Raw genomic sequence first — 72,089 nt, forward strand, 5'->3', positions numbered from 1 at the left:
CTGATTTGAATTGATTGTAGTTGTTGTAACTAGTTGGGTTCAGTTTAGTGAATGAGTAGGTTTGAGTAGGTCGTTGATCAAAGTCTGTATCCAGCACTTAAGGGGTTTGGGTTAAGGCAGTAATATTAAGGGTTTTTCAGGGGCAATTTGGGAATGAAACAGTTAGGATAGTATTTTAGTGTTAGTGCTTTGTTAATGGGGGTGTTAATTAATACATTAATGGGGAACAAAAGGAAATGGGGGCTGATTAATTGGAAAAAGCAATCTTAGTGGCAAATTTAGTGGACATTTCTGATTTTTCAAAAGAGAGGGGTCGGGCAGCACTAAGTTTGAAAAAAGGGAAGACTTGTATAAAGGGAGATAGGATCAGAAGAAAGAGGAACAAGAAGAGAGAGCTTTGAAATAATTTTTGGGATCAGAGGGAAGGGTTTAAAAAAAAAACCAGAAAGGGCAGAAGGGAAAGGGAGAACACGTTTAGATCTAAAGAGAGATTTGAGAACCAAGAGAGGAAGCTGAAAACTCTTCTTCTCTTGCTTTTGTTTTGAAATCAGCATTAACCTGCTATTTTTTTTTCTGTCAAAACTTAGGTCTTTTCCTTTGAGTGTCCGAAAAATCAGAAACTGTATTCCATTGTTGTTTCGAATTCACCTATCACTGCCTGTTGATTAACATTGGTATTTCCGGGTCTCAGCTGAGTCTGCTGAGTCTGTTTGTTTGGGTGTTGGGTACTGTTTCATTAGGTTATTTCTGGTTTGTTCACTGGGGTTTATTTTGCTCTGCTGTTGCTGCTGTTGATTCTCCTACTTTCTTCTTCTTGTTGTGTTTTAACATCCAGGTACACACTCGAACTTTACACTGATGTAGCAGAAACAATGAATATGAAATGAAAGAAGCAAAGAATTTTAATCATTTGGTTCTGTAACTATAAGTCTTGTAAAGTGTTGGGAGATTATACGATTCTTTAAAGTTATAAGTCAATGGAAAATGCATTAGTTAGTTTGTACTTAATTGAAACTTAGTTCGTTTAACATTGTGATATATAGTTTGTTTAGTAGTATACATGATATAGCTATGTAATTCGTGAATGCACAAGTAGTTAGTATATTGATAATTAGACTTCATTTCCCGTTGTGTTTTTTACATATAGGGCGGGGGCTTTTAACTTTGCCAAATGCAACGCAGTTTTAATCTTTTGAGTGCTAACCTTATCAGACTCTGTTAGGCAGTTTATAGGACAAGGTTCGAATCCTATTAGTAGCATCTTCTAGTAATTAATTCCATTGATCTCGCTTAAATGAGCTAGTTTGAATTCAACTTGAAGAATGTTTAGCGTGAATTTAGCATTTTATTAATCTTGTATGTAATTTTCTTTAGCAAATTAAAAGCATGTTCGCCCATGGAATAAGGCACGAAACAATTCCCGCCTCGTAAATAATTAATCTGATAATTAATAAGAATCCGGAGTTGGCCAAGCATGTAATTTAATTAGCATGTATTTTCTTTCTTCCATTTTTAGAGACAAAGATAATAGAACAATGTAGTCGCTTTAGGTTTATCCTTTCAAAAAAAAACGAGACGAGCCTCGCCAAGTATAGATGCAAATTATGGGGCCCTCAATAATTAGTTGTAATAAATACTTAGAATTTGGGATGGACTGTTTAGTGAATGTCACTGCCTTCCTCAAAGATAATAACGCGTTAGACTCTTTAGGCGCGACTTAACTAAATTACATTCTTAAATTCGGGTGCGCATTTATGTGACCCAAATTCAAATCTCGACGGAGTCGGAATGTATTGACAACCACGGGTGCATTGATTGTGACGTGGTTCGAGATGCATTTTCACGATGTTGCAATTCTATAAAAAAAAAAATAATAAAAGCGGCTAAAACTTAATAAAAGCACACCAGTTATAACATGTATTAAATCAGATATTTAGTCATTATAACAATTTAAGCGACAGTGCTAGAACCACGGGATTCGAGGGTGCCTAATACCTTCCCTCGGGTCAACAGAATTCCTTACTTAGAATTTCTGGTTCGCAGACTTCATTTGGAAAGTCGAATATTTTCCTCGATTTGGGATTCAAGATAAACCGGTGACTTGGGACACCAAAAGCCAAACTTTTCCCAAGTGGCGACTCTGAAATAAATAAATAATCCCATTTCGAATATTGTCACTTAAATTGGAAAAACTCCCTCGCGCATTTACCCTTCGGGGCGGGCGCGCCAAAAGGAGGTATGACAGCATTTCAATGGCAACAAAATGTCAGGTAGATTTAAAACGACACGAAAAGGTTGTGACAAAATTTAGAAGCATAGGAAAAAGAAAGAATAGGTTGTTTCAATGACAAATTATTGCACAGATTACACCAATAACACGAAAAATTAACAGAAAGTACCAAAAAAAATAATTCTTTTAGCTGACCACAATTATAATACACATAACATAATTTTTCAGCTGGCTACAACTCCAACATATAGTGCATATGTGGTATGCGTACATATAGTGTAGACACTTTATACGAATACATATAAGAAACTATGGTTATTAGCCTCAGTGACTGCAGCAGTTCCTGTTGAAAGAATAAGCAAATTTTGCACAAATTTAGTCAGCATTGAACAACGATATCACCTTATTTGTCAGATTGTAAAGTAGCTATCCCAAATAACCAACATGCTGCAATGCTATTTTATAGATGATAAAAGGGATAACATTACATATTGGGAGCTCATAGAAGTACTGGTTGTTCTTAGCAATACTACATATACCATACCCTGACTGAATATAAGGGCAAACTCACACATATATCAGTGTGTGATATTATATCGGTGCGAAAATTTGCATATAAGCTCTAACATTTAAACTCATAAAGTTATATTGTAAAATGAGATGCAATGTAGTTGAAAACCATTTCAATGAAAATACATAGATACCAAGTTTGTATAAACTTGTAACTAATTGAAACAGAAATTTCGAACTTATAGTCCGCTAAGTATGTCCCATTTTTTGGGGAAGAAGGAAAACATGGTAGTACAGAAGGGAATTGCATATGCTGGACTATATAGTTTTACCTGCACATGTTTAATTTGCATGAACTAATTAACAAAATATAAAATTCGATTATGTCAATATTTGTTCCATACCAGTTTAGAAATCTTCCAACTTGAGGATATGGTGAATTTATCAGTATGACCGAGTTGTACCTTGTCGACAATGATAATCCTATATGACTCATTATGTTAGTAAAGAATTCACAATAAACCTCTTGGAATATCCAAAAAAAAGAGCGTAATGTTTTCCATACCAGCATAGGTGGTTCGCGTAATTCGTTTTGCTACAATTACTGCATATTCAACAACCTCTGCAGCGAGGATGCTTCCATCAGCATCGGCGAAGTCTTCTCACAGCGTAAGGATAGTAGGCCTCATACTACAGTAAAAGGAATGGACAATAACTGACACTATCCAATAAAAAAAAATACAAGTCTAACAATATTAGCAAGAGTAATAAAGATGGGGTCTAAATATAAAAATAGCAGAGACAATTCGGTAAGACCGTAATTCAAACAATGCTACAAGAAGTAAGTAACATGTTCGCGCAGGAGAGTGAAGGTTGGCAAAAAGGTTTTTTAAATGATGCAGCTTGCGTGTCTAAGCAAACAAATGCAGCATAACACATCAGTATACTCTCTTTGATGTTTGCTTTGGAATTGAAGGAATTTCTGGGCTGCATATGTAAGATTTTCTAAAAAAATTCTTGTTTGTAGCTTTATTTTTTTGATAAGTTTGTGTTTGTTCTGATTTTACTGTTAGTCGAATTGAAGGTTTTGATACTTAGCTTCAGTTTAATTTCTTCTCGTTATAGGGAAGAGTGGCGTTGTAGACAACTTAATTAGAATCGGTTTGGAGTTAATGACTTCTGGATTATGTAGTTGTCACTGTATTTTCTAAAATCTACGAAGCAAATACATCGGCAAAATATATATTATAGGGTCCAAAAAAGAGAACAAATAAATTACCTGATAGATTGCCGAGTATAAAGATTGAGAAGAGAATTTTTCTGCCTATATAGGCACTTAAGAACTTATATAAATATTTTTCCAGATGTTAACATATTGCACTTTATGTTTGTTTGTTAAGGTTTTTTTGTCAACCAAAAATATTTCTACAAAAAGTTGTAACTGACCTAGAAGAGGAAATAGGAGAGCATTTGAAGAAATGAGACACGTCTATCTAATATATTAGAGTTAGCTACACATTTAAATATTTTCCAATGGATAATCTTCTAAAATTTGTAACAAACTTTCTTAACTCGTATTATATATGAATCATGTTTTAACTACAAAAATGACGCAGACAGTAGAATATAAGGAGTTTTAATCTCCCATTGAGTAATGAAGTTTTCTTCACTACGATATATCAGATGATAGTAGTTAATGTTTACATTAAAAAAAGGCAATAACGAACAAATTAAAAAAAATAGTAATAGATACATTTCAGACTTCTTTGCATTTCTTTTCTCGTGAGCAGTACTGGATTTTACCTAGGCTAGTATACAGAATAAAAATTTGTACTAAACCATGGTGATCACTAAAATGTTGTACTTCAAAATGTCAAGACAAAGAGAAAGCTGGATTATGTCTGAAATTCTATACAGTTTCTTTTTGGAGATCTTATGTGTTGTTCTATTTATAGAAAGATCAAATTTGTTGAACAGAGAAGTAACGCATATGGCATAGATCAAGCTGAAGGTGCAATAGGAGATGGCTGAGATTATAATCTCATGACATTATAACTTTTTAATTAAAGGTATCTGACAAAAGTAATCAACTAAATAAGACGACATCGTCATACAGTATCTAGCTATATATTTGTAGCCAATTTTTTTTTGGAAGGAAGTAATAAAGTAAATAGAATGCCATCAGACTTACTTGGTATCCATTATGGTGATTTCACGACATTTGCTATTGTTAGCGCCAACATACTTTATCGAGCCACAGTTCACCACAATGGCAATTATGTCTGTGTAGTGGACATTGCAAGCGACTTATAATTTAGACCAATGTACACGGTCTCAGAATGTAAAGATACAAATAAATTTAATTGTCAGAAGGTATTACGCGTAAAATAATGGTTATCAAATTCCGTACTTCGCTGTTGCTCGTGCAAATATGCAAAGGGTACAGTATTCAACCTCGTCGGAGGTGGGAGCGGTGGGTCTTGTATGTTAGCATCTTTCACCTCTTCGACGACAGTAAATTTGTCAATAACCCATTCAAAACGGTTGATAGGTACTCCGTAGGGTAAAGGAACTCTCACTTTTGCAGTAGATATCAAGTAAGTGGAAAACGGGGTGAAGTTGTCTGCATACTTTTCTATGTCTTCCCTGTATAGAACAGCGGCTACTTGCTCTTCCTGCATTTTAATAGAATAATGACTTACTCAACTACCCTTGCGGAAGTGTATCCATATAAACATATGGATACATACAAATGCAACATATTGAAATATTAACATAGTAAAAAAGTACAGTATGAGCAGCCTGAAACTCATGAAAGACAATTGATAACTAATCTATACAAGATTTGCAATTTGTAGAGCGTTACTAAAAAAGGAGCCCGAGGAAGAATATTACTCAGTCATAAACGATAGCTGAAATTATTTCATACCATTGACGTAAAGTCAGCATGGCTCTTTGAAGTAAAGAATGTGTAGTTGAACTCCCCATTCTCAAATGTAGATCTCATCCACCAAAACTAAAGAGAATCCACAGTACTGCATCACAAAATCTGGAAATTAATTATATATGTCTAAAACGTTTAAATGAGGAAAAAAATTAACTCGGGAAGTTTTTTTGACAACCCCAAGAAATCTATATGTTTTAGCCACTTCTGTTATGAGGCCAATCTGAAGCTTCCACCACTTTTAGCTACTTTTCTTATGAGGCTACCATCTCAAGATTCTACCAACTGTTTTTTCTTTTCTACTTCTCAATTGGAATTTAGGGGCCAGGGGAAAACTAAATGCAAAGGATGTTGACAACATGAAAATGTGGACAACATTGTGGAAGAATAATAGCATAAACAAAGTTGTTATTGTAAAACCTTGTTACTGCTCGAGGCAACTTTGGATAAGATTAACGAAATTTCATTGTTAGTGTCACCAATAGTCCAGTAATAATGGTACAGAAAGTAAGTTAACAATTCCGTATGGATGAAACCAAATAGACCTATTACCAAGTGTGGTTTGTATTCCAGCGGCTACAAAGTAAAAAATTCTTTTGGTAAAAAGAAAAATTAAAATCATGTATACATTAGTTAATTGACAATTGGTATTACATGAGAAATGCATAGTGTAGCAGTCAAAAGGTTTACAGCAAGGTAGTAAATAAAATTAACTTCAAAGGATCACAAATTAGCAAGATAAATAATAAATTGAATACAATGTATGACTGCGAAAGAACATTAGCGTATTAGCTACTCGTATTATTATCAGCCAACTACTTAAAATGTTTCAAGGACACCAATATGATTTCAATAATCTGTCAATTATGAAAGTGTAAGTTTATTATCTTAGAGGAAACGTCTACATTTAATCCTTCAGCTTACTAAATAAAGGTATACCTGATCAGTTAACATAAGGAAAACAATATGGTTTCAACAATCTGTAAGTTGTGGATGGATAACTATGAAATGACACTCCTATGCCTAGGTATTTGCAACAAAATAAAGTCATATTCTTGAGATAATAGTACCTAATATTTAATTTGTATTATGTAAGTAATTTGTGAGCTGAAGTATTTTAATGAACTGTTTCTGGTATTATTAGCATTGTGGGGGGTGTATTCAACAAATAGACAATCTATCATATGTCTCGCAATTAAGAATGCTTCCATTTACTCTTTTGTTTGAAATAGTATATGTAATCTGATTTTAATGTGATTTTATGTTGTTTATTGTAATGCATAATTTGGATTTTAAAAAGGCTTCCTAAGATACAAATAGTAACTTCTTAGAACGTGATAGATCTCATATATCATATCTCGGAAGATAAATTTTAAGCTAGAAGTAATTAGAGGTACTTAATGACACACTTATCATCATATCTGACCACTACAAATATCTATTTTATTAGAGTGCGACCTTGGAGAATGAACATTGAATGAATGAAATAACTACCATCAAATTGGTCATGCCTTCCGAATTCTTATTCTTTAATTTCTTAAGATGTAAGAAGTTTAAGCAAATTCCTAACACGACGAATGCAAAGTGCACTGCAAATATATCCTTCTGGACAAATAAAGGACTATACATGAAGAAGTAAATAATCCAAAGAAGAAATTCCAAAGTTTGGTACCACAATTTTTGTCTGAAGAACCACATATCAGACAGACATGAATGGTAAATGGAATATCTACTTTCATAGATTATCTCAAACATTTAGTTCCTCACATAGCCAGTGTGAGAGAAACGATGACACTTGTGATTACCTAAGTTGATGGATCTCTTTCTTTTCTTTCAATTAAACAATAGTAGCTATTGCAATTATATTTGAACCAGTAGAATAAGAAATAACAAGGTAGTTAGAAGATTACTCTTTCGTCTCGGACAACAACAATCTGGAATCGCGTCTTTCCATCTTTACTTTGCCTTGGTCGAGGCTTCTCAATGAGTTGTACCTTTGACGTCCACTCTTTTGTTTGTGGAGTGATCCTATCAATGGTTAATCTATGCTCCATGTATTATGCAGACTCTACATTAGGGACAAAAAGAAGACATCATCAGTATATATCAAAAGATAAAAAATAGGTACGCACAAATAATAAAATGGATGAAATTTTATATTTAATAATTATATGCAATGATAATTAGCACAAGAAGTTGGCATTGTTAGTTAAAAAGCTTATTCATGGCTAATTGGCTTGTCCCTGTATACCTAATGACTCTGTAGAACCTAACAAATTGTTTTTTCTCATGTAAAGTTCAGTTGCAGTAAACTCTCAAGTTTTGCAAACATTTATATTTTATAAAATATAGAGGTACATCTGTTTAAAAATATTTCTATCATCTTTTAGATTGTGAAATAATTACATATAGGAACAGTTCTCCACCAGTGTATTAAGTCGACTGTCCAAGTATTGCCCTTTAGCTCCAGCAGTATGTACCAAATTTTCATGCGAAAATGCCTCTGCACGACCATCATAGCCAATGCCACATCCTCGTATAGATTCATCTTTGTTGGAGCAGTCATGTGCGAAAAGAGCATCAGCTATCGTTTCATCGCTTGAGCGAATACAAGCTGATTGCTATCGACCAGATTGCACATGATCAGTATTCTTCGTGAGTTGTTTCCTTTTTTTTTTGCTAGGATACTATCTGTTCTTGTCGCAATATCCTCATAAAGTAGCTTTTTCGATGATTTCTTTGTAGACAATGTTATCCGTGTAGTGATCGTCCTCCCTACCTGGTATAGTGGGTCGGATTAGCACTTTCACACAGTTCGAACTCTTTGATCTAGACAAAGCCACATAAAGTTGACCGTGCGAAAACACAGGTTCTAGCAAATAAACTCCAACAAAATCTAATGTCTGACCTTGCGCTTTATTTATAGTCATTGCAAAGCACAGTCTTATAGGAAATTGTGTCATTTTAAACGGAATAGGCATTTTTTCATCTTGGGATGCTAATAATGGTATCCTAGGGACAAACACATGTGTATTTTTCAAGTGACCAACTAAAATATTGGCGCTAATGACATGCGATTTAAAATCATAGCAAGTCAAACGTGTTCCATTACATAAATCATCACACGGATTTAAATTTCGTAATAATATAATTGGGCAGTTTTGTTTCAATGTCAATTTGTAAGGAGGCAGACCAGGTGGATTTAAACTGTGCAACAGATCCTCAAATTGTGATTGATCATGAGGTTCAATAGTTTCATCAATACCAATAAAAGTTTTTGATTCTTCTGGGAAGCGAGCAACAAGCATGTCATTGATATCGTCGACGAAATCATTCTTAGTTGTTAAGATAACACGGGAACTTGTATAGGATGAGGAGGAAAAAATTGTATGCACGTCTGGATAAGTTATCGCGAATAATTTATCCAAAGATTCCTTTTCGGTTGTATAAGGAATGATCAAAGAAGTTGGAATTTCAATCTTGTTTGTTGAGTTTATTTTTTCTTCTCCGTTTCCTATTCGCAACAAATAATTACAAAATGAAGGGTCATCTTTCGCTCTCATATTTTCGAATAATCGCAGCCTTTCAAGTTCTTCCCAAATATGAGAATATAGTAAACTTTCGTTAATGAAATCTTCCTTTTTTCCGTTCCGAACTACTGGCAATGTCTGCCTGAAGTCACCTCCGAAAACTACAACTTTTCCACCGAATAGTATCGTTGAATCCATTAAGTCTTTTAAAAGTAAATCAAGCAGTTCGATCGTTCTCTTTTTCACCATAGACACTTCATCCCATATAATTAATTTTGCATCCTGAATCAAACAGGCAAGTGAGCTTTGTTTGCTGATGTTGCAGGTCACATTTTCATCAGTATTTATAGGAATTTTAAAACGTGAATGTGCAGTTCGTCCACCAGGAAGTATAGATGCAGCTACGCCGGAAGTGGCAGTTGCCAATGCTATATACCTTTTAGATCGTACAATTACCAACAATGCACGATATAAAAAGGTTTTCCCTGTTCCTCCAGGTCCGTCTATGAAGAATGCCCCAGCTTTGTTTGAAAAAATTCTCTCTATAATTATATTGTAAGCTTTAAGCTGATCTTTATTCAACTTTTTGTGTAATAGTATATCCTCATTAGTAACCGCGATAGTCCTTTCGAAGTGTACCTTCTTTGCCTCTTTTGCCGCTACAGAAGGCCTTATTGTTTTAGGAATGAGTTGATATTTATTTATGTCACCACCCATAGAGTGTAATATGTCGTTAATATGGTTTAAAACTCGGTATCGAATATCGTTTTTCTGAATATTGGGTACCAACGTATAATCCTCGGACATGTGCTCTTCAAATTGTTCCCAGAGTTGTCTTGGATTAGTAGGATTACAATAAATCAGTAATGTAGCAAATAAATGTCGCAAACTGTATGGCATCTGGTAACTTGCTGCTTCTGACATGCATTCAAGCAAACTATTGTCGCTTTGTAGCAATCCTCGTTTTTCCACTGATTCTCTAAAGGTGCTACAAGGTTCTCCATTAACAGTTAGCAAATCATTATATGATTTTGGTCCTCTAATAGTCATTAATAGCATTCTAAGATAATATTGTTCACCTTCTATTGGATGACATGTTACAACACGACCAATAGCATATCGTTGTTTCCGAGGTGTCCACATCCTCTCTGTTGCAGACCAAACAAAATGTTGAGGGAATTCCTGGTATAATAGATTGAGCTTCATAGCCTCTGCATTTGTTCTATTCATTTCGAAAAATTGTGTTAACATCGTCTGGTTAATCAACGGATTATTTACAAGTGTATCTACATTTGCGCTACTTCTGAATGAAACAAATTGTTGTCCTTTAAGATGAAGTTGAAGAGAGCATACAGTCGGTGACATTTCACTAATGGAGAAACCGTACAAGCGCCACATAGCTTCGGGAGGCGACACCCATCTAGCAGACTTGTATTCCTTTATTTCATCTACTTCTGTGTTGGTATCATTATTATGTATTAAAAACGCAATCTTATCATGACCTTTACATATATACTTATAGAGATACTTAACGATCTTAATATCAGAGCATATCTCGACATTCACATGGCAGTCAAATTTTCCCAGCAAAAAAGGATTATATGGAACAACCCATGAGTTATCCAAGTATTGTTCTCTTATTTTTACCACTAGTCCTGTATTGCGTCTTCTATAAATTGGGTAAGATTCTACTCCTTTTGATGTCTGGTCCGCAAAGCTTTTTGGATATTTGAATTTACAGTAGCCTTTTTTCTTCATACAAGAGTTTGTTAGGTTTAGATTGCCGCATGGACCATGCATCATGTGTTTAAGAACAAGCGAATATAAATCTGGTTCTGCATTTTCATCAGGTATTTCAGCATGAATAATATTATCGTAAGCCTCTGGGGTAAGTAACTTGTATTCATTAGTTAATATTATAAGAAAATGAGCGTGTGGTAAACCTCGCTTTTGGAACTCTACAGTATACATAAAAGCTGCTACCTTTCCAAAGATATTTCGCTTTAGTATATCATTTTTGAATTCTTCTATTTTCGCTCTAAATACACGGCTGATCAAATCAGGCCTATTATGTGCCTCATCAGTTGAGATTAAATGTTCCTTTATTTCCATCCAAGAGGGATTATATGTCATAGTTATAAATAAATTAGGTTTACCGAAATGCTGCACGAGCGCAATAGCATCCATGTACCATTGTCGCATATCCCGCGGCCCTCCTATAAAAGAGCTTGGAAGTAAATTTTGTTTCCTGATATTAGAAGCACCGCGTTCACCTAATCGCAAGATGTCAAGAAGTCCTTGCAGCATAGCCATCCTGAATAAATCTTGATTGAACGCTGCGAAATCCAACCTTTGTGTTTCGAGTTTAATGTATTCATCAACTGAATACTGCTGAAATATTCTTCGGGTATGCAATATTTCATCTTCATCGGCATTTCTCATTTGTAATTTGTAACAATAATACTCACGAACAGAAACTGTATCTCTTCGTCGCTGCCCTTTTTTAAGAAGTTCAGCTTCCATTTCAAGATATTCGTCAAGTGACGTAACATTTCTTATACTTGGTACCTCTTCGTGATGCACAATTCGTAAGAACGCATGACAATTTGCTGGGAGCTTCTTAATACCACAATACCATCCACTTTGCCCTAGCGGAAATAATAGCAGATATTGCAATGCATCATAACATCCATAATAGTAATTCACTATTTGTGTTCGATCAGTGCGAGGGTAAATTTGAATATGTGGTGCGTTAAAGGCTGCGCTATCATTTTCCTCGGTCCATATTGCTGCAATTTCATATGAAGTCGGCAAATTATATACTCTCTGGTCCAAATTTAAGTCGCATTTGAGGGCTATGTGGAAATCTTGAAAGTTCGGTATATGTACCAAGGACCGCAAAAACACAGAGTATGGATTTATTGATAATATATCCATCAATTCTTTCACTACTGATTCGTGGATTCTGGCGGAACATGCCATCCTGTGTGCCAGCTCATTGCAGTTATCGTAAAAGTACAACTGTATATTTCTTGGTTTGTCATCTGTAGGGTGCAAATTATTTATCCAATGGTACATCTTCCCTTGAACTCTGAAGGTGTAGATACCAGAATTTCTTTTTGCTAAATCTTTTTCATACTTTACACCAAGTGATGTGAACGCAAAAAGATTATTATACGTTCTAATGTACGTTCGGAAGTGTTTGGACTCCATACTGTTTCCAAGAAATAAATTACGCAGTTTGGTAGGCATTTGATGAGAAGTTAACTTTATTGTCCCACTGCCACAGCAAAATGTAGGCGGTTCATACTGAAATCTCTTTGCTGAGCAAAATTTGCAGATTGGAACTTTCTTCAGTGGAACATAGTTTGAACGCAGCTGACCGATAATTGGACAAGACTTTGTAGTGGGTGTACGACCTATATATTGGAAATAGACCGTTAAAATTAAGGTGAACCAGAGGAAATAATTAGTGTTTCAGCAGACAGAAAACCAAACAAACCTCTAGGCGTAACTACTTCGGAGTTTTTGTTACGTAGTTCCCCGGATACTGCTGACGTTGAACCTAAGACCAAGTTGGGTGGTCATTAGATGGCACAAAATGATGGCAAGTAGTGTAAAAGTAAGTGTAGAAGGCGGCATACTCACCTTTTTCATAGGTAGAAAGTGGACGCAATACATCTATTTCGTTACCCATAGCAGAAGGCAGAGGATGATTCTTACACGTATTAAAAGCTACATCGAAGAGAAAGCATAGAGGAAGTTAACTATTTAAAATGAGAGATAACGCTGCGAGACAAGGTCAAAGCGATTTTGTACGGAGAATCGTATGTTCTAACCTGGATACAGAATGTAAGAAGTGTTCGTAGAGCATTCAGGTGGATCCATTATTCCAGTCAAGCGATCCACAGTTATTTTCTCAGGAGGTGTGCGTGTCTTTGACTCTTGGTATTTAAGTCGGCGCTGTAGCAGCAACTTCTGTTTTTTCTCTGCTGACATGGCTTTATATTTTTCATGTCGGTTGACATTCCTATCCGTTTCTGATAGGGGGCGTTTGTTTTTTTGTGTATGATCCATCAGAACCGTAGTACCTACTCTTAAATGATACTGCGCAAACTATCATAGCCTTTTAACATTGTATTAATTTTTATCACTGACATGCATATCACACGGCAAGAAGTGACAAAATTGAGGCTATCTTTGAGCAGATATAGTTACCCCAAGGAATAAAATATGGGAGGCGATTCATAATGTCATTGTATGTTTTAAAAAAAAAGGTACGCTTTGACTATTAGTTTTTGCATAAGTGACATTAGAGTCAGCTGAATACCTCTGAGCTTTCTGATCAATTTTTGTACCTATAGGGAGAACAATTACGATAATTTTTTAGGTTTTTTTTCTTCGTATTATAACATCCGCTCAAAGGTACTTTTCCAAAGGTAAAGCTTCGCTAACTAAGCGGGAAAATCTAATCAAAACATGACCCGAAGTGAAATAAAAGAAAATGGACACCATGAGACCACACCATAAATGAAAAAGCGAATATGTCAAGCCAAACTTTTTGTTACGCACATAAATCAGTTAACAAACAAAAAATAAACAAAATAATTGTACAAAAGAAAATGGTGGACAACAACAACTACTAAAAGAAGATACTTGGTTACCTTACAGTGTTGAACTTCTTCTGCAAGTGTGTTGGTTGTACTGAACGTAAGAGAAACGTCAACAATTCTACAAAAATAAAAAACAATTTCAGTCATGGTCAACATACAGAACATGTTGGGCATCGAAGATACTCTTAGAAATAATTCTGTACGGAAATTGTAACGTCACTGTCTCAAATGTAATGGTACAACGAAGAAAAAAGGTTGTTGGTGTGTGCTACTGGGTTATTCCATTAGTTTATGATGTGGACTGATTGACCGATCAAAGTAACATGTAATTCACCAATTTTCATCGAAGAACCTTTCAAGATTTTAAAAAAGAGAATTTCTTACAGACTTTGGCAACAGTGTATTATCGAAGCAAACATTAAAAGATAATGTTGGTTCAATTCATCTACGTAGGTGGAAGCAAATTGTTTCCCCTTTCTCTCCCTTATTTGTTTGTGTTCTAATAGATAATAATCACTGAAAATATCATTCTGGCACATTAACGGACACATAAAATAGGCTGACTTGTCTGACAAAATAAACAATTTTTCCTAATTTCATTATCTCAGTTGATGTTATATTCATTCTCTTAAATACAGTGCTTTCTTCTTACACTTGGAGAACTCATGATGCACTAATTTACTTTAAATTCTTTCCCGCTCTACGTTAGAAAGGCTATCAGTACTTCGTATGACTCTTCCAAGATACAATGATGCAAAAAACCAAATGTAGTTACATACTCCCACCAAGTATCCTCGTAATGTAGATCACAAAGGCTAAATTTCTGTTGTTTATTCAGTAGATCCAAATTTAACAGGTCGACATCAGACTTTCTCCAGGAACATGCTTGGAATCTTGGAGCCATTCAGTTGGAGATAAGTTATTTTTCATTTTCTTCTAACACATCATATAATACAACACCCAGGTAAAATTATCATGGTAAAATAATATGATTTTTCCAGCAAGATTTTGGTACTGTACCTTGGTTGCTGATAAGGAAAAATAACTGAATTAAATCATTGTCCCAAGCAAAAATCAATCACCAAATGTTCTGAAGGAAAAATTACAAAATTTTAACACCTCATTTATCTGCATCCATCTGTAAATTTTATGGCATGTTTGATGCCAACCACTTATCTCTACGTTTCTAAAACTTATTCAAGTAAATTTAACATGAAAAGAAAGATGCAAGTTACAAAGTCTTGTTACATATTTCCATATCACTTCATATATTATAGCCTAATTATACTAACACAACAACAATGCCTTGGAAATTTGCACAGGCATGAGTAGACTTACAAAGCATACCCAACATCCATCTTTATGTCCCTTCCACAGGCCAACAAAAAAGCTGGTCACTCATCCTAGACTACAATTTAACCAACGAGAAAATAAGGAGGGTGGGGAGACAAGCTACCAGTGACATGGTAAATAAGAATTTACTAAAATATTCTTTTAAACATTATTCCCAGATTTTCCCACAATTATTTATGGTCTAATTGGTGGGCCTTTTGTTTTAATCTTAAAGGGTGTCACACCTCCTTTTTCCGCCCCCGCGGGGTGCAAGGAGTTTTTTCCAATTAAAGGACAGTCGAAACGGGATTTATTTATTTATTTCAGAGTCGCCACTTGGGAGATTTAGGGTGTCCCAAGTCACCAATTTTAATCCCGAATCGAGGAAAAGAATGACTCCATATTACAGTCTGCATACCAGAAATCCGGATAAGGAATTCTGTTAACCCGGGAGAAGGTGTTAGGCATTCCCGAGTTCCGTGGTTCTAGCACGGTCGCTCAACTGTTATATTCGGCTTGATTATCTGATATAATACGTATTATAAACTTATGTGCAAATTTTATCCTTTAGCCGCTTTTATTATTTTTTATTTATTGTTATTATTTTACGAAGAATTGCAACATTGTGAAAACGTATCTCAAACCACGTCGCAATCAATGCACTCGTGGTTATCGACACATTTCGACTCCGTTGAGATTTGGATTTGGGTTACATAAATGCACACCCGTATTTAAGAAAATAACATTGTTAAATACGCGCCTAAAGCGACTAGCGTATCCTTATTTTTGGGTAGGGCCATGAAATTTGCTAAAACGGCTCCTCCCGAATTCTAAGCAATTAAATGTACATTTATTGAGGGCCCCGCAATCTATACATTTTATTAAGCGAGACTCATCTCATTTATTTTAAATGGACAAATCTTAAAGCGACTACATTTTTCTATAAAAATTAGTCTCTAAAATAAAGAAAAAAAATCCTAATTAATTACTAGCTTTTATTTTATTTATTTAAGAAAGCATGACATACTAATTGCTAGATTAATACAAATATTGATGAAAAGGAATTTTATTTAAAAAAATTAGAAATTATAAATAAAATAAAAATTTGACAACTAATATTTAAAAGAATCAAATACAGCTAGATTAAAACCCAGCATTGTTATAAAAAAAACTATTGAGATTAATTATTCACGACCATTTGAAACTAGATTTTAACCATAATTACTAAAGCTTTTTAGAAAGTCTTTTAGACTTAAACGAAGTTTCTAATCTTTCCTGAACTCAAATGCCTTAATGCCTAATTTACGAAATTTAATTTAAATTCATGTCTTAGCTAAATTTAGCTAGCTTTTCATGATTAACCTACTGTTGATAATCTTGAAACCTTCATAACTAGTGAATTAACCTGTTTTGCCGAACTGATTCATTAAAGACTAACTTATGTTATTTTTTCTTATTCCAATTATTATTTAGTAATACATGAAATAGCTTAAATACAATCAACAAAAGGAATAAAGAAAAACGGAATTAAAACTTCAAAATTTCATTCTTCATATGTATTCATGGTTCATATTTCGGATTACAATAACCAGCGTGTCAGTTGTGTACCTGATATTGGAAGCAAAAGAAAATGAAGATGAGAATCAGCAGCAGTAATAACAGTACAACACAGCAACAACTGCCCAGCAACAGTAAAAACCCAGTAACAGACCGGTGGAGTAGTAATCCCAAAACAAATGCTTCCAACTTTTATGAAACAACAACAATTAATGTTGATTTCAAACAATGAAAGAAAGCAGAAGATTTTTTAGTTTTTTTTTTATTTGAAAGTTTGAATATTTTTCGGAATTTTTCTCTCTTAAATATTCAACTCTTTTTTTTTCCTCTTATTCTCTGTCCATTTTTTTCTCCCCCATCTGATTCAAGACTTCTCCCTATTTATAACACATTCCCAACCCCTTTAATTAACTAAAATCAATCCCTTTCCCGTACCAAACCCATTATATTCCCACTCATCCCCATTACATTAAATAAATATATCATCACCACCCCATTATATTTTGTCCCCCATGCTTTACTAAACAAATATAAGATTCCTCCCCACTAAATTTTGTCTTGTCCCCCCTTTATATTAAACAATTATATCACAACCCACCCCATTACATTTTGTCCCCCATGCTTCATATAAAAAATTACAAAATGTACAATTCCTAAACTACCCCTCCGACCTTATTGCAATTACTATTTTACCCCCAAACATACTGCGATTTACCAAATTACCCCATCAGCTATAACAAATCAATTAATCAAACTCAACCAAAATATAGTCAATATGACCAATTTCTACATAAATTCAAACAACAAATCTCATGAACATGATTTCTTCAACATTTCAACAACAAATCACATGAACATGATTGAACAACAAAGAACAACTAAAATTTGATTGAACAATATTTTTAGCAACAAACAAACCTATTTTCAGATTCAACAACAACAACAACAACAACAACAAACAAGTATATTCAAATTTCTAAATTCAATAATATTGAACTTAAAATCAACTCTAACAACATTACAACCAACAATTCCTATATTAAACTTAAACAAGATTACGAGACAAATTCAAGAAATAATCATAAATGATAAACAAGAAATCAAACTATACAAATTTCGGATTCAAGATCAACCAAACAAAGTATGAACATGAATGAAAATATTTAATAACAATAACAAACAAACTTTGTTCAAACTTCGAATTAAACTTAAACAAAACAAATAAACATATTCAAATCACTAATCTTCAAATAATCAACTAATCTTTCTTAAATTAAATCCAACAAAACTTATAACAAAGATGCATGATCCAAAAATTAAAACCAAAACATAACTTCACATTAAATTACTAAATTAAAAACGAACTTCAAACAAGATGAACACGAACTAAATCTATATTAACAACAAACAACAGATTTGAACGATTTAAACTAATACCTTTATATATTAAAACTAAACTAACAATTTCTTTTTACAAAAATAAATAAAATTAACATGAAATAAACTGAAAAATAATTAATTAAATTTTCATTTGAATCTGAAAATTAAACCAACAAAACACATGAACAAACTAAAAAAAATTAATTCAACGATGAACAAAACAAGAATGTTAAATCCAAATCTTAAACCCACTAACCGGATCGAAACGACGATCGAAGAAGATGGTCGTTTGGCATCGTTTGAAGACGACGCAGCAGCTACAGTAGCAGTTCCAGGAGCAGCAGCTCAACACGATGGAACAGCAGCAGTAACACGTCGGAGCAGGCAGCAGCGCGACATAGTAGCAGCAGCGCGAATGGAGACGAAGACGCAGCGGCAGCCATGGGAGCTCGAGTTCGAGCTCGATGAAGCTCGTCCATAGCTGGTCGTAGCAAAAGCAATCAGCAGCATGACGGAGCAGCAGCGGGCAGCAGCAAAACGCAGCAGTGGGCAGCAGCAAAACGCAGCAGTGGCGGACAGCAACATCTCCAAGATTGTTGCTTCTTCTTCTTCACCTCATGTTGCTCGTTGGTTTTCTGTCCAGCGGCGACGAGGTGGTTTAGAATCAGCTGCTCGACGGGCAGCAGCAGTAGAAGAAGCAGACGATGCAGCAGCGGGCAACAACAGTAGAAGAAGCAGACGATGCAGCAACAACTACGAAGAAGCAGACGATGCAGCAGCGCGACGGGGTTCGACGGAGTGTTGGCTGCATTTTTTATTGAAGAAAGAAGATGAAGGAGTTGCGCGTGTGTGAGTGTGTTGGAGGTGTGAGGGACGGGGGGAATGGCAACAGCCATGGCTGCCATGGGAGGGGAGCTAGGGGTGTTTTTGGAGAAGAAGAAGATGAGGAATGGGGGGGGATGGGTTTTTAGTTTTTAGGGTTTTTCTTCTTTTCTTTTCTTTTTTTTTTTGTTTTGTTTTGTAAAATGTAAGATAATAGGATGTTGGGTTATGGATTGGGTCGACCCAGTTCGAAATGGACTGGGTCGTTTGGGAAGATTGGGCCATTTTTTGGGCCTGTGGCTTGAAATCGAAGAAGAGGCCCAATTCCGACTTTCTTTATATTTTTGCTCTCTTTTCTTCTTTTATTTCTCTAAAACTAAATTATAAAAATACTTAACTTATTATTAAGAACTAAATTAAGTTATAAAAGTGCAAATTAACTCCCAATAACAATTAACGCACAATTAAGTAATAATTAAGCATAAAATTATATATTTGGACATTAAATGCTAAAAATGCAAACGATGCCTATTTTTGTAATTTTTAATTTTTTTTATAAAACAAATTTAATTACTAACAATTGTATAATTAAATCCTACATGTAAAATACGACATATTTTTGTATTTTTAATAATTTAACAAATAAACATGCACAGACAAACATACAAATAGTTACAAAAATATCACAAAAATTGCACACCAAGGAAAATTATTTTATTTTTGAATTTTTTTGGGAGTAATTCTCATATTGGGCAAAAATCGCGTGCTTACAGCTGCCCCTCTTTGCCCGAAGACACAAAGGGTTTTCGTGCAAAGATAAAGCGAGCGATTTTTGCCCATCCGAGTACTCCGCGTGAAGCATTTTTTGAAAAAGATTTGACCGAACCTTTGCTTCAAGGTTTCCTACATATCCTGGGCTAAACAGGAATCAGGTCAATGTAGTTCGGGAAGTTTTTGGTAGCTGGGACTACTGTGGGACTGCAATGTTACTGTTGTTGCATGCTATTACTACTGCTTACCGATCTCCTTGTTACATCGTGCTTAAAAAGAAAACAAGAAGCTAGACTAGACTGCAATTTGTTCTTGTTGCCTTGCTTTCTTGTCTGCTTGTATTTTTTCCGGTGCTTTTCTTCTTTTTGACACATGCACTTGAGTTTGTGCTGGGACCTCTTGTTGCAACCTTCTGCTTCCCAGTGCTGGGGATTTTTATTGTTTCCTGCTGGGGATTCCTGTTGTAACCCTCTGTTTTATTGTCCTCTGACTTGATCTTGAAATGTATGCCTCTGTTCTATGGGCGGGCTCCCAACTTCAACACTTGAAATGAAAAGACTGAAATGTATGCTCTGTTATATGGGCGGGCTCCCAACTTCAACACTTGAAATGAAAAGACTGAATGTATGCCTCTGTTCTATGGGCGGGCTCACTTCAACGCTTGAAATGAAAAGACTGAAATGTATTCCTCTGTTGTATGGGCAGGCTCCCAACTTCAACACTTGAAAGGAAAAGACTGAATGTATGCCTCTGTTCTATGGGCGGGCTCCCAACTTCAACGCTTGAAATGAAAAGACTGAAATGTATGCCTCTGTTCTATGGGCGGGCTCCCAACTTCAACACTTGAAATGAAAAGGCTGAATGTATGCCTCTGTTATCTGGGCGGGCTCCCAATTTCAACGCTTGAAATGTAAAGACTGAAATGTATGCCTCTGTTATCTGGGTGGGCTCCCAATTTCAACGCTTGAAATGTAAAGACTGAAATGTATGCCTCTGTTATCTGGGCGGGCTCCTAACTTCAACGCTTGAAATGTAAAGACTGAAATGTATGCCTTTGTTCTATGGGCGGGCTCCCAACTTCAATTCTGGAAATGTAAAGACTGAAATGTATGCCTCTGTTATCTGGGCGGGCTCCCAACTTCAATGCTGAAAATGAAAAGATTGAAATGTATGCCTCTGTTCTATGGGCGGGCTCTCAACTTCAACAACTGAAAATGAAAAGACTGAAATGTATTCCTCTGTTATATGGGCGGGCTCCCAACTTCAACACTTGAAATGAAAAGACTGAATGTATGCCTCTGTTCTATGGGCGGGCTCCCAACTTCAACACTTGAAATGAAAAGACTGAAATGTATGCCTCTGTTCTATGGGCGGGCTCCCAATTTCAACACTTGAAAATAAAATGCCATTCCTCTCTTCAGGTGGGCTCCTGCGTTGTCTTCCCTCGAAACTGCTGGGGATTATTTTGCTGGGGATGACTTTTCCTTTTCTTCCTTACCCACTCTGGGTTGCTCGAAACTCTGTCGAGGATGCTTCTACATCTCGATGATCCACTGGGGATAACACTGTTGTGGATAACTCTGCTGAGTAAATATGTTATCTTACTCCTTCCAAAATTACTTCATTTTGAGTAGGATGTTTCATTCCTCTGCAAACTACTTCCCCCTTTTTCTTTCTTTTTTCTTTTTTTTTGAAATGAAAAGACTGAATGTATTCCTCTGTTATATGGGCGGGCTCCCAACTTCAACCAACAAATCACCATTCTGTTCTTTAGGGGGGCTCCTGACTTCAACCAATAATGTCAAAAATAAAACGCCATTCTATTTTTCAGGGGGGCTCCTGATTACTTAAAATTTGAATTGTATTCCCTTATTCTCCAGGTGGGCTCCTGATTGCTGATACTTCCATTGTATTCCCTTATTCTCCAGGTGGGCTCCTGATTGCTGATACTTCAACTGCTCTTCCTTGTTCTCCAGGTGGACGCCTGATTGATAATACTCCAACTGCTCTTCCTTGTTCTCTAGGTGGACGCCTGATTGCTGGGGATAATACTACTGGGGAAGCCTCCTTTCTTCCCCTCCTTCAAATTCAATTTTTTTTTTCAACACATCTGGGGATAAAAGTGTTATCTTCTCGGGATAACGTTGTTGAGGATAACGCTGCTGGGGAATTTTATCCTTTCAAATCGATGATTCATTCTTCTGGAAGCTGTTGGGGATGATAATGGCTCTTTGCTTTTCTAAGCACAAGTGTCATCCCTTTGTTCTGTCTGTTGGGGATAACTTCCTCCATTGAAACTTATTATGTTGGGGGCAACATTGGTTCTAAGACCATTTTCCTTGAGATTGGTGTTATCTTTATTCTTCCCCGAATGGGTACCTGACTTCCAGAAAATTTTCTAAATGAAAGGAAAATTTTCTGCCCCAGTTTGACAGTCTCCCTTATGGCATGCATTTCTGTCATCAATGCCATTTCCTTTACCTGTTTCAAATCAAACAAAATTTGTTAGTTTAAAACGTGGTGGTTGGTTGTGATACTCCTACTGGGGATGGCTTTTCCCTTTTTCCTTCCATGCTCTACGTTCCAAAACTTGTTGGGATGATATTATTTGCTGGGGATAATCCCTTTCTGCTGGGGATATCCCTCTTGACACTCGTCAATCCTTTTGTCAATTCCCTTTTGCTGGGGATATCTTTTTTGACACTGGCCTCGCGCTTGTTCCTTGCTGACTATACCACTTGGATGTATTAGTCAGATCTCATCTTGGAAAGCTGATGGCATATTTTGAAGTCATTTCTCATTTGTTCTGACCAAACAGACTCTACTGGGGAATTTCTCTATGAAAGGAAAAAGATAAAAGGGAACAGAGTAAAAAGACAAAGGAAAAAGATGACTCTTTAACAAAAGAAACTATAAATAAAAACCTATCAAACGCAGATAACGACTCTAATGGTCATGACATGCACATGTGGCCTATCCTCCGTCGTCAATCATCTTTCAAGACCTTCAATTGGCAATTCCCCATCTGATTCTCAATCTTATTCGACTTGTAGTGCCCAAAAGGTTTTCACTATCAAGTCTCTCTCATTTTGGTTTTTCTCTCAGTTTTCATCGCCTTATGGTGCCTGTGAAGGTTTTCACCGATAAGACTCTCTCATTTGTATCACTTTCCAGCTAGGGATTTGGAGTGTTGCTGGTATGACTCTCTCTGCTGGAGATTAGAGTCCTTTCTGCTGTGGAACAGAATGTTATGTTCGCCGGTAAGACTCTCATTTGTCTGACTTGGCATCTTTTGCAGACTGGTCAGAAGGTCTTTCTTTGGACCGTAATGTGGGTTTTGGATAGGCTAGAAAGAAAGGGTATTAAAGGCTCAAAAACAAATCATATTTGGGGTTCAAAATTACAACCTTCGAAATCATATTTGTTTACAACAAGCGCAACCCTTGCCCCAGTTTCTTGCTTGGGGATTATTTATTATTATATTTTTTTTACACCATGTACACTGTGACTATTGTGGCCATTATGCACCCTATGACCGAGCCGTGAAGCGCCTACGTATCATCTTTGAGGAATCAGGTCAAACGTAGTTCCCAATTCCTCTGTTTTCATTTGACTTTTTTTTTGTTATCATTTTTCTCCTCTTCTTTTTTTCGTTTTTTTTTTATTTTTTATTTTACCTTCCAGGCTCGTATTTCCTAGTCGTTGCTATTGATTCCGAACGAGGGGTATGAAAAAAAATAAATAAGGCTCAAAGGGGGGTAACGAAGGATAAAGTGTTTAGATAGCAGAACAAAATGCCTTCGTCATTCCAGTCTTCAAAACATGCCAAGTGCAAACAACACAATTGATCATAGATTTATAGTCTCTTCCGATGGTGCTGGACTTGACAAATATGTTAAACACTTGCTTTTTCATTTGTCATTTCTAAAGCACCGTTGGGCGACACTCTCACTCTCATGAACGACCCTCATGCCAATTTGGTGAATCTTGCATTTAACGATTTTCTTTATGTTTTACTTGCCCCAGTTCCACATGACTCGGGCTTCAAATAATCTCAAACCGTTCTTATTTCCCTTAAATGCTTTGATCACCTTCCCAGGGTTTTATGATTAACTTTTAAGATTAGGCCCAAACTGGGTGCGCATGTCATGTCCCTAGAATCGGCATTGAACAAAAATGATAAAAGGACTAAACAAAAAGATGACTGGAAATAACAAAAGACCGGCTTTGTATTAGAATACCGGCGAGATGGTTTGAATAATAAAACAAACAAAACAACCAGAATAAAATCCTAACACAACCTCGACAAAACTTAAACAAACTGATATGACAAAATTGGAAAGATAGGAAGGTTTGACACAAGAAAATATTCGGATTACAACCCTAAGAATAATCCGGACAACAAAAATGACAACAAAATAAGCCACCACCAGCTTCTCTTTTGCTAACCAAGGAACGGAGCGTCTTCCCATTTTATCAAACTTGGCATCGTAGCCACTGAGCTTCGCATCAGTATTTCCTAGACCATTACCAACTTCAATATCATCAACCTTAGTCAACAAGTCCCCAATAGGATTCAAGTGCTTCTGTTATCAGGCCTAATCCCAGCAGAGTGTGTATCATGAGGTGCAAGTAAAGGATTCTGGGTGTCATTGTCTGGCTTACCACAAACCAACCACCTTAACTTTATTTGGGAAACAAACAGGTTAGAATGGACTCCGTCGGTCCTCATTAACAACATCTTTTTTTTTCTTCTTTTTTTTCGATCTTTCATTTTTTTTCTTTTTTTTCTTTCTTTTTTCATTTTTCCTTTTTTCGATTTTTTTCAATTTTTTTTTTCATTTCATTTTTTTCTTTTTCTTTTTTTTTTCATTTTTTTTGTTGTGGTCGAATCTTATGGAGATTGCCTACGTATCATGACCCCGCATGAATCAGACCTTGCGTAGTTCGGCCAAAACAATACTAAACACATTTTTTTTCAATTTTCATATTAAAATAAACTGGGTTTCAAAGGTTTGAAGATGACCCACAAACTCGAAAATCAAACAACCCACATATTCTAATCAAAAGATTTACAAAATCAAAACAAAACGCCAGCTCCCTTTCTCCGTTTGACAAATGCATCCAAACGGCTATTTTTGCAAATGTGGCCACTTCCAAATTTCACATGAATTTTGAGGTCAGGGAGGATTATTTTATGACACTTTACAAACTTGTCCGTTCTTTTACGAATATAGACTTTCGATAACTGAAAGATACTCTAAGGCTATTTCGGCAAGAACGGTTTAGGACGCGGCCGAAGCTGGCTCGGCTTATTTTTTGACAAAAAATCCAAACGGTATTCACCTGACCGTTGACTTTTTTTTTCTTTTCAAATTAAAATAAAAACCTGGTGTTGCAAACACGGCCTTTCAGCGCCTCGGGGACGAAGATTTATAGGGCTGTGTGGGTCAACTAGACCAAAAATCCTAAACATGACCCAAAAGGTGGCTGTTTATGCAAAGTCAGCCTTCCGGTGTCCCTTTCGGGAACATTCGGCTATTTATGACAAAACAACATCACCTGACTTATTCGTGACGGAATTAAGATTTTGACATTTTTTTTTGCTTATTTATTTATTTTTGGCTATTTTAGCAAAAGAAGGGGGTTGGACCCGATGAGGGTTGCCTATGTATCTCACATCCGGTGAGAATCAAACCCGCGTAGTTCGGGCAGATTGGATACGGGTGAGAATAAAAAAAAATAACTAATTCAGAGAAAACATATCTTTTTTTCTTTTGCTTTTTCTTAAAAGGTGATGAAACATGTAAAATCTTTTGGATTTTCTTTTTCTTTTTTTTTTTATTTTTGATTTTTCAAAAATGATAAAAAGTGCAAAGAATTTTTTTTTGAATTTTTCATTTTTTTAAAATTTGTTTTTTTAAATAAAAATGTATCAAAACATAACCGGCCATATTTGCTTTATCGTCGCACTTCACCCTCTCTTTTTCCTTTTTTCCTTTTCATTCACTCTCAATTATCATTGGTCCGCCAAATGACCCTTTTACCCTTGAAGGAATGCAACATGTAGCACATAGGATGCATCAAGATGGTCTTTTTCATTTCAGGTTGCTAGCCCTAGACAGACCCAACCCCTGTGTTGAGTCCCCTAAGTCAAATGCATCATGATGCAAATAATCGCTCCTACTAGGGATCCGGCATGAAGTCATGTTATTTTATGTTCAAAACCTGAGTCGGTATTCTAGACTGTGTACCCGAGCGGACAACTCAAGTCGAGGAGGGGGCAACTTACCGGGAACCAAAAGGCCATCCGGCTTCGTAACTTGTCCGAGCCTCTTTTTTATTTCAGGGTATAACACTAACAGAATAGGCAATCTCAACCAGTAAGCACATCCCCGGAGGTGAAGAGAGAAGGGTTCGACACAGTTTATATATACAGTCAAATAATATCAAAGTGGTAAAAGCAGCATTTAGCACATTAGGCTCAAACATGTAAAAATCAGATAAAGCCAAATATAACAATTTATCTAAGCTCAAATTTCAAACCCTGAACCAGTGGTTCTGGTTTCCATATCCCCAGCGGAGTCGCCAGAGCTGTCACACCTCCTTTTTCCGCCCCCGCGGAGTGCAAGGAGTTTTTTCCAATTAAAGGACAGTCGAAACGGGATTTGTTTATTTATTTCAGCGTCGCCACTTGGGAGATTTAGGGTGTCCCAAGTCACCAATTTTAATCCCGAATCGAGGAAAAGAATGACTCCATATTACAGTCTGCATACCAGAAATTCGGATAAGGAATTCTGTTAACCCGGGAGAAGGTGTTAGGCATTCCCGAGTTCTGTGGTTCTAGCACGGTCGCTCAACTGTTATATTCGGCTTGATTATCTGATATAATACGTATTATAAACTTATGTGCAAATTTTATCCTTTAGCCGCTTTTATTATTTTTTATTTATTGTTATTATTTTACGAAGAATTGCAACATTGTGAAAACGTATTTCAAACCACGTTGCAATCAATGCACCCGTGGTTATCGACACATTCGACTCCGTTGAGATTTGGATTTGGGTTACATAAATGCACACCCGTATTTAAGAAAATAACATTGTTAAATACGCGCCTAAAGCGACTAGCGTATCATTATTTTTGGGTAGGGCCGTGAAATTTGCTAAAACGGCTCCTCCCGAATTCTAAGCAATTAAATGTACATTTATTGAGGGCCCCGCAATCTATACATTTTATTAAGCGAGACTCATCTCATTTATTTTAAATGGACAAATCTTAAAGCGACTACATTTTTCTATAAAAATTAGTCTCTAAAATAAAGAAAAAAAATCCTAATTAATTACTAGCTTTTATTTTATTTATTTAAGAAAGCATGACATACTAATTGCTAGATTAATACAAATATTGATGAAAAGGAATTTTATTTAAAAAAATTTGAAATTATAAATAAAATAAAAATTTGACAACTAATATTTAAAAGAATCAAATACAGCTAGATTAAAACCCAGCATTATTATAAAAAAAACTATTGAGATTAATTATTCACGACCATTTGAAACTAGATTTTAACCATAATTACTAAAGCTTTTTAGAAAGTCTTTTAGACTTAAACGAAGTTTCTAATCTTGCCTGAACTCAAATGCCTTAATGCCTAATTTACGAAACTTAATTTAAATTCATGTCTTAGCTAAATTTAGCTAGTTATTCATGATTAACCTACTGTTGATAATCTTGAAACCTTCATAACTAGTGAATTAACCTGTTTTGCCGAACTGATTCATTAAAGACTAACTTATGTTATTTTTTCTTATTCCATTTATTATTTAGTAATACATGAAATAGCTTAAATACAATCAACAAAAGGAATAAAGAAAAACGAAATTAAAACTTCAAAATTTCATTCTTCATATGTATTCATGCTTCATATTTCGGATTACAATAACCAGCGTGTCAGTTGTGTACCTGATATTGGAAGCAAAAGAAAATGAAGATGAGAATCAGCAGCAATAATAACAGTACAACACAGCAACAACTGCCCAGCAACAGTAACAACCCAGTAACAGACCGGTGGAGTAGTAATCCCAAAACAAATGCTTCCAACTTTTATGAAACAACAACAATTAATGTTGATTTCAAACAATGAAAGAAAGCAGAAGATTTTTTAGTTTTTTTTTTATTTGAAAGTTTGAATATTTTTCGGAATTTTTCTCTCTTAAATATTCAACTTTTTTTTTCCTCTTATTCTCTGTCCGTTTTTTTCTCCCCCATCTGATTCAAGACTTCTCCCTATTTATAACACATTCCCAACCCCTTTAATTAACTAAAATCAATCCCTTTCTCGTACCAAACCCATTATATTTTCACTCATCCCCATTACATTAAATAAATATATCATCACCAGCCCATTATATTTTGTCCCTCATGCTTCACTAAACAAATATAAGATTCCTCCCCACTAAATTTTGTCTTGTCCCCCCTTTATATTAAACAATTATATCACAACCCACCCCATTACATTTTGTCCCCCATGCTTCATATAAAAAATTACAAAATGTACAATTCCTAAACTACCCCTCCGACCTTATTGCAATTACTATTTTACCCCCAAACGTACTGCGATTTACCAAATTACCCCATCAGCTATAACAAATCAATTAATCAAACTCAACCAAAATATAGTCAATATGACCAATTTCTACATAAATTCAAACAACAAATCTCATGAACATGATTTCTTCAACATTTCAACAACAAATCACATGAACATGATTGAACAACAAAGAACAACTAAAATTTGATTGAACAATATTTTTAGCAACAAACAAACCTATTTTCAGATTCAACAACAACAACAACAACAACAACAACAACAACAAACAAACAAGTATATTCAAATTTCTAAATTCAATAATATTGAACTTAAAATCAACTCTAACAACATTACAACCAACAATTCCTATATTAAACTTAAACAAGATTACGAGACAAATTCAAGAAATAATCATAAATGATAAACAAGAAATCAAACTATACAAATTTCGGATTCAAGATCAACCAAACAAAGTATGAACATGAATGAAAATATTCAATAAAAATAACAAACAAACTTTGTTCAAACTTCGAATTAAACTTAAACAAAACAAATAAACATATTCAAATCACTAATCTTCAAATAATCAACTAATCTTTCTTAAATTAAATCCAACAAAACTTATAACAAAGATGCATGATCCAAAAATTAAAACCAAAACATAACTTCACATTAAATTACTAAATTAAAAACGAACTTCAAACAAGATGAACACGAACTAAATCTATATTAACAACAAACAACAAATTTGAACGATTTAAACTAATACCTTTCTATATTAAAACTAAACTAACAATTCCTTTTTACAAAAATAAATAAAATTAACATGAAATAAATTGAAAAACAATTAATTAAATTTTCATTTGAATCTGAAAATTAAACCAACAAAACACATGAACAAACTAAAAAAAATTAATTCAACGATGAACAAACAAGAATGTTAAACCCAAATCTTAAACCCACTAACCGGATCGAAACGACGATCGAAGAAGATGGTCGTTTGGCGTCGTTTGAAGATGACGCAGCAGCTACAGTAGTAGTTCCAGGAGCAGCAGCTCAACACGATGGAACAGCAGCAGCAACACGTCGGAGCAGGCAGCAACGCGACATAGTAGCAGCAGCGCGAATGGAGACGAAGACGCAGCGGCAGCCATGGGAGCTCGAGTTCGAGCTCGATGAAGCTCGTCAATAGCTGGTCGTAGCAAAAGCAAGCAGCAGCATGACGGAGCAGCAGCGGGCAGCAGCAAAACGCAGCAGTGGGCAGCAGTAAAACGCAGCAGTGGCGGACAGCAACATCTCCAAGACTGTTGCTTCTTCTTCTTCACCTCATGTTGCTCGTTGGTTTTCTGTCCAGCGGCGACGAGGTGGTTTCGAATCAGCTGCTCGACGGGCAGCAGCAGTAGAAGAAGCAGACGATGCAGCAGCGGGCAGCAACAGTAGAAGAAGCAGACGATGCAGCAGCAACTACGAAGAAACAGACGATGCAGCTGCGCGACGGGGTTCGACGGAGTGTTGGCTGCGTTTTTTATTGAAGAAAGAAGATGAAGGAGTTGTGCGTGTGTGAGTGTGTTGGAGGTGTGAGGGACGGGGGGAATGGCAACAGCCATGGCGGCCATGGGAGGGGAGCTAGGGGTGTTTTTGGAGAAGAAGAAGATGAGGAATGGGGGGGGATGGGTTTTTAGTTTTTAGGGTTTTTCTTCTTTTCTTTTCTTTTTTTTTGTTTTGTTTTGTAAAATGTAAGATAATAGGATGTTGGGTTATGGACTGGGTCGACCCAGTTCGAAATGGACTGGGTCGTTTGGGAAGATTGGACCATTTTTTGGGCCTGTGGCTTGAAATCGAAGAAGAGGCCCAATTCCGACTTTCTTTATATTTTCGCTCTCTTTTCTTCTTTTATTTCTCTAAAACTAAATTATAAAAATACTTAACTTATTATTAAGAACTAAATTAAGTTATAAAAGCGCAAATTAACTCCCAATAACAATTAACGCACAATTAAGTAATAATTAAGCATAAAATTGTATATTTGGACATTAAATGCTAAAAATGCAAACGATGCCTATTTTTGTAATTTTTAATTTTTTTTGTAAAACAAATTTAATTACTAACAATTGTATAATTAAATCCTACATGCAAAATACGACATATTTTTGTATTTTTAATAATTTAACAAATAAACATGCACAGACAAACATACAAATAATTACAAAAATATCACAAAAATTGCACACCAAGGAAAATTATTTTATTTTTGAATTTTTTTGGGAGTAATTCTCATATTGGGCAAAAATCACGTGCTTACAAAGGGTATACATCACAGTGACAACAACTTGAATAGGTATCTTAGTATGAATATTGTTATCTTTTTCAAGTACAAAGTACTAAAGCGTCGTACAAAAGAGGCAGATAACGCGAGAAGCAGCAGAACGAGCAGCTGTGTGCCTAGCTTTAAGTGAATACAAATCTCCACAAGTTTATTGATTAAAGAATAAATTACAGCTCCTTTCTCTGAACATGGTCATAGGGAAAAAAGGCTACAAGAGATGAACGTCGCAGCTAATAACTCTTGAGTAACATACTGCAGTACACAGAAATCTAAAGGAGGAGATAGAGAAGGAAGCAAGAAGTACTGACTTGTTTCACCTAGCAAGCAGAGACACCAAAAGGAACAGAGTAGTAAGCCATGAACCAAAAAAAGGAAAAGAAAACCCAAACAGAACAGAAGGTATTGCAGATTTTATTGGCAGTCACCCCTAATCGGATATCCATCCAAGAGCAGGTGTTACCCATCTGGAAGAACAACTGACAGCAGCAGAAGCAAGAATCGATTCGTCTTCCACGTCGATAGAGGATTAGAAAGCGCGTATTGAAGAGAGTGCGAAGGGAAAAGGCGTTGCAGAAAGTACAAAGTGAGCAGAGTGACAAAAATACCCCTGCTTTTGGATCAAAAGTAGGGACCTAATTGTAAATTAGGAAGCAGGATGACGAAGAGCCCCAACTCCCGCTTCTAAATAGTAGTAATATATACTAGTTAAGATAACCCGTGCTATGCACGGGCCCAATATTACTACTAAATGTTAAAGTCAAAATAACAGGGGCTAGTAAGTTTTTAAACTGGTAATTAAAAAGTAGTCAGCATTTACAAAGAAAAATGACCACTATTTTATGTGGAGATAAACTCCTGATAAAAATACCTTAACTGAAACACGGCATGTTCCAGTGTAATATGCTAGATTTAGGAGCTCTTGCGTATAAACTTCTAGCATATTATATTGAAATTCCAGCATATTGTGCGGAAATCTCATATGTAAAAAAATTTGAACTCCTACATATTATGTTGAAATTTTTTATGAATTTTCAAGAGTGTTTTTATTCAGATTTTGTTTTTACATAAAAAAGTGGCTAATTTCGATTATATTAAACTTTGACAAATTTTTAATTAGCAGTTGTAAATCATGATTTTTTTCTCAACATTGAAGTGTAATTTCATTCTCATTGTTCCAAAAAAAAAAGACTCTTATATTAGAGTTCATCTTTAGACGACCAATAAATATTCCAAAATCACTCATAAAATAGAAATATCATAATTTTGCTTGAATATAAACGGTAGAATGTCATTGTTAGATAAAAGGCAATTATTATATATTACTGCAAGATATTTGAACCCTTTTTTCCTCATTCAGTGAAATTTTGTAAAAGATTTCCCCCCTAAATTACCTGTAATTATTTGACTCTAACTTCTATAATATGAAGTATATTTTTGTTTCAAAATATGGTGACCTCATTTTATTTTGTATAAGTTATTGTTCCTATTCTGCTTGTAATGTGTATACAGTGGTAGATCCAAGATTTATAGGTCGTAGGTGCTTTACTGATTTTAATTTAAATTCTAGATGGTCAAGCGTGGTCATAGTGGGTGCTCATGATCAATTAGTGAAGTCTTTAGGTATTATTTATAAATATATTATATAATTTGGCCAAAGCCAATGGGTGCTTCAGCATCCATATGTCCAAAGGTGTATCCGCCACTATGTGTATATCAATATAAGAAAACTTATAACAAAATTTATTTGCAAATTATGTGTATTTTTCTCATTCTTTTATATCTACCAAGTGTAAATAATTTTACCAAAGTTTGTTTATTTATGATTCGGAATAGAAAAAAGTAAATAATATTTCACTCCAAAAATTTAAAGAAAGTATTTTTCTTGTTCATAAAAAATCCTTTTAATGATAGTTGTCTATGTTTCTCAAACACAACTACACAAGTTATCCACCAATTAGTTTCATCAATATTTCTTAAAATAACGAAGGGTTTACTTCCTTCAAAATTTTTATACCATTTACCCTATATAAAGAGTTCCATGTTCTAATTAGATCATTCTAATAGTTATAGTTATGCACTTACAAGTTTATTTTATTGATTTGTCTACTCATATAGATCACTTTTTTTGTTCATTTGAACTTACGATATTAACTTGAGATAATTATAGAATTTTGCTCTAGAAATAAAAAGAAAAATAGATGATCGGTGCAATTTAGTTTAGATTTATAGCTTCCAGCAAAATAATCACTTTGTATTTGCAAATATTTTACTGTACTCAAGGGGGAGTTATAGTACATTACAAATGTTATTGTATTTGTATGATCTTTTTGATAGGAGCTCCACAAAAATAATATACTATAAATCTTGTAAAAATAACACTAAAGAATTTTTGTAGAATCAATTTTATTTATAAGAGGGTCATTTGCTCAGTCAAAGAGGAAATAGGTTAATTTAGTAGCAATTATTTATAAACTAAGGGAGTTAACGGAATTTTACAATTATTTATAATTAAGTATATGCACTTAATTATCCAGGATTTCCGGTATTGATAGTGTTCGTATTATAATCCTGGCATAACTTTGTCAACGAATCAAACAACAAATAGTAAATTGGGACCAAATCGACGATTTGCAAAATAAAAGGATCTATTTGCAATTAAGCCATGTACACAGGCTTTATTGTAATTTACAAAAATTGTCCAGCGGGAGTGTCCATTTATACACTTGTTCAGTAGACAACTGAAAAACAAAGCGAATCAACAATGCAATCCATTAACACTTGTTGGATTTCTCCTGTCCATTTTCTACAAATTAATGCTTCAAATTTGGAGTCAAAGACTTCAACTTTAGAACCCAGAACCAAAATTAGCTCAAAGCCAAATTCTGCAACTGATATTATTAATAGTGAGAATATATCTGAAAAGGTTGAATCTTTACCGTTTCATGTGAAGTCAATCACTAGTACTTCAAACCCTTTTGTTAAACACTGCCTTAAACTTCGCCAGAGTTCCTCTTATCGCCATTCTCATGGTTCTGCTCTTCTTGTTGGCTCTACCCCTATTAGGTAAATTCTTTTTTTCCCTTTTTTGAACACTTTAATTGGCTCTTTGTGTTTGTTTGGATTATTTCATCTGATTTAATCAGTAAATTTTTAAGTTACTCAGTTTTGTCACTAATAGCCATGTATTGAAGACAGTGAAATTTGTTAATTTCAAAATAACTACTATCTAGTAGTGGTTTATTTAAAAAATGAGATACTTTTAGATAGAGATGATAATGGGGCGGTGCGGGGCGGGGCGGGTCAAAAGAAAAAAATTTAAAATTTATGCGGGTGTGGGTTTAAAAACTTCATCAAAGAAGGAAACATAATTTTTTAACTTTCTGAAGATGAAATTGATTCCACATAATATATTAAAACAAAATAAAGTTTCATATTGTTTGAACTTTGAACCCAATGCTTGCACGTCAAGTTCTTATTCTTTTATGACAACTTCTAGTAATGTAATATCTAACACATAATTATTAATCAATTATAAATCTTATTTATTGATCAAAGTGTTATCCCTTATTTTGCTCAAATTATGACTACTGATTAACAAAAAGGAAAATATCTATTAATTTATCTTGACAGAGATTTTTTGTATTTCAGCTAAAAGATTAAAAAAAATTAAAACTAACAAAATGAAAAAGAAAAACTTATGCGGGGCGGGTGGACGTGGGTGTGGATGTGGGGCGGGTGAACGCAGGTGCAACTGCTATGCGGGTCGGGGCGGCTTGAAATTGCGGGTTAAGAGAAAACCCGCCCCGCACCGCCGCGTACTGCTTGCCATCCCTACTTTTAGCTTGAGTATTCAGTTAGATAATTCTCCTTTTCTTTTTCCCATATGTATGTTTTTATTTTAATTTTTTTGTTTTTAACCTAAGTTCTATATTGAGTTTAGCCATTTCATGTCCTTAACTCGATGTCTTAGGCCTTGTTGATTGTTGTTCGCTAAGGCTAAGTCCTTTAGCTTGAGACTCTAATTTTAGTGCCAAGCTGTTATAGTAGTTGGATTGTGAAGCCCTTTGCGTTAACGCTGAGTTAGAACTTAGAAGATTATTTATAACCTGTTTGACCAAGCTTCCAAAATCTGTTTGTTTTAACAAGTATTTTTGTTATAATGCTTTTCGAAAAGCACTTTTGGAGAGTAGCAGTTTGTTTTTGGCTAGTAATTTTGAAAAACAGCTTCTGCTACTACCCAAAAACACTTATCTATTTCCTAAAAGCTTGGCCAAATACTGCACTTTTGGCATCCCAGAAGCTTGGCCAAATAGGCTATTAGTTCCATAGGGGCTCGCTTTCTTTTGATATATCATAGAATCTCGAAATACTTGAGAAAGTAATAGCAGAGATGATTGAAATGTATGATGATGTAGTGAGAAATGATGGAGCATTGATCTCAAAATACTTACCTGATAGGACCAAACTTATTGTTGTATGTGAAAGTAGACAAAACAAAAGAAAGAAAAATAAAAAAGAGATGAAAATATGATGTAAGCGCTTACATCGACATTCTTGTGATGTAAGCGCTTACCTCAGCATTCTTATGATGTAAGCGCTTACATCGGCATTCTTATGATGTAAGCGCTTACCTCGGCAGGGCATTCAAATGCCTATAAAAGGGGTCTACATTTTCATTTGTAGAGCATCCCAAAACTTCTTCTTTCTCTCTTCAATTAATAAAGAGCTATTCTTTGTGTGGCCGTGGAGTAGGCAAAAATTGCCGAACCACGTAAATCTTGTCTTGTCTTGTCTTGTGCAATTTATTGTTTTTCTCTCCTAAATATCCTTTTCCTTCTATTATCTTGACACGCTTCCCCAACAACTGGTATCAGAGCACAGACAGTGTAATTCTGGTAGAAAAGTACAGTATTGGTGCAGGTACTATTCACAAGAATAGTGCGACACTATTGATCATCGTTACTATTCACAAGCACTATTCACGTAAATTATTTTTGTGAAAAATGACATCGGAAGAAGGGAAGGTTAAGATTGACAAGTTCAATGGCAAAGATTTTGGATTCTGGAAAATGCAAATAGAGGACTGTTTGTACCAGAAAACATTACACTTACCTCTAACCGAGGTGAAACCGGAGACTATGTCCAAAGCGGATTGGGATCTATTAGATCGCCAAGCTCTTGGTGTGATTCGTTTGACGCTAACACGAAATGTGGCGTTTAACATCATTAACGAGAAGACCACTGCAGGCCTGATAAAGGCGTTATCAAATATGTATGAGAAGCCATCTGCTTCAAATAAAGTCTATTTGATGCGTCGATTGTTCAACTTAAAAATGACAGAAGGTGGATCAGTCACGGAACATATCAATGAGTTTAATACAATATTAACTCAATTGAGTTCTGTTAATATAACAATTGATGACGAAATCAGGGCGTTGATTCTACTATCATCTCTACCGGAGAGTTGGTCTGCAATAGTAACTGCAGTTAGCAGTTCATCAGGAAGTACCAAACTCAAATTGAATGATATTAGAGAGTTGGTTCTAAGCGAAGATATTCGGCCGAAGAGAATCAAGTGATTCCCCAGGATCTGCTTTTAGTACCGAAAGCAGGGGGAGAATCAACCAAAGAGGACAGAGTTACGGTCGTGGCAGATCAAAGTCAAGGAGAAGAGGACAATCCAAAAATCGCAAGGACATTACTTGTTGGAATCGCAAGGACAGTTGTTGGGAAGCGTATCAAGCTAATAGAAAGAAAAGAATATTTAAGAGAGAAATGCAATAAATTGCACAAGATAAGACAAGACAAGATTTACGTGGTTCGACAATTTTTGCCTACTCCACGGCCACACAAAGAATAGCTCTTTATTAATTGAAGAGAGAAAGAAGAAGTTTTGGGATGTTCTACAAATGAAAATGTAGACCCCTATTTATAGGCATTTGAATGTCCTGCCGAGGTAAGCGCTTACATCATAAGAATGCCGATGTAAGCACTTACATCATAAGAATGCTGAGGTAAGCGCTTACATCACAAGAATGTCGATGTAAGCGCTTACATCATATTTTCATATCTTTTTTATTTTTCTTTCTTTCGTTTTGTCTACTTTCACATACAACAATAGGTTTGCTACTGTAGTGACCCTTTTTATCGCAATTCCAACAAGTAATGTTCTTGCGATTTTTGGATTGTCCTCTTCTCCTTGACTTTGATCTGCCACGACCATAACTCTGTCCTCTTTGGTTGATTCTCCCCCTGTTTTCGGTACTAAAAGCAGATCCTGGGGAATCACTTGATTCTCTTTGGCGAATATCTTCGCTTAGAACCAACTCTCTAATATCATTCAATTTGAGTTTGGTACTTCCTGATGAACTGCTAACTGCAGTTACTGTTGCAGACCAACTCTCTGGTAGAGATGATAGTAGAATCAACGCCCTGATTTCGTCATCAATTGTTATATTAACAGAACTCAACTGAGTTAATATTGTATTAAACTCATTGATATGTTCCGTGACTGATCCACCTTCTGTCATTTTTAAGTTGAACAATCGACGCATCAAATAGACTTTATTTGAAACAAATGGCTTCTCATACATATTTGATAACGCCTTCATCAGGCCTGCAGTGGTCTTCTCGTTAATGATGTTAAACACCACATTTCGTGTTAGCATCAAATGAATCACACCAAGAGCTTGGCGATCTAATAGATCCCAATCCGCTTTGGACAGTCTCCGGTTTCACCTCGGTCAGAGGTAAGTGTAATTTTTTCTGGTACAAATAGTCCTCTATTTGCATTTTCCAGAATCCAAAATCTTTGCCATTGAACTTGTCAATCTTAACCTTCCCTTCTTCCGATGCCATTTTTCACAAAAACAATTTATGTGAATAGTGCTTGTGAATAGTAACGATGATCAATAGTGTCGCACTATTCTTGTGAATAGTACCTGCACCAATACTGTACTTTTCTACCAGAATTACACTGTCTGTGCTCTGATACCAGTTGTTGGGAAGCGTATCAAGCTAATAGAAAGAAAAGAATATTTAAGAGAGAAAAACAATAAATTGCATAAGACAAGACAAGACAAGATTTACGTGGTTCGGCAATTTTTGCCTACTCCACGGCCACACAAAGAATAAATCTTTATTAATTGAAGAGAGAAAGAAGAAGTTTTGGGATGATCTACAAATGAAAATGTAGAACCCTATTTATAGGCATTTGAATGCCCTGCCGAAGTAAGCGCTTACATCATAAGAATGCTGAGGTAAGCGCTTACATCACAAGAATGCTGAGGTAAGCGCTTACATCACAAGAATGTTGATGTATGCGCTTACATCATATTTTCATCTCTTTTTGATTTTTCTTTCTTTTGTTTTGTCTACTTTCACATATAACAATAGGTTTGGTCCTATCATTGATCTCAAAATACTTACCTCATAGGAGCAATCATGAGTTGCCTTGTGCTTTTCATGTTTCCAATTGAATGCTTATAATGGACTATCGTTCGTTCTTATAATGGAACTATGTACTTCTAGTTTAAGCTCATTTTCATCTGTTATAGATACGATGTATAGATCGGCAAGTTTCTTCTGAGTATTTTCTTCTGAGTATTTTCTTCTGACCTATGTCCTTTATTACGTTCTCCCTGTTGAACTGTTGGTTTGTTATCTTTTGCGCTTGTTCATATTTTTTACTCATTCTTCTCATTTTATTTTTGTTTTATTTTATTTGCATTCTTCAATCCGCTTATTTGAAATTTTGAGCGACGTGGCCCTAGAGCCTAGAGATACTTTTTGGTTTGTCATTTGAAAGTTTGATCTTTGAAGAGGTATATCTTCCTGTAAAAAATTGATAAGTAGAAGGGAAATCTCTAGAATTAGTCCAGATTTAGACAATGTTGTCTTGGTGCTGATTAAACTCATTTATCTGACCTTTCTCAGGGAAATATATTGTTTTCAAGAAAGAGTACAAGAGAGACCTATTACATTTGAATGCTTACTTGTACTTGATGAAGCTTCTGTACCCGACGACCTAAATCTTCAATCAGTTCGCGTTGTACGCATCAGCTCAACGGTGATGAAGAAACTCTCTGGTTTACAGTCCATTGATTCTATTGAAATGATTGCGTTAATGAAAATACCCTCAACATTTCACAGTGTTGATGATGAGTTTCTAGAGGAAGACTGCACTAGATGGTTCCAGAATGCTCATCGAATTCTAGTTCTTGATGGAATCCAGGTAATTTGGACTCTGATCTTAGTTACCTTTAGAATCCGTTGCTTTTTCTAGTCAGAAGAATCTGGGACTGCTAATCAGCAGTGACCAGGAATGCTACTTAAATCTTTTTTAGACTTTTCTTTGGTTTGACACTAACCCATTAAATGACTGTCAATGCATTAAATGACACTAATATTGCTTTCGTCAAGGCTTTCTTAATTTCCATACTGATTGATGCAGGACCCTGGTAATCTTGGCACATTACTTAGATCAGCGATGGCATTTGGATGGGTAAGGGGATACTTTAACTAATTTTGATTTCAGAGATATTGTCCTTTATTTCCTTCAATGGTCAATTCCTTTGTGCTCTTTAGTACTGCGTATAACTGAATTTGTTTGACGTTTTCACATTCTCAGTGTGGTTACTGCTTCACTAAATTATATTTGTCTGCGAAGGACAATGTTTATTTATTGATGCCGAATCTACTTTATTCATTAGGGGTTCCGTTCCGATTATGATCATGTCAATTGATACTTGTGGTCAAGCACTAGTAATGCTTTTTGTAACTGAAAAATAATCTTATCAAAGTTACATAGGATAAACATTCTAGGCTCTATTGCACATTAATAATATGCTAAAGCAAGTACCATCTACAAATTGGATCTATCTTTCCATTCGCTGGAATAATTTTCCAACTAAGTAAAACTCCTCCATCTTTTGGCAGGGCGGTGCCTTTCTGCTATCTGGCTGTTGCGATCCATTCAATGAGAAGGCGCTTAGAGCTAGTCGAGGAGCTTCCTTTCAGCTCCCGTTAGTCTCTGGTGGTTGGCTCCACTTAGATGCTCTAAGAAACCATTATAACATGAAGATGCTGGCCGGCCATCCTGCAAATGATCAACGGCCAAGGAGAATTTCTGGGCTATCTCGAGCCTTTGCAGATTCGTTAGCTGATACGCCTCTGTGTTTGGTTTTGGGCAGTGAAGGAGGGGGCCTTTCCGAGAAAGCTAAGGATGCAAGTGAGCTTGTGAGTATTCCAATGGCAGGAGAATTCGAGTCTCTTAATGTTTCAGTAGCTGGTGGAATATTCTTGTACATGTTACAACCTGAAAAACCATAAATCTTTAAGCTCTGTTTCAAGTATTCTCATCTTATTTCAACCAGCAAGGATTTTGAAAGAAGCAGACATAAATATAGTCACCAAATTAAATGACCTAAAGAAGCTCGCCGGCGGAGGCGGAGTCATAATTTCAACCTTATGGATTTTGGAACCACGACTTCAAGTATTAATGATTGGGTTCTAAATTTAATATTTATACATATATCATAAATTCAAAACACCAAATACATTGTTTGAGCAAAAGCTATTGGGTTCGGCTGAACCTGTAGGTCGGCTTGTGCCTCCGTCCCTGCTTGTCGGGACAAAACACAAAAGCCAACCCTGGACACTTCACATATTGGTTCAAAGTTCAAACCATAACATGCATTGTCCATGCGAGCTGAAGCGGATCCAAGATTTAAACTTGATGAATTCAACCTTGAATTCTTAGCACTAACTTATTACAATAACAACCCATCCCACAAGTGGGGTCTGGGGAGGGTAGTGTGTACGCAGACGTTCAAAGTTCAAACCATAACATGCATTGTCCATGCGAGCTGAAGCGGATCCAAGATTTAAACTTGATGAATTCAACCTTGAATTCTTAGCACTAACTTATTACAATAACAACCCATCCCACAAGTGGGGTCTGGGGAGGGTAGTGTGTACGCAGACTTTATCCCTACCCTAGGGTAAAGAGGCTATTTCCAATATAGCCTCGGTATCCTTCCCTCCAAGAACTCCCCACCTTTGCTCTTGAGGTGACTTGAACTCACAACCTCTTGGTTGGAAGTGGAGGGTGCTTACCATCAGAGCAACCCACCTTGTCATTAGCACTAACTTATTCTATCATTGAAATTATGAGTTCAGAATCTAATATTTGTTAAGATTTTAGTGTTTTTCACACATACACACACATTTATATCCATATTCCCGGTCTAAAGTATCATTCTTTATCATTGCTTGAGAAGCCTTCAAAAAATTTAATCCCCTTAGTGTCGCCTAAGGTATTTGGATTAATCCTCTCATGATAGAACGAAAAGCTATTTTGTAATAGCGACAACACAAATTATAAAACTTCGACGAACTCAAATGGCGAAGCAATTTGCTTCTGAAATGATGCTGGAATGCAGTAAAGAGAGGGGAGAATTTGTAGATTTTTTGTGGCGAAAAATGAGGCTAACTAGCTAAGCCCCGAAATTTACAGCCAACGAGTTGGCGAAATTTACAGCCAACGAGTTGGAGTGTTAACAGGTGCCAAGATGCTTGTTCATGGTAAGGTATTTCTTCGACAAAAATATTCAAAATTTTGTTAGGTATTATTTGGTCGCAAATCACCGTGGGCAAAAGAAATCACAAAATTAAATTACAATTCCACACGAGAAATACCAAAAAAATAAAATGAAAAAAGATAAATAAACTTGATCCTAAAAGTATATCAATCTAAAGCGAAAGCCAATGCAATGAGGACACGATGCTTGCTTCTACTCAACTTTTTAACAACTAGAAGTGTTTTTATATAAAAGCACAATGATCTCCCTCTTTATTTGCCATGAGGGACAAAGTTCCTTTATAAAATATTATTTCAAATATTTAATATTCCTCCATTTTCCAATCAAGCTTTAACCAAGAAAAACCAACAGTCGTTCTGAAAAACAAACTCTTCTTTTTATGTTTTTATATAATTTGTTTTTGCTATACAAAAAACTAATATTTATAATCGAGTATAGACAATGTTAGGAATATTTAAAGCAAAGTTTTTACTAATTAATATATAATAAACCTTGTTTACTACGATGAAAGATACATTTATCTTCATCGAGTATAAAAAATTGAAAATAAACTTACTAAAAAAATAATACAAAATCAAATAGTACGGTAGATACCATATTAATTAGTGGTTAAAACGATTCCAATCATATCATTATTATTGGAATAGGAATATACTTTTTGCCCTTCTTATTGTGGTCCGCAAAGAAAAGATGTCATAGGGATGGTCCCTCTTTTGATAGACAGATTGGCTGCCATTGGAGGTAGTCCATAGAGAGTGATATGCTGCGTGAAAACATTTCCATACACATTATAAATAGGTATGGTGATAAAGGATCACCCTGACGATCACCTCTTGATGGTGTGAAGTAGTGAGTTCTGGAACCATTAACTAGGATAGAAATGGATGTTGTTGTAATGCAGGACATGATTAAAGTTATCATAGATGTAGGAATGTTAAATATAGAAGTGTCTTTCTTATAAAAGACCATTTCAATATGTCAAATGCTTTTTCCAAGTCAAGTTTTAAGAGCATTGAAGGAGCCTTTCCTTTCATTTTCGCAAAGTAATTCAAAGTTTCTTGCACTATTATAGTATTATCTGAGGCTCTTTTGCCTTGTTGGAAATTAGTTTGTGTAGGTCCTATTATTTTGCTAATAATTGGTTTAAGTCTATTGACAAATATCTTAGTAATTATCTTATAGATTGTATTACACAAGCTTATGGGTCGATACTGTTGAATAGTTGTCGGGTTTTTTACCTTTGGTACAAGGCAAATGAAGGTTCTGTTTAGCTCATAAGGAATGACCTTAGTATTAAAGATGCCACGACAAAAAAAAGTAACTTTGTCACCTACATCAGACCATTATTTTTGGTAGAAGAACGGATATAGCCCGTCCGGACCCTGGGCCTTATAGGGTTTAAAGCTATGTAAACCACATTTAATCTCCTCTTGACTAAGAGGCTCCTCTAGCCTTTTAATAAGTAAGAGATATGTGCATTCGAGTCTTGATGTGTTGTAATAGATAGCAAATCCTCAGTTGTAAATAAATTCTTATAATAAGTAAGAATTTGATTTTGCAAGTCATTTTGTTTAAAAGTCCAGTTACCAACCAAATCCTTTAAAGTATTTATTATATTCCTTATGCATCTATGAAGGGTAGACATATGGAAAAAATTTAGTGTTTGTGTCACCCTCATTTAACCAGGTGATGCGTGAATTCAATTTCCAAAACTCTTCGTCTAAACGTAATATATTACTGCAATCCAGAGTTAATTCAGTTTCTAAATTTTGGAGAAATATGCATGTAGGGTAGTGTATAGAAGATTGTATTCCTGCAGCCTTGCTAATAGCTTTCTTTTTGTTGAACTATATCCCAAAATTTTGTTTATTCCATAGAGTGGCTACTGCCTGAAAATTGTTAGTAGTTTGAAGTAGAGGTTGGTCATTAGTCCAAACATTGTGAACTAATTGTTGAAACTGTGGATGTGATGCCCACATGGTTTCAAATCTAAAAAAAATTTTGTCGTATCCTAGGTGTGGGTTCTAATGTTATTAAGAGCGGGCAATGATCAGAATAAGTACATGATAGATGTTTCACTGTGGCTTCTGGGTATAAGTTTATCTAATCATAATTATCTAAAAACGATCAAGGCGTTCTAAAATTGTGTTACCATATCTACGCATGTTAGTCCATGTGAAACGAATACCATGAAACCCTAAGTCAATTAATTTACAATAATTAAGGCAGTTACCAAAATTATCCGCTCTATTATTACTAATAGGGAGTCCCCCAAATTTTTCTCTTGACTCTAGCACCTCGTTAAAATCACACCCTATTAATCATGGCATACAAACCGTATCATGCAAACTAATTAAGTTATTCCAAAGAATATTACGTAATTTATAGTAATTGCTAGCATAAATTGCAGATAGTATCCATTGAGGTTTAGTGGGACATACTAGGACCAGGCAATGTATTTCTTGGTCAGATATCCTCATCTCCGTCACATTGATACAGTCCTTATTCCACAGCACTACTACACCACCTATTAGACCATTAGAAGATACTTGGGATATGTTGGTAAATTTGAAATCTTCACGGAGCCTTATATGGTCGTGCATGTGTGTTTCAAGCAAAATAGCGAGCACTGGCCTATGATTATCCAATATAGACCTAAAGTGTCGTCTAAACTCAGGATTGTGTGATTTCCTACAGTTCTAGACTAAGAAGTTCATATAAGAATTAGGGTTATTGACCTGACCTAGTGAAGTTGGAGTCATTGGAGTGACAACAGGAGGTGTTGTCTATTCCAGACTCACTGACTGAGGAATCTGATGAAGTGTTGGGATTATGACCATGATATATTTCCCTACTATTGGATTAGTTGTTAGACAAAAATTTAGACTGCATGTTACTAGATCTGGTGGACATTATAGAATAAACTTTTTTTCGTACTGTTCTTTGAGGTTGTAGAGCAGAATTCCCTTTAGCCACCAAAATTCCGTTCTTGTTTCCCTCATCTCCACTAGTATCTCTGCCAGCTCTTGCCTTGTTTGGATGTCTAGTGCATGTGGTGATGGGGGTGGTGTCTGTGGTGGACTCTCTTGCAGTGGACTCGAGTAGGGAGATAGTAGATTGAAGGGGTGGAGTGATTGGAAGCAAGGAGCATACACCTGCCCCATGTGGTGAGGAGGATAGAAGGGCAGGAGGTTGACTGTTGGGTTCCCATACGGATTCATCGGACTCATGGGGTAAGACCACTGGTGGTGAGTTGAAGTTGATGCATGGTGCTCCAGCCTGAGAGGAGTCTGCATGGTGAACCACTGGTTCTGAGTATAGGCCTTTAATCGGCTCCAACCCTATACCACTATAAAATGACAAGAGCGGTCGATGCAACTTTTACCCGAAAGGCCGGGATCGAATCCACAGAGAGTTAATATTGGAGTTGAGTATCTATCGAATCTAGCTGTGCAAAATTGTTCTTAATTGCACTTCCAATCATTCTTTGTTTGTTTACTATTCTACTTTAATACTAATGATGCAAGAAAATAAGCTAAGTATGATGTTTTTGTAAGGATTTTCTTAATGGATAAAAAAACACTAGGGAAGTGACTTATACCTAGGTGAGTATCTAACAGGATCTAAAACTTAGGGTAAATTTGTTATATTTGGGATCATGATATAGCCATTGCACATAACTACTTACTCTATACCTCTCTATAGTTTGAGTGACTTTGCCCTAATTGACTTTCTCAAGCTCAATTGGGTGTTCAAACAATGCAAGCAAAACTGGCTCAAGTCTGGTATTACTATCTCTAGGTTTAACCCTTTAATAAGGGCTATCAATCTCTTGAATGCACCCCAATTCCTTGTTGGCTTGAATTTCCTAGACGTAGTCTCTCTTTCTCAAGAAGAGCCTAAGTCAAAAAGGCACAAATCAGTGTTTGCAACCACCAATTTAACATTTAAAGCATAAATCAAGCCAAATATCATTCACCCATAAATATTTAAGCCCTAAAATTGAAGACCAATTAAATACCCACACTAGGGTTGAGCCACAACCCTAGCTAATGGGTTTAGCTACTCATCAAAGAAGAAATCAAAGACTGAGATGAAATATAAGCCACAAAAAGTAATTACAAGAGTAGAATCTAAGATTAATTGCTAAAGATGTACTAAAATTACTCAAAAAGGTAAAAGGAGGCGGTTCAATGCTCTACCAAACAACAGATAACCTAAAAATCTGAAAAAGAACTATTTATACACAGCTATATTTTTCGGATAAAAATGCCCCTACGGAGGTTCCGCTGACAGCGAAAAATAGACCGCTGCAGAGCTTTAACTATCGCGGTCGCGCAAAAGCGAGCGCGGACCACGATCTTCAGTTTTTAGTTCCATTTTTGGTTCTCTGAATTTGGCTTCCGCTGAGGGCGGTAAAATAACCGTGGTCGCACAAAAGCCACCGCTGCCACGCAATTTCACCGCGGGTAGTGGTAACTTGTTATGCCCAAAATTACAGCTCTCTGAACCTTGCCACCATTGAGAGCGTAAACAAGACCGCCTCAGCGGTGGATCCTCCACGTCCGCGATTGTTTCTTCACCGTCAACGCTCTTTTGACTCAGCTTTGGACTTGAGCAGGTTTCACTCCTTTTTGAGCTGGTTATGATATCCTTGTCTCTTTTTGACCAAACACTGCAAACAAGCACAATAAGTTAGCTTTCGGGAATACTTGTATACGCTTTTAATCCAAAACCTAAGCAAAAAGGAGCATAAAATAGGCTAGAATCCCTAGTTATCAACTCCCCCAAACTTAAGCTTTTGCTTGTCCTCAAGCAAACAAAGTAATTCCCACCTCCGCAAGATAAAAGAAAGAAAAATTTCAGCTGTCCTAAAGTAACCTCATCAAGAATCAATTGGGACTAACAATTACCCTCAACTCAAATGCGTTATTAATCATACACAACTTTCTTACCACCATGGCTATAATGAGACACAAAAGCATCAAGAGTTGACTCAATTCATCAAGGAAATTCTTTCTATCACATTGGTCGTTGTGGAACCCAAACTCATTCTTTTCAACTCTCCATAAGCAAACCTCACTTTTAGATTATAGCACTCTGAACGAAGATTGTGGAAAACGCACTTATCTCTCTCAAAGGAAGGTCACAAGTACGGTTCTAAGTACCATAAGCTTGCCCCTTATGTGAGTCACCACTAATGTAAGCTCACTCAACTCAAAATTATATAGGGCTTTTGGGGGAATGTAATGAATGCTTTTGGTTCAAGGTAGGATATATTGGTCTAAGAAGGTTTCATCTTTCCTTAAGCACTTCATTTGCTTCATTTTCACACACATTTTCTTGACTCTTTGAGTCATTTACTTCTTCCTTAGGGGCTAGAGAGATACACTGACACTCTTTATTGTTCATCTCCATCCTTTTTCTCCTTTATAATCTTTCCACGCCTTTCATCTTTTGCTTTTATTGAATCCCTTCATTTCTTCTACATTGTTCACTATCTTTTTGGTTTTTCTTTCTTTTTCTTTTTACCTTCCCTTTTCTTCATTTTGTACCTTTTATCACTTTTTCATTCCTCGTCTCTCCCCCCAAACTTATACTTTTTCCTTGTGCTAAGGAAAGATTGGGTGCCAAGAGAGGATCATTTTAAAATAGATAAAAGCTTGTATCATGGTTACTGAAAGAATAAGAGCTATGGCTCAACAGGGTTGACTAGTGATATTATTCTTGGTGGGCTATGGATGTTTTCAAGTCTCAATTAGGATCAAGGGGAGCCTATTGTCGCGCCCCCTTTTTTCCTCCGTGGAGAAAGTTCGGGTTTCGACATTCATGAGGATAATAACTCATTTCCTTTTGGGTTTTGGAAAAGTCGCCACCTAACGGAATATGGTGCGTTAGGGCACCTAGAGCGATTAAATCTTGGATTGGTTTGCATTACTAGAGATTTAGGGTAAGGTCTTGAAATAACCTTGTAATGTTAGGCACCCCTTTCGATACACAACGGTGGGTCCCGATTGAACTTATACTTATGAACTAGTCCATTAATAAATAAATAGTTTTAAACACATAATTACAAATAAGAATAGGTTTTGGACATTACATGATTCAAATAATGAGACAAAGGAAAGGCTTAAACAAATTGTATACACATGGAAAGTAAAGGGAATTTAGGAAGGAGGGGTCCTAGGTTGGTTGGCCTAAAGGATCACCCCACGCAATGTCCGATAAACACTCCTCAATGAGGGGTTACACGTGACATTAGCGCATAGTCACCATATCCATATCTACCCTTCACACCCCTTAGCAATTATTAAGCGAATGTTATTTAGCGATCTCAATGTGTGCTGTTACCCATCCTTTCTTAATGGTCCTGGAGAAAATTAGGACCTCTACCTATAGGCAGTTCTAGATAGACCCCTAAGGTTTAAAGGAGAAAATACTAAGGCGACAAACAAGAATACATAGGACTTTAGCAAATAAAAGCAGGAAGGACAAATAAGAGGCTGAGGTTTACCTCCGCAGATAATGCATGTAAACAGCACGACTCAAACACAAACAAGGGCAGTATTATTAAATAGGATCCTAAGACATGATGTCTAGGTGGGAGTATCAGAACACAAGAGACATGCAGATTTTTTTTTTAAAAAAACTTAGAAGCAGGGGCCTAATCAGTTTGCCTACTGATTTTAAGCCTGTTAACCATTAAGCAGTAAACACAAAGAGGCAGTTTCCAGTTTTACAAGAAATTTGATTACCTAAGGCTTGCCTAGGCGTGGGATAATACAGCCTGATAGCGCCTATGACTCTTTGCCCCTGGTTGAATTCTTGGATCATCACACGACTTTCTGAGAGTTCGTTCATGGGAATACCAAGTTCTTTTACAATGTGAATTGGCAAAATGTTCACTGAGGATCCTCCATCAACCAAAATTCAATATACCCTTTCATCACGCATATATCCAACCAGGTACAATGGGCGGTTGTGAAGAGTGTCACCTAGCAGAAGATCATCATTTGTGAACGTGAATTCTTCCTCACAAGCATTAACTTCTTGAGGAGTGGTCTTGATGAGCTTTTCCGAAGATGTTGCCAACGGTAGGTCATCACTCTTTTCTTTCCCTTCGTCAACATGGCAACAAGAGGCATCGATACCCCCATGGGAAATCTTCATGCGGAACCAACTTGGTAAAAACTCCTCCAAGGTCACTGGATTTCATGGATTTTGAGAGTGGTGCACCTCCATTTTTGCTTTCATTAAGTGCTTAACCGATTCCATCTCCTTGGTCTTTTTACCATTATTTTCCTTGTTGGTTGTGCTACTGATTCTTTTCGTGGTCTCCTTCTGTGGTGCCTACGACGAGTCATCAATGTCCAACCTTCATCATCATCAGGTTGATTGACTTCAGCTTTATCGTTCTCCAGTAATTCTTTATTTTACTTTGTTTAAAACCACATAATTCATCCGGACTGAATGAGCCAAATGTGATAGAGACTTGGTTTGCGCTCGCTTTCTCATCTTCAAGCACGATCTTCTTTTCGCGATCCAAGTCCATAACTTTGTCCTTGAAGACAAAGCACTTCTCCAGAGGGTGGCTCACAAGTCGATGGTATTTGCAGTAATTTGGGTCATTTGTTTTCGCTGCTTTATTTGGTTGTTTCATCTTCGGAAGCTCAATGAGATTTAACTCGAGGAGTTCTTTAAAAATAGCTGGCACATCAGAATCCAGAAATGGGTACTCTTTCTCTTGCATTTCTTTTAGAGCCAACTTTCCACTTGGCTTATCTTGAAAAGAAGTAGATTCATACTCTGTTTCTTATTCACTTTCGCCGTGAACTTTACAGGTGATGTGTTGACATTCATAGCTTCTTTGCTTTCAAGCTTGGGTAGCCTTTCATTTCCAGCAGAGGTCATGCTCAATTCTATGTAATGGGCACGAGTTGCAAGTTCTTCAAATGTGCTAGGCTTGATACCTTGCAAGATGTAGCGCAATCCCCAATTCATGCCCTGGATGTACATCTCTATGCTCGAAGATTCACTAAGCATGTCTTTTCAGTTGAGGCTTGCATTCCTCCAACGATTAGTAAAGTCGATCACTAGTTCACCCTTTCATTAACGAGTATTTGTAAGTTCTATCATACTCACAGTACGTCTCGTGCTGTAAAAGCGATTGAGGAATTCTTCCTCTAGCTGATCCCAACTATCAACAGATCCAGCCTTGAGGTCCGTGTACCAATCAAAAACATTTCCTTTTAATGAGCGGACAAACTTCTTGACGAGGTAATCTCCATAAGTCCCAGCATTGTTGCATGTATCAACGAAGTACGCCTCATGTTGCTTTGGATTTACTTTTCCATCAAACTATTGAAAATTTGGAGGTTGATAGCCAGCAGACATCTTCAACATATCGATACTTGAAGAGTACAACTTTGCATAGGTAAAGGAGAACCTGGAAGCGACTTCATATTTGTTTTTTATAGTCCCTTCAATGAACTCCTTTAGTTGATTGATTGGAATCATCCCTTCCGAAGAGACTGGAATTTCCTTAGTGGATGCAACTTGTCATGGGGGAGGATCAATATCTTGAACTTCTGGGAGTTTTCCAGGTGCATGGGTGGATTCTTCTTCAATCAAGATTCCCACCCTATCTATTATCTTGTCGATTCTAGCATCTTGATTTTGCATGCACTTGGTCAAGCCAGCGATTTCTTTCGTCAAGTTTGCCAACTGCTTCTCCATAGATGAAGTGTTTGTCACCATGGCTTGCATGATTGTCGTGGACGATGGAGAGTAGCATGGATTTTCACACAAATTGATCCTTGAATGGCTTACGCTATGTGATGTAAGTGGGGAGGATCCATCACAAGAAGCATCGTCATCTTCCTTCACAGCAGAGTGCTTGGATCTGGAGAGGTCAAGCAGAGCAAGTGTTTTCTTGATCTTTTCAGTAACATCGCTTCCTCCTTCGGGGGCATTTGTGAAAGATCTTGCTCCTTTTGAGGATGAAGATCTGAAAATAGGGGTTGATATGGACGACACTTGGGGTGTTTGTTGTCCTAACGAGCTTGCTTTGCTCCTCGTAACTGGTTCGAAGCTTCCAAAGGTAACATCGAGGATGCTTTCCACATCAGCATAGAACCTGGAATTAGCAGCCTTAGTGGAAGTTGAACCGGAGTTGATTTTCTTTGAAGCCATTTCAATGTTCTTGAACTTTGGTGATTGAAAAGTTGAGATGAGAGGTAGAGATTGTCCCACTGGGCGTGCCAGAATTTGTAGACAATAAATTTGCGTCGAGAAAATAAAATCAAGACCGAAAAATATCGCAACAATCGTAGTATTTTATTTTAAATATTTGAGCGTTACAATCTCTATGAATCCTCTGATTCTTCTTTCCAATAGTAAATAAATTCAAGGGCCTTTAAGCTTGATCTTGAATCTATATTTGTTGCCACGAACGATAATCTTCAATTCAACTAGCACGAACTTTGATTTAAACTCGTACTTCTTGAATCTTGATTTGTTCTTCGTTCTTGAGCTAGAATTTTATTTGTTCTTCGTTCTTGAGCTTGAACTTGAACTTGATTGCTTGAAGCTTGAAACTTGTGGAGGAATTTGCGGCGCTTGATCCACGAGCTCTTTCTTGCTTCTTGTTATAACTTCTGATGTCTTTCTGGGTTATGAAGACCCCTATTTATAGTTGTGGAAGGAAGGAGTTGTGATAAGAACAAACTCTTTCCGCCCAATCAAATTGAAATGTGACATGGCCGTATTTGATTGGCCAGAACATGTCACTTGCACACGTGGCGCGATTTTATTAGCCTTTTAATGTGACTTGGCATGCCTTGTCATTTTAACACGTGGCATGGTCCTATTGGCTCTTCCATTTGACGTGGCATGCCATGTCATTCGACATGTGGCATTGGGACTCTAGGAAGATGTCATCTTGGGTATAATGAAGTGGGCTCATCGCTTGTAGCCCAATTAAATTGGACTTATATAACTAATCCAATTATATTAGCCCAAAATATTTATTTGGACTAATAGATTTAAAAATGGTCCAATTTATTTTACTGAATTTAGATCCGATAAATTCTATATGCCTACGAATGCCCCTACTTCAAGACTTGTTGAGGTATAGGCTTGTCGTAACCAAATACGGATCACGAAGTATTGCTAACTTGTCAAATTTGTCGCATGCCAGAGTAGAATGCAGAGTACTACCCATGTAATTTGTTACATATATACCCAATCAGTTACCTGAACAAGGTAATAACTATTTACCTTTGAATAAGGATAAAGACAAAATCATGCAAACTATTATTTTAAAATAAGTTGTAGCTTTAGTGCATCTCCATATCTCAGTAGGAAACTAAAATCAAGACTTATTGTAATGATTGGATCACATTTTTTTATTGCCATGATTAGAAAATTTCACACAATTTGAATGTATTTCAACCACAAGTCGTAGCCTCTCAACCGCCCAAGAATATCCAAGTGTTGCTGAACCATGAAATTATATGTGCTTGGAGACGTAGCCGCCACCTTGTGTGATTTGGAAATGGGATTTTTGCGATTTAATCTCTATGAAAGTTAAGGCTATGCCTTTCCTTTATTTTTGCGTGATCTAGTAATTACATGTGTTTGATAACGAGACATAAAGAGAAGTTCATATTCATGAATTTATGTATATTTTTCTAGTTTCATAAGTTACAGTATTCTCCTTTATCGGGACTTCATATTCAATTGAGTATTATCTTCTTTCAGTCAAGAGAGCAGAGAGCCTATATATACAGTATTTTCTTTACCATCGAGCTATAATAGATTGGCAGACCCCTATTGGGCAACCTCTGATCAGATGGTAAGTTATATACCGAGCCTACTGTGGTCGAGCGCCTCTGAGCGAGCGCCGAGATACAGAGCCTAGTATGGCCGAGCCCTATGAGCGAGCCTACTACGGCAGAGCAGTTTATATATATATATATATATATATATATATATATATATATATATATATATATATATATATATACAGTATTATGGCCGAGCCCTATGAGCGAGCCTACTACGACAGAGCAGTTTTATATATATATATATATATATATATATATATATATATACTGAGCCTTATAAGGTAAGGCAACTATTTTACTTACTATATTGAGAGAGTTGAGTCAGTACTAGCAGGTAATCATATCTTCAGATTATCTTTGACTCCCAGTTACTTTCAGTTATTATATTATCAGCTCAGTTTCAACTTTCAGTATATTGCCTTACATACTCGGTACATTATTTGGTATTGACGTCCATTTTTTGGGGGCACTATATTTCATGCGTGCAGGTTCAGACAGACAGAAGGGTAGACCTCCTTATTAGGTGTTGCCCGGGTTCAGCCTGATCGGTAAGCTACATGCCCTTCAGAGTTTCCGGGTCTAGAGCTTTATGTACATCTTGTGTATATATGAATATACGTTATGAGTAGGTCAGGAGCCTGTTCCGATTATAGTATATCCATCAGTAGAGGCTTGTAGCATATCCTGTTAGTTAGTGCAGTATGTTGGGTTTGTAGGCCTTGTACGTATATTTTGTTGGTTGTCAACTAAAGTAGTTATGACAGCCTTGTCGGTCCAGCTTTATATTGATGTTTAGTCAACTTTTGCAAATTGTCTTGCAATGTGGCCCATGGTCAAGGTATGACATTATATGTTCAGAGTACCTTAGTCACAAGTTGGTACGCAAGGATAGGTGAGGCATCGGGTGTGGTCTCGCCCCCCAGGTTCGAGGCATGACAAAAGTCGTATCAGAGAAGTTCTATCTTAGGGAGTCTACAAGTCGTGTCTAGTAGATTCTTGTTTATGGGTGCGTCGTGCACCACACTTATAAGCAGGAGGCTACATGGCATTTAGGACTGTCACTCTTTCTTATTACTCTAAATCATGTGGTAATGCTCACTTGTTAGGATTCAGACTCCTAAATTCTATTTTATTCATAATAAGACAATACCTACATCCGGAAAGACAGTTGGGAAGAGATGTAGCTGTGGAAACGCTGAGTCAGAGGAACTCGATTTTTGTATGATGCTTACGATAAGTAAATGTGAGGTCTTTAGCAGATCATGCGTGTATTGAAAGGTGTAAGGTTCTTGGTAAGGAGCCTTAAGGCAAGAATATCTATCCACCCCTATGGGGAAAGGCAATGAGAGATTCAGAAGATAAATACAAATTTCAACAAGTAAAAGAAGAAAGATGAAGAAGGGTATGAGGTACCCAGCTAGTGAAGATTATCATTATTTACCATTCATGAAGAGAAATATAAGCATTTTGAGTTACCTTCAATTGTAACAGAGGTATGTAGAATGAGCCACACCCATCTTATTTATGCCCTATGGGGGATAACAGAAGTAGTATAAGAGAAGGGTGGATATCAGGATCTGGTTGGGGTTAGAGTGACCCAAAATGGTGGATGGATTGTTTGCGTTAGTTGACACTTCCAAAGGATATTGTAAATGTGTTATTTCTCCTTGTGAGACACCCAGATGGTACACTCTGAATAGTATAGCTAGAGATGAATACTAGAATGTTCAAAAAAATATTTTACAAAGTTAGGCACTGGAAGCCTAGAAGGGATAAATATTACCTTAGTGTGGCTCCCGTCCCTAGTAGAGAGAGACTGTTAGACAACCCAAAAAGCCAGTGTATGGAGCAAGGGGAGCTAAAAGCAAAAGAATGTCTTGTTGAAGTTTTCGAAATAAGAAGAGAGTTAATGAAGCATTATGAGTAAGATGTGATACATGGATGACATCGGTAGAAAGAAATGACAGTATTACATAGTCTATAGTCAAGGGAAGGAAAAGATGAGAGGTGACAGGCCTGGAGACAACAAATAGGCCATAAAGTCATATCTTCATTTCAGGGAATAAGTTCGTGACTTTAACATGATTACCAGAAGGAAAAGTTAGACCCCAGAAATAATAGAAATCAGTATGGGCTGGTAACAAGATAAACTAAAAATGAATTAGGGACTGAGTAATTTGATAATGGACGACATCATGAGAATTTCAGATTGCGTTCCAGCGATAATAGAAAGGACGACAGGAAAATAACCTTTAAAGGTCATTCAGGACGATGCTTTCGTAAAGCAAGCAATGTAAGCAAAGTCAAGCTTAAGGGACTATGTGTGCCAGTTATACTAAGTGTTACCCTTGTGAGTAAGGAATTTTTTTTATCCTTGGTACAGAAGGATTTCTGTAAGGCGAGTAAGGGTCATCGATGGTGCGAAAAGACACCAAAGATGAAGAGGTAAAACATCTATAGGTATATCGTCGTAGCACTAAATCTTAGTACTCCCCGAAAGGGGGAATATGGAGTGATATGGCATTAAGTCAAAATTAAGTGGTTCTAGTAACTATGGAATGATAAAAGAAGAATGCGATAAAAATGAGAAAGGAATGAGATTGAACTTACTCAAATCCTACTGATATGCTATGATTCTAGAACATTATGAAAACACGATGTCAAGGAGAGAAAGTAAGGGTTCCTGCCCGAAATGTTATTGATAGATAAGGAGCTTGTGCGGGATGTAAGTTAAGACAAAGGAAATAACCCAAGAAAGATTACGCGTAATATTGATATGAGAATGGGACAACAAGTAGTTAGTAGTTGATTCAGGAAGGGACTATTTATGATTAGACAGGAAGATATAGACAAATCAACAGATCGTGCAAGATAAACATAGTAAAAACCTAATATAGTGAATTCAGCTTCACAGTTATGACATTGTGATCCTTGAGAAATATTCAGATAGGAGTTGGAGTAGTTAAAGGTATCGTATAAATGTTATGAAAATAAAAGAGAGTGCCACTGGGAAGATAGTCAAAATATCAAGTTCAGAAGCAACCCTACAAGCAAAAGGGCATGGAGGTAAGTAACCACAGATAATTATAGGCGAGGAAGGACATCAAAAATTCTATCGAGTATACGATGTAATAAGCTCGTAGCCTTGCAAGAATCAGATGGTCCTCCCTAAGCAATTCAATGAAAGTCTAGCTGAGGCAATAAGGAAGAAGGCTTCAACCTAAACATAGTAACTTGAAGGAGAAATGGTCATGTAAAAACAGTCTCACTACATAATTGTATGCACGCCAGAAGAAAGTGGAACATACCGTGACTAATGAATGGGAAGTAAAGTCAAAAGTAATATTCGAGATCATATGAGTCGCTCAAAACTTCCGGTATGCGTGGGAACTAAGATAAGCCAAGTATTCATGCAACAAGTGGCAAAACGACCAGGAAAAGCAATTGCTTGCAATTAAAGAAAGTTGGGAACGAACGAAAGGAATTATTCGATCAATGATTCAAAGATAATTACATTATGAATGCACCTAAGATTTTTGAGTATTATCCATGCAGCATATATGTTAACAATCATACAGTTGTAAAAGACTTTGGTACAAGTTAAAAGAAAGAATTGAGCCTAGGTCATAGAAGAAGGATTGAATTGTTAAAAGAATGTATCATGGATATTCCATAGCATCCATGAAGGGCTAAAGTAATAGCTAATACTATAGCGGGAGATAGCTTAAGCCTACATAAAGGCAGATCAGAAGGAAGAGGAAACTAAAGAGTTACATCAACTAAGTAAATAAGGAGTCTGATTATTAGACCCAGAAAGTTATAGTCATCATGATTGAGAACATTGTAGAATCACTCTTAATATCAAAGGTACAAGAGAGATTGTACAACAACCATATTCTACAACGACTCTACGATAAAGCCAGTTAGAAGAGTACCAGCCTCATAAGAAGTCAGTATGAAACTCCCACCGGATTATGTATGCACTAGAGGTGTAAGTATAGTAGAGCGTCAAGTTGTGGTGGTGAATTATACCTATGTGGAAGGGAGGTTATAAAAGGAGTAGAAGAGGTGAAACGATATTTTAAGGTAAGTAAGGTAAAGGTGAACAACGTACGAGGTACTCAGGTGCATAAAATTGTGAATAATCCATACTTCAGATAGAAGGCTAGAAGCGCTGAGATTCAGTACCCAGGAATGATAGCGGCATCGTCAATGGCATATCTTCCAGCCTATGGTTTCTAGGTATCGAGAGGTCTAGTTAAGAGAGTAAAAGAAGAGTTAGAGACAATGTGATGTCTCGCTTGATGTTCCAAAATAATACAAGGAAATCTATGGTGCAAGCAAGGTTGCGAGTAGTATAAATGGATATATGTAGGTCGCAAGCAAAAGTATGGTAGGGCGAAAAGACTTTAGGAAGACATGAGTAAGGATAAGAAAAGGCAAATGAGAAGGCAACGAAAATGGATGAGTCCTCCGGATTAAGGCCATGAAAACAAAGAAGAGCTGATGGTTTCTCTAAGTCATAGAAAGCTCAGTATAGCCTGAATGAACTCAAAGGAGTCTAGGACTAGTAGCACTTAGAAGAGATGGAATGCTGCCCTGGTAGTAGAATGAGGGTGTAATTGTAATAGATAAAGGATGACGCTTAGGCCTTTGATTGAGTAATGATTTGAAGAGGATTTCAAGGATTGTACGGAATTAAAATATCCACGTAAGGTGAATCGCATTGGGATGCTATAAAATACGATTATTAAAGTACAATATCACCCCTAAGTGGATCAGAAAAATTACTTCAAATATTCCTCGATGCAACATAAGCCTAGTGGTAATTGTGAGCACGTGATTTTTGCTTCACGAAAAACTACTCCAAAAGAAATCAAAAATTAAAAAAAAATTTCCTTGGTGTACAATTTTTAAAATTTGCGTGGCATTTTTGGATAATTATTTGTGTCTTTATCTGTGAATGTTTATCCTGTTTTAATTAATTAAAATACAAAAAAATAAATATGTTGCATGCATATTTAGGATTTTGATTGTGCATTTAGGAATTAATCGAACCATAATTTGGTTTCAAAAGAAGAAAATCACAAAAAAAAAATATGCATTTAAAGTGTGCCATCGTGTGATTTTATTTTAATTAAATATTTTAACTTGTGTGCTAATTGTTGTTAAGAGTTAATTAATATTTTGTAGTTTAATTTTGGTTTTACATTTTATTTTTAGAATTTTTGTTAAATTGTTAATTAAAAGAAGAAAATGAAAAGAGTTGAAAATATAAGGCAAATCGGATTTGGGCCAAAATTTTAGACCAAAATTCAGGCCCAAACATTCAAAAGACCCGGTCTATTTCAGCCAGTCCCTCAGAAGACTCGAACGACGTCGTTTCTGAGTCTCAAATCTGGGCCGTTGATTTGTTTCAATCAAACGGTCCAGTTCAGCCCCTGCATAATTGAAACGACGCCGTTTTAGGTGATCAGATCTGAGCCGTTCATCTATCTTGATCCAACGGCCTCAAAAACTCACCAAGACCCGATCCATTTCACCCCCGGGCCAACCCATTCCCCAACTTAAACCGAACGACACCGTTCAATTAAGTGAGTTTATCCAGGTCATTGATCGTGCTTGATCTAACTGCCAAGATCAATCCCCCTACTATATAAGCCTAATACCTACCCCAGCCCCCCTAACCAAACACCCCCCTCATCCCTGTTCATCGTCTCTTTGAGAGACGGACCCCAAAGCTTTGACCAAACCCTAGCCACCCTGAAACCCCTCCGTTTGAAAGTCGGCGGCAACAACGCCGGTGACCACCAAAATAACACCCCTGAACCTCCTAACCACCCCCAATCCAAATCCAGTACCTGTTTGTTTCGAATCATCCTCAAACTTCTCGAATCTTCATTTGAAGATTCGATCAAAGCCTGAACCTACCCCAATCTGCCTTAAACTCACACCAAGGCAACCCCTAACTACCCTCATTACGGATCTGTTGGTTGCTTACCTCGAATCAACCTCCAACTTCTCGAATCTTCAATCGAAGATTCGAGCAAAACTAGATCTACCACAACCAATCCCAAACTCATACCAGACATGTCCCTGACCTCTCTCGTCACCAAACCACCATGGGTTTGGTTCAAATCTGGCTAGAAACACTCGAACCCCAAATCAAACCCCCAAGAACCCTAGAAAACCAAAAACTGAAATCTGTCTAAATCAAAGGATGTTGGATGTCTAGTGGACCTTAGTCGAAGTGTTCTCAAACTCGATTAAGGTCCATTCGACCTCAAACAATTCGAGTTTGGTTTCAAATCAGGGTTGCCCATGTTTCCGAGTTCTGGAGGTATTTTTCTTTGTTTTGTTTATGCCGTTTTTGGTTTTGATTATTCTGTTTACTTTGTTGAGTGTAGTTTTATGGGTTTTTTTCATTTGTTGTCGTTTGATTCTGTCCTTCTCCACCAGACCTGTTATTTGGTCCAATTCTATCATTTGCTTCTGTTTGCTATAATTGTTATGTGTTATAATTTGTGTAATCGATTGAATAAGTGTCCTCAATTAGTCCTGTAGGCCTGAATGTTAATTTAACATGATAGTAGTGTAATGTTGGTTTCGGTTTCATGGTTCATGTTTGTCTGTTTCCCTTCCTGCCTCGTTTGTGTTCTAAGGTTGAATTAAAATGAGCCCATTGGTATATTTGAACTTAGAATTGAGCCTGTTGGTATAGTCAGTTCATTGAGCTGGATTTATTGGTCATTTGTTATCTTGAATCTGTCAATACCCTTAAAGCCCCATTGACTGTTTCTTCTTGTGTATTTCAATCTGATTAAGGCATATGCTCAGCGAGTTGATTCCAGCTTTCATTTTTGATTCCAGCTTTCATTTTCTTCCGTGCTTCCATGAACCCTTAGTTTTCATTTTTAAGGCCATAGCTTGAATGACTAACTGATTTGAATAGCTTAGAAAGGTTCAATGCACAAACTGGTAGGGCAGTAATTTCAGGCCTTTAGGGGGTAGTTTGGGAATTGAAAATAGGAAGAGATGGGTGGTTTGAGTGCTCTGTCCACTAATTATTAAAATACCATTAGACTAATGAATTGATTAGTATTAATGGGGAACAAAAGGGAAGGGGGGCTGAAAATAAGAAAAAGTTTTCCTTAGTGGATTTTAAGTTGAAAATTTCAGATTTAGTGGGAGAAAGGGGGTCGGGCAGTAGGTTTGAAAGTAAGGCAGACTTGTATAAGAGGGGGATAGGAGAAGGAGAGGACAAGGAGAGGACTGAAAAACATCTTCTGAAAAATACTAAAAAGGAAAAAAGTGGGAGATTTGGTTTTCTTTCACTTCTGAAAATCAGAATCAGTTTTGTTAGTGTTTAATAAAAAGTTCAAAGTGTTCTTTTTAGTGTTTAAATAAATGCAATGCATGAGAAGTACATCAATAAAATCTTTCGAAGTGTCATAAGACCATTATGCCTTTGATTAACATCATAAAGTAAACTTTTTCAACTTAAGTATTTTTCTGAGACCCATGAATAGAAGATATGATAATAAGATACATAGGAATTCAAGAACATAGGCACCTGTAATATTTCTATGAATAGAGTCATTTATGAAAGTTGTGCATTTGTTCGTTTCATTTGTATAGTAAGGATCATGCCAAAAAGAAAGAAGGGATAGCCTTAACATACCTGGACCGATTCTCTTGACCATTCCTCTAAAACACGTCTTTTGCGAAGAACACATAACGGCGGATCGAAGCAGGGGAAAATCCGTGTGATATTCCTGAGAAAGATTGCACCGTACTCCCTTAAAATTGCAACATCTCACGTTGCTAAGATACTAAGAATTCTCTTTTGAATCCTTGAAGATGCTATGAAATCTTGTTGAATTGTTGAAGATCTCATATAAACTCCCTTGTTTTGGAGATTTTAACCGCCCCTTTCTTTTGAAATTCTAATCCATCTCCCTTTAATGAATTAGGGAGGTGGATTTTTCACCTTGAGAGTGGGCCCCACTTTAGGGATTACTTAGCCACAAATTCTCCTAACATATGCCACCTAGTAACCTAAAATCAAGAGTCACCAATTGATTTGGGTCTCATTTTACTTGTTGCCATGTGGGTTCATCAATCTTTATCCAAAGATTTAAATTAATCACCCAACAATTCCTTAATTAACCAGTTAATCTCCCATTAACCAATAATTAATCAATTACTCATATAATTTAGAATTATCTCAACTTACTTAAAATACTACTCACTTTTAACACACTTTATATATCTTATTATCATGGTCATGTGATACCTTGTATGGTATTAAATACCGAGTATTATAGTTCGGACCATATTTTATCCCAAATAGTCAAACTTCGACGAAACTCATTTTCTTCAATTCACTTATCCTCTCACCTTCATGAATTTAGTTATCACTTGTTTGAAATACCACAATACTTATAATCCTAAAATAATCTCATTCCCGAACTTATGTCGATTAACTTACGACAAAACTTTAACGTACAAAAATGCGGAATGTAACATCTCATTTTCGAGCTCTCATCAATTTACCTATGGCTTACTTTCACGTACGAAAACATGGGATATAACATCATTCCCCCCTTTGGAACATTCGTCCTGGAATGTTGACTGATGCACTTATCATTATCATAACCTATAGTCCTTATGAATAGTTTAGTACTCTCCTTTCCATCTAGGCAGTTGTTCTGTGAATAGATCCAAAGTCCAGGGTATTCCCACCTATAGGTCCCTTTCTCACACCACAGCCTGTATTCGGAATTCTTCCAATCTCGTAACTCTTGCTACCTTCTGTCATGCGGCCTATACGACTCTATCTTTGTATGTGCGCCTATGCGATGCTTCTCTCCTCTTTTCTCCAGCTCTTAGCCAATCTCTAGGCCTCACTTTGTGAACATATACAAAATTATATCAAGTTGTCCCTCTGGGCATCATGAGCTTTACTACATCTAAGTAGGTCATACTATACCATAACTCTTACTTTGATTTATCGTTACTGAGGTCTGCGACCAAACTTCAGGTTATTCTCGTTGCGTATCCTATACTAAGGTCTTCCTACATCATCAAAGAGAAATGACAATATTTAGTTAGTAATGGATGATGGAATTCTCTACAGAGATTCTTATGAATCCCTACAAGGTCCAACGTGAAATGCAAATTTAAAGAAACCCAGTACCATCTTTCTCAAGAATATCATACGGATTTTTCCCTACTTCGATCCGCCGTTACGTGATTTGTCACAATTGATGTGTGTTAAAGAGATTGTTAAGAGAATTAGCTCAGGTATGTTAATGCCATCCCTTTTTCTTTTTGGCATGATCTATACGACACGAATGAAATTAGCAAATGCACAACTTTCATAAATAGCTCTATTCATAGAAATGTTAGAGATGCTTATGTTCTTGATTTCCCATGTGTCCTATTATTCTATCATATGTTCATAGATCTCAGAAAATATGTAAGTTGATAAAGCTTACTTCATGATATTAATCAAAGGCATAATGGTCTTATAACACTCCGAAAGATTTTATTGACGTACTTCTCATGCATTGCATTTATTTATGCATATACATTGACCCATGACCAGATAGCATTATATATATATATGTATATATATATATATATATATATATATATATATATATATATATATATATATATATATATATATATATATATATATATATATATATGTGTGTGTGTGTGTGTGTGTGTGTGTGTGTGTGTGTAAGGGATATGGAAAAACATTACGGTGTTATATACGCACCGCCACTTGATCAGCTGGTATACATTGATAATTTTGCCCACAGTGGTCGAGATGATATGATGGGATGCCCTTAGAGGCTTCATGATGTTATGAACACATGTACCTATGCATGATATGACATTCATATGCATATGCATGACACTATAAGTATTTCATGATTTACAGAGTTATCCAGACTTACATGTTAAGTCATTTACTCCATGTTTCTTCCATGTCCTTTATATACTTATTTTATGTGCTTTACATACTCGGTATATTATTCGTACTAACATCCTTTTGTTGGGGACGCTGCATTCATGCCTGCAGGTATAGATAATTAGTTTGACGAGCCCTCGTATTAGACAAGGTTAGCATTCAATGAAGGATCGATAAGACTCCACCTCATTCGAAGTGCAGCCGAGTCTATGAGTCATCGTGTCAGAATTTTTCTACAGACTTATTGGTTTTCAAATACTCTTAGAGGCTTTATAGACAGAGGTTCATTTTGTACAGTATGTCAGAGGCCTTGACAGCCCATATGTATTCATGTTTTAAGAAAGATGGTTCATTGATATAGTGCTTCCCACTTATAGTTATACATTACGAGTTGTGGCCATGTTAGCCCAGTTACTAATGATAGTACGATAAGAAAGATACGTTATATTGGTACTCGATTGAGTAAGGCACCGGGTGCCCGTCGTGACCCTTCAGTTTGGGTCGTGACAGAAGGTAAAACATCTATAGGTAGCTCGTTGTAGCACTAAATCTTAGCACCTTCTTAAAGGGGGGAATATGGAGTGATGTGGCATTAAATCAGAATTAAGTGGGTCTGGTAACTATGTGGAAAAGAGGTTATGAGAGAGATAGAAGATATGATGCAAGATTTTTAAGGTAAGTAAGGTAAAGGTGAACAACGTACGCGATACTAAAATGTAGAAGGTTGTGAATTGTCCATACTTCAGACAAAAGGCTAGAAGCACTGGAATTCAGTATCCAGGAATGATAGCGGTGTCGCCAGTGACATATTTTCCAGCCTATGGGCTCTAGGTATCGAGGGGTCTAGTTAAGAGAGTAAAGAGGAGTTAGAAACGACGTGATGTCTCGCTTGATGTTCCAGAATAACATAAGGAAATTTATGGTGCAAGCAAGTTGAAGGAAGGTTGCAAGTAGTATAAGAAGATATGTGTAGGTCGCAAGCTAAAGTGTGGTAGAACGACAAGGTTTTAGGAAGACAAGAGTAAGGATAAGAAAAAGGCAAGTGGGAAGGTGACGAAAGTGGATAAGCCCGTGAAAACAAGAGAACTGATGGGTTATCTATGTCACACCTCTTTTTTACCCGCGCCCGCAGGGGCGCAGAGGGAGTTTTTCCAATTAAAGGACAATCGAAACGGGATTTGTTTATTTATTTCAGAGTCGCCACTTGGGAGATTTAGGGTGTCCTAAGTCACCAGTTTAATCCCGAATCGAGGAGAAAATAATGACTCTATATTACAGTCCGCGAACCAGAAATTCGGATAAGGAATTCTGTTAACCCGGGAGAAGGTGTTAGGCATTCTCGAGTTCCGTGGTTCTAGCACGGTCGCTCAACTGTCACATTCGACTTATTTATCTGATTTTAACAATTATGAGCTATATGCAAGTTTTAACTCTTTACCGATTTTATTATTGTTATTATTATTATTATTATTATTATTTTAACAGATAATTGCAAAGTTGTGAGAACGTATCTCGAACCATGTCACATCAATGTACCCGTGTTTATCGACATATTTCGACTCCGTTGAGATTTGGATTTGGGTCACATAAATGTGCACCCGAGTTTAAGAAAGTAAATTATTAATGGCACACCTAAAGAGACTAGCGTATCTTTATTTTGGGTAAGGCCGTGAAATTTTGCTAAACGGCCCATCCGGAAGTCTAAGTAATTTTACCAACACATATGGATGGCCCTGCAGCTTGTGTATTTTTATTTGTTGAGGCTCGTCTCATTCATTATTATTTTTTTATTTTAAAAAAAAAAAGAATTTGCAACGTCGTGGAAATGCATCTCGAACCACGTCACAATCAATGTACCTGTGGTCCTTGACACATTTTAGCATCGTTGAGATTTGAATTTGGGTCACATAAATGTGCGCCCGAGCTTAAGAAAATTAATGTATCACAACTACGTCACGGGAACCGTACTCGTAGCTATGATAATTTTATTATAGTGCGCCTAAAGCAAACTACAAAGGTTCATGATTTTTTTTTAAAAAAAACTACTTTGAGATTACGCGTAAAAGGCCTGTGATTATGGAGCACTTTTGCTAAAAGAGATTTCATGCTCATATCTTTTTAAATTCCTCTTTTATTAGGCCGAGTCTGATACCTAAAACATGTCGACAAATCAATTGCTAATGGGCTTCGGTTTCTCCCCACTCCCACGACCCAACAATCGGACAAAAATGTCAAACAAAAGCATCAAGAACACAAAAGAGTGTAAGAAGGATCAAACTATTCTGCCGCCTTTCGTAATTAACTTCCACCTTCCCGATTGCAACTTTAGCATATCCATTCAATTTTTCCTCAAACTAATTGGAATCTCGCCTGCGCACCCTGGAAGTAAAGTTTAAACAGAAAGGTGAGGATTTCAGCAGTGACAGCAGTGAAGTAGAATTCAGCAGCAACAGGTGACCAGCAAACCAATTTCAAACTCAGGAAATAGCATACAGTGGCCCAGAAATCAGTTTCGATCGGACAGCAAACCAGATTTAATCGACTATCGATGAAAATGACTCAAAATCAAGGAGGCAAATGAATAAAATGCAGAATATCTCTGTGTATATGAATTCAGTCTCTATATCTCACTCCCTATTCCTTTCCGTATTCTCTCTTGCAATCTCTTAGGATCCCCCCTCTGCGTATGCCTGTCCTGCCCTTTTAAACTTCAAGACCCTTTCCCCCTCCCATGTGCACCCCTTTAAACTTTTATCATTAGCCCATGTTGTTTCTGATTTCCAACTCCTAAAAGCACTTAACTATTAGGAAAATATTTCCTCCCATCACCCCCACTGATTTTCCCACCCAAAAAAACAAGACAGAAGTGTCAGTTATCCTATTACATCCCAATTTCATTATTTTATTCCCCTAGTTATGGGCAGCATGGTTTTCTAAATTGAAAAGTGCACACAGCCCATGCTGTCATGTTACCCTCAGTTCAACTTTTCAAATTAAAGCTCCCTTGAATCTCTACTTTAAGTTTCGATTGATTGTAACTCAATTCAAAAAGGAATATGAATTAAAAACCTACTGATTCATGTAGCAAAACTTAAAACTAACAATGAATCCCTGCAGCTGAGAATATACTGATCACAAAATAATTCAATCGACATCAAATATCTTGATGAGGACTACTAAACTACAGATATGAACGGATTAATCGACGAAACTGTTTATAACACATGTTAATCAACAGAAGGAAACTGGACCAAGAAAAGGGTCCAAAAAAGGAGGAAGAACTACTTGACGAAAATGACGAACTACTCAGTCAAAATAAAACAAACAACAGAAGGAAAAGGAAAACAAAAGGAAATACCTCGAAACTTCAGACCAAACCCCATCTGTTTCAATTTGAACTTCATCTTGAGACTTTGAAGCTAAAACGGACCTTAATCGAGTGTTCTCGACTGAGAACACTTGACTAAAGTCGGTTAAGACCTCAAATCTTTTGGATCGATTCCTAGGTTTTGTTCTTCTAGGGCTCATCAGTCGATTTAGGATTTGTCCAGTTCCGGCTTGATTTGAGCAAGACTAACATGGGATTTGGGATGAGGGGGGGTCAGGTGGAGTTGGGGTATGAACCTGGGACTGGTTGGTTAGGTTTAGGGTTTTCCTCGAATCTTCGATTGAAGATTCGAAACAAACCGAAATGATTCGAGGTAAAAGAGGTAGATATTTGTGTTGAGGGTGGTTAGAGGGTTCAGGGGTGTTATTTTCACGGTCATCGGAGCCGGTGCCGCCGGGTTTTCAGGTGAAGGGAACGAGGGAGGCTAGGGTTTGGGGGGCATCTCTGAAGGGTCTGAGAGAGACAATGGGGCGAGGGGGGTTTGGTTTGGAGGGGTGGGGCACGATTTGGATCCCTTATATACATACGTGGTGATTGGATCCAAGCCATTCGATCAAGTGAGATCAATGGCTTGGATCAATTCCCTTATAGGAAACGATGTCGTTTGGTTTCGTTGGGGGACTGGGTCGATCCGAGGACAAATGGGTCGGGTTGTGGGGATTGTGCTGAGGCGTTGGATCAAAACGACTCAATGGTTGGGATTTGTTGATCCTGAAACGCTGTCGTTTCGATTGAGCCAATGGTGGGGTAAAACCCGGGTATTGGGGTGTTCGAATTGGGCTGTAAGGATTTGGGCCTTAAGGATTTAAATTAATTTGGGCCCAATTCCGATTTATTTTTCTATTTTGTTGTTTTCTACTTATTTCCTTTTTAATTCCTAAATTACAACCAAAATCCTAAATTAAATCATAAATCGACAATTAACTTAAAATATTAGCTCTTAATAATGATTATCACACAAAATTAAACACCAATACAGATAAAATCACACAATTTGGATATTAAATGCTAAAAATGCAAAGTACATATTTTTGTGATTTTTCCATTTTGTAAAACAAACTTGATTGTTTAATTAATTCCTAAATTGTAAAATTAAATCCTAAATGCACATGCAACACATATTTTTGTATTTTTCTTAATTAAAGTAGAAATTAACATGCACATACAAAATACAAATAAATCACAAACAACACAAAACCATTTTATTTTGAATTTTTGGGAGTAGTTCTCATAGGGCAAAAATCACGTGCTCACAACTGCCCCTCTTTATTCGGAAACACGAAAAGTTTCCGTGCAAAGATAAAGTGAGCGGATACGAGCGATTTTTGCCCGTTCAGCTACTCCGTGTGACGCATTTTTTGAAAGATTTGACCGAACCTCTGCTTCAAAGGTTTCCTACATATCCCTGGCTAAAAGGGAATCAGGTCAATGTAGTTCGGGAAGTTTTGGTAGCTGGGACTACCAGGGAGCTGTGGATTTACTGTTGCTGTTGTTGTTGCTATTGTCGCTACCTATTGACCTCCTTATTACACCATGCTAAAAGAAAACAAGAAGCTAGACTAAACTGTAGTCTATGAATTACAAAATCTTATCTAGATCTTCAGACTTGCTCTTGTGTCTCTTGTTGCTTTGATGTCTTGCTGACTGGTGTTTCCTCTGATGTTTCTTTCTTTCTGTCTTGACTTGTGGTCCTCTCTTGATCTCCGCATCTGAATTGCTTATTTCCTTTTTGTGAGCTTCGAATTATTTTTCTTCGAAGCTTGAACTACCTTCTTCTGAACACTGTTGTCCTCCTTCTGAACTTGAATTTATGCTGGGGATTTTTGTTGTATCCCTCTGCTTTACTGCCTTCAACAACTTCTTTAAAAATATAACACCTCCATTCTCCAGGCGGGCTCCTGACTTCAACAACTTCTTCAAAATATAACACCTCCATTCTCCAGGAGGGCTCCTGATTTCAACTACCCCCTTTTTTAAAAACATAACACCTCCATTCTCCAGGCGGGCTCTTGACTTCAACGACTTCTTAAAATATAACACCTCCATTCTTCAGGCGGGCTCCTGACTTCTACTACGACTTAAAAATACAACACCGCCATTCTCCAGGCGGGCTCCTGTCTTCAACAACTTTTTAAAATACAACACCTCTGTTCTCCAGGTGGGCTCCTGACTTCTACTACGACTTAAAAATACAACACCTCCATTCTCCAAGCGGGCTCCTGTCTTCAACAACTTTTTAAAATAAAATACATCCGTTCTCCTGGCGGGCTCCTGACTTCTACTACGACTTAAAAATACAACACCTCCATTCTCCAGGCGGGCTCCTGAGTTCAACTATAAAAATATAACACCTCCATTCTCTAGGCAGGCTCCTAACTTTGACTACAACTTGAAAATATAACACCTCCATTCTCCAGGCGGGCTCCTGATTTCAACTACTTCTTAAATGTGTTCTATTGCCGTTGTTCCTTCCTACCTCCTGAACCATTTTCCTTCTAACTTGAATCATCTTCTTTCAGAACTGCTTCCCTCAAAACTAATGTTTCATTCCTCTGAAGACTGCTGGGGATAACACCGATGTTTCATTCAAAAATATGTTATTCTCCTCCTTCAAAGACTACTTCCCTTAAAGCTGGTGTTTTCCTTTATCTGAAACTACCTCCCTTAAGACTTGTGTTATCTTCCTCCTGAAATTGCTTTCTTTAAAACTTGTTTTGCCTTCTCCCGAAAACTGATGGGGATACCGCTTTTCAACAAACTTGTGTTAGACTTCCCAAAAATTTTCGAAATGAAAGAAAATTTTCTGCCCCAGTTGACAATCTTTCTTGTGGCATGTCTTTCCGTCATCAATAACATTTCTTGTCCCTGCTTCAAATCAAAGAAAATTTGTTAGTTTAAAACGTGGGGGACGTTCCTACTGGGGATGGTTTTCCCTTTTTCCTTTTCCCATGCTCTGCGTTGTTCGACCGTCTTGAAACTTGGCTGATAACTTTCGACCTTCTTGATGCTTCTGTATCCACCCACTTCTCGACCGTTGTTTTCCACTCCATACTTTCCACGACATCTTAGAGCAATTCATCATTTGGTCTTATAATGACGTCTTTCTTGTCCCGTCATATTATCTTCGACCTGTCTTATCCCCATTTACCTTGCCCCACGTTGGCGACCGATAGTTGGCTTTGAAAAATCCTTCTTAAAAACAAACTACTATTGAAAAATCTTTAACCAAAAGAAATGAAAGATGATGACTTCAAAAGATAGAAAGAAAAATCTTCCTAAAGAATTGTTTGAATAGAAGAAAAGGACAAGGACTTATCTGAATGATATAACCGATATCAACGATCATGTCATGCGTTTCAGATTAATCAACCCAGTCTATTATCACTAAATCTTTCTGATGGCCTTACTTTGCATTTCAAAAGGTCCTGCAACCCAACTCTTTTGCCGAATCAACATCTGTGTTCTGCTTGATGCCTCGACGGATCATTTCTGTCAACCTTACCTCGTTTGTCCACTTTCAATTCCTTGTCGCCTTATAGTGCCCTTCAAGGGGTTTTCACTAATAAGACTCTCTCATTTCTCTCAACTCCCATCGCCCTATGGTGCCTGTGAAGGTTTTCACCGATAAGACTCTCTCATTTTATTTCTTTTCAGCTGGGGATTGGAGTGTTACTGATAAGATTCTCTCATTTCATTTCTTTTCTGCTGGGGATTCTCTCATTTCATTTCTTTTCTGCTAGGGGCCAGAGTGTTACTCCAGACTTCCATTTTCCCGACTTGGCACTTCTCGGATACTGATCGGGAGGTCTTTTGGACATCAATATGGGTTTCTGGTGTATAGCTAAAGAAAAATTTAAAATAATTTTGATGGGTAAAATATTACAACTCTTGGAATCAACTTTCTTTCCCCAAAATTATAAGCACCACTTCTGCCCCAGTTTTTCTTGCTTGGGGATTTTTTATTCTTATTACACTATGATCGAGCCGTGAGGCGCCTACGTATCCCTTTTGAGGAATCATGTAAAACGTAGTTCCCAATTCCTTTATTTTTCTTGTGACTTTCTTTTGTCTTTATTATCATTATTTTTATTTTCTCCCTTTTTCATTTTCATTACTGATTCCAAAAGACGGGTATGAAAGAATAAATAAGGCTCAAAAGGGGAAGCAAAGGTTGAAGTGTTTGGATGGAAGAACAAATTGCCTCTGTCATTTCATTCTCCGATATCATGCCAAATGCAAACAAACAACAATTACAATTAAAAGAAATCATACATAATATCTCTTAACTGCGTCAGAATTGATGGCCATGTCGATGCATTTTCCTTTGATATCTATTAAACATAAAGCACCATTGGACAACACTGTGGTTACAATGCATGGCCCTTGCCAATTCGGGGCGAACTTGCCTTTTGCCTCAGCCTGATGTGGAAGGATGCGTTTCAGCACTTGCTGACCCACTTCAAATTTCCGGGGACGCACCTTTTTTTGTACGCTCTTGCCATTCTCTTTTGATATAACTGGCCATGACACATAGCTGCCAACCTTTTTTCGTCAATCAAGTTCAACTGCTCCAGACGAGTTTTGACCCACTCATCATCATCAATCTCAGCTTCAGCGACAATCCGAAGGGACGGAATTTCAACTTCTGCAGGTATTACGGCTTCAGTTCCATATACCAACAAATAAGGAGTTTCCCCTATTGAAGTACGGACAGTAGTGCAATAACCCAGCAATGCAAATGGTAATTTTTCGTGCCATTGCCTCGAACCTTCTACCATTTTCCGAAGTATCTTCTTTATGTTTTTGTCGGCTGCCTCAACTTCTCCAATCGCCTTGGGACGATATGGGGTGGAATTGCGGTTTGTAATCTTAAACTGTTGACATACCTTTTTCATCAAATTGTTGTTAAGATTAGCACCATTATCCGTGATGATCACTCTTTGGGATTCCAAATCGACAGATGATATTTGAGTGAACAAAATCGGCCACTGCTTTCTTGGTCACAGACTTGAAAGTTTTGGACTCAACCCATTTGGTGAAATAATCAATGGCTACCAGAATGAACCTATGCCCATTGGATGTTGCTGGCTCAATTGGTCCAATGATATCCATGCCCCAAGCGACGAAGGGCCATGGTGCCAACATTGTGTGTAATTCCGATGGTGGAGAATGAATCAAATCTCCGTGTATCTGGCACTGATGATATTTGCGCACAAAACTAATACAATCTCGCTCCATGGTGAGCCAATAATAACCTGCTCAGAGAATTTTCTTCGCCAGCACATATCCACTCATATGTGGTCCGCAGACTCCTGAATGCACTTCGGACATGACAGCCATAGCCTGTCTAGCATCTATGCATCTTAACAATCCCAGGTCTGGTGTTATTTTATACAGAACTCCTCCACTCAAGAAAAATCCACTTGCCAACCGTTGAATTGTTTTCTTTTGATCCCATATGGCTTGCACTGGGTATATCCCCATTTTGATGTATTCCCTGATATCGTGGAACCATGGTTCGCCATCCAGTTCTTCTTCAATCACGTTACAATAAGCATGCTAATCTCGGACTTGAATATGCAAAGGATCGACATAAGCTTTGTCTGGATGGTGCTGTATTGATGCTAGGGTAGCCAAAGCATCGACGACCTCATTATGACCCTTGGAATGTGCCTGAACTCCACTGATCTAAACCGTTGACAAAGATCATGCAAGCATTGTCGGTATGGTATGAGCTTCAGATCTCACGTTTCCCATTCTCCTTGAATTTGATGTACCATAAGGTCCGAGTCTCCCAGGACCAAGACTTCCTGGACATCCATGTCTGCAGCTAGCCTTAAACCCAAAATGCATGCCTTGTATTCAGCCATATTGTTGGTGCAATAAAACCGAAGCTAAGCCGTAACAGGATAGTGATGCCCTGTTTCAGAAATAAGCACAACTCTTAATCCGACTCCTTTCATATTAGCAGCCCCATCAAAGAAAAGTCTCCAACTTGGTTTTTCGGCCTGTTCTAGTTCATCAATGTGCATCACCTCTTCATCAGGAAAATAAGTCCTCAGTGGCTCATACTCTTCATCGACAGGGTTCTCGGACAAATGATCGGTCAATGCTTGGGCTTTCATCGCAGTCCGAGTCACATAGATTATGTCAAACTCTGTGAGCAAAATCTTCCATTTTGCAAGTCTTCCTGTCGGCATAGGCTTTTGAAAGATATACTTCAACGGATCCAAACGCGAAATGAGGTAGGTAGTGTAGGATGACAAATAATGTTTCAACTTCTGTGCTACCCAAGTAAGGCCACAACATGTCCTTTCCAGGTGAGTGTACTTAACCTCATAAGCTGTGAACTTCTTGTTAAGATAATAGATGGCTTGTTCCTTCCTGCCGGTGATGTCATGCTGCCCCAGTACACAACCAAATGAATTTTCCAAGACTGTCAAGTAAAGAATCAAGGGTCTCCCTGGTTCTGGCAGAACCAGTACAGGTGGGTTTGTCAAGTAACCTTTTATCTTGTCAAACGCTTCTTGACACTCATCAGTCCACTTGATCGCAGCGTCCCTCCTCAAAAACTTGAAAATAGGCTCACAAGTCGTCATGAGCTGAGCGATAAACCTGCTGATATAGTTCAGCCTTCCTAACAGACTCATCACTTCAGTC

General features: G+C 36.8%; 2 protein-coding genes and 2 long non-coding RNA genes across 5 annotated transcripts; 1 reads left to right on the plus strand and 3 right to left on the minus strand.

Moving 5' to 3' along the window:
- Positions 1 to 3,143: 3,143 nt before the first annotated feature.
- On the minus strand, positions 3,144 to 5,374 carry LOC142178877 (uncharacterized). Of its 2 annotated transcripts, XR_012707077.1 has the most exons (4): positions 5,320 to 5,374; positions 4,932 to 5,022; positions 3,306 to 3,430; positions 3,144 to 3,223 (listed from the first exon to the last, which is right to left on the minus strand). It is a non-coding gene; the product is annotated as an uncharacterized LOC142178877 (long non-coding RNA). The 2 variants fall into 2 exon arrangements; XR_012707076.1 differs by lacking the exon at positions 5,320 to 5,374 and having other exon boundaries at positions 4,932 to 5,304.
- Positions 5,375 to 8,395: 3,021 nt separating this feature from the next.
- On the minus strand, positions 8,396 to 13,213 carry LOC107789465 (uncharacterized). Its single transcript, XM_075248653.1, has 4 exons — positions 13,054 to 13,213; positions 12,863 to 12,949; positions 12,717 to 12,779; positions 8,396 to 12,633 (listed from the first exon to the last, which is right to left on the minus strand). The coding sequence occupies exons 1-4, from the start codon at positions 13,211 to 13,213 to the stop codon at positions 8,396 to 8,398; spliced, it is 4,548 nt and encodes a 1,515-aa protein (XP_075104754.1).
- Positions 13,214 to 27,558: 14,345 nt separating this feature from the next.
- On the minus strand, positions 27,559 to 31,674 carry LOC142178878 (uncharacterized). Its single transcript, XR_012707078.1, has 2 exons — positions 29,250 to 31,674; positions 27,559 to 27,654 (listed from the first exon to the last, which is right to left on the minus strand). It is a non-coding gene; the product is annotated as an uncharacterized LOC142178878 (long non-coding RNA).
- Positions 31,675 to 33,335: 1,661 nt separating this feature from the next.
- LOC107772732 (uncharacterized) lies at positions 33,336 to 39,961 on the plus strand. Its single transcript, XM_075248660.1, has 4 exons — positions 33,336 to 33,671; positions 38,544 to 38,841; positions 39,061 to 39,111; positions 39,546 to 39,961. Exons 1-4 carry the CDS (start codon positions 33,370 to 33,372, stop codon positions 39,936 to 39,938), a joined length of 1,044 nt encoding a protein of 347 aa, XP_075104761.1. The 5' UTR covers positions 33,336 to 33,369; the 3' UTR covers positions 39,939 to 39,961.
- Positions 39,962 to 72,089: the final 32,128 nt, after the last annotated feature.

The sequence above is a fragment of the Nicotiana tabacum genome, unplaced genomic scaffold, assembly GCF_000715075.1.
Source record: "Nicotiana tabacum cultivar K326 unplaced genomic scaffold, ASM71507v2 Un00011, whole genome shotgun sequence".
NCBI lineage: Eukaryota > Viridiplantae > Streptophyta > Magnoliopsida > Solanales > Solanaceae > Nicotiana > Nicotiana tabacum.

Bases quoted from the DNA above. Each gene is read 5' to 3' on its own strand.
- LOC107789465 (XM_075248653.1), bottom strand. From the start codon at position 13,213: ATGTCAGCAGAGAAAAAACAGAAGTTGCTGCTACAGCGCCGACTTAAA. The intron at 12,950-13,053 runs GTTAGAACATAC...TCTTCGATGTAG, and splicing joins TTCTTACATTCTGTATCCAG to CTTTTAATACGTGTAAGAAT. The intron at 12,634-12,716 runs GTTTGTTTGGTT...TCCAATATATAG, and splicing joins CGAAGTAGTTACGCCTAGAG to GTCGTACACCCACTACAAAG.
- LOC107772732 (XM_075248660.1), top strand. From the start codon at position 33,370: ATGCAATCCATTAACACTTGTTGGATTTCTCCTGTCCATTTTCTACAA. The intron at 33,672-38,543 runs GTAAATTCTTTT...GACCTTTCTCAG, and splicing joins GTTGGCTCTACCCCTATTAG to GGAAATATATTGTTTTCAAG. The intron at 38,842-39,060 runs GTAATTTGGACT...TGATTGATGCAG, and splicing joins TAGTTCTTGATGGAATCCAG to GACCCTGGTAATCTTGGCAC.